Source organism: Brassica napus, chromosome C8 (assembly GCF_020379485.1).
Source record: "Brassica napus cultivar Da-Ae chromosome C8, Da-Ae, whole genome shotgun sequence".
NCBI classification, from domain to species: domain Eukaryota; kingdom Viridiplantae; phylum Streptophyta; class Magnoliopsida; order Brassicales; family Brassicaceae; genus Brassica; species Brassica napus.
In genome coordinates, this window is record NC_063451.1 from 22839817 (window position 1) to 22910344 (window position 70528).

Here is a 70528-nt window from a genome sequence, read left to right on the forward strand (position 1 = left end):
ACTACTTTGTGGTGATTAGAGAAGAAGGAGGAGAAAATGCCCTGAATACTGCAAACTTTAACTGGAAAAAGAATGTCTGGGAGCTTGGATGTACCCCAAAGATAAGGACTTTTGCCTGGAAACTCTTGAAGGGAGCACTCCCCGTGGGAGAGAGACTTGCTGAACGTCATATCCCGATCGACCCAAGCTGCAAAAGATGTGGAGCCCCTGAATCTATTACTCATCTCTTCTTCCAATGTCGTTTCGCGAGACAGGTGTGGCGTCTGGCTCCATTTACAACTGAGGTGGAGACTAGCGGAATAATAGATTTAGCTGCGCAATGGCCCTCACTCTGCTCCACTCTATGTCTACCACCGGCAGGAATCACCTCCAAATCTCTGGCACCTTGGATTCTCTGGTGTTTATGGAAGTCACGTAACAAGTTTGTTTTTGAAGGCTCCTCAGGTTCCCCTGAGGACACTCTATCTATGGCTTTGAACCTTGCTAGAGAATGGGAATCAAAGCGAGAAGACGAGACCACCCGTAAACCACTAGCACCCCTGTCCGCCCCCCAGTTTCCATCAGGCACAGTGACAATCAGATCAGACGCAGCGTGGACCCCTGAAAGGACAACGGCGGGTTTGGGCTGGGTGATTTTCTCCCCTGAAGCACAACGACCTTTCTCCAAGCGGGTGAACTTTGTCTCCTCGGCCCTAGTCGCGGAAGGCCTGGCCCTCCTAGAGGCAGTTAGATCGGGAGTAAGCGAAGAACGGAGGATGGTGGCGTTCGAATCGGATTCGGCACAGCTTATTCGAGCTATAAATTCTGGCGAGGGAATCTCGGAGCTGTATGGAGTCATTGAAGACATTTTATCTTTTGCTTCTGTTTTCGAGTTTGTCTTCTTCTCTTGGATTTCTCGAGAGAAAAATGTGCAAGGCGATAGGCTAGCTAAACTAACTCTGAATGCTGTTGAAAATGTTGTTGAGAATTTGGTTGGAGTGGGTGATATAATTGCCCCCAACTAACTTTCGAGTTTTAATTTAAGTATTATGAGTTTCAAAAAAAAAGACACGTCTACAAATACAAAAAAAAAAAAATCAAAAGAGAGAGCGGATAAGAAGAGTACTGAACATTCCTATTGGAAGGAGAAAAAGGAGATGGTGAGACTGAGAGAAACAGAAGTGGTCCCGAGACTCTGTATCGTCTTTCTTCTTCTTCTCACTTCTGTTTTGATTGGTTTGGATTCCCAGACCAAAGAGATTGCTTATATGCACAAGAAAGTCACTTTCAGATATTTGTTTGCTCTGGAGTAAGTCCGTTTTCCTTTATATAATCGATTATAAAGATTTACATCGATATCACCACACAATATAATATAAGTTCAAAAATATATATAAAGAGATTACTCTTGAAAACCTGCAGACTTAAACCAGCACTAACATTCCATATATAGTATTTCATTATTTTTTATTTTATAAATACTCGTTTTTCCGTTACAGTTTTGTTCAGTTTTTTAGTAGCAATTCCTGTTTTGGTTAAATCTGCATGAAAATGTGTCTTTTTGTATATAACAAATATTTATATATAATACTTTATCCTCGCATAATAAACGAAGCCATATGTTCTCATTTCTAAAATATGTTTTTGTGTTATTTGTGATATTATGATTCAGGGTTGAGTTGTACATAGATGTTGTGGTTGCTGTATATAATATGGTTCAATTAGGGTTGGGTTGGTATGGTGTTGCACAAAAGACTTCCAATTCTAAATGGCTCTCTTACATCTTGGATCAGGTATACATTAACTCTCTTGATTTAGAGTATTTTTATTTATGTTACAGATATGTGCATGATATATAAATTTCGAAAATGAGTTAGACGGCGGTATACGTGGTGTTCTCGGGAGCATCTGCGGCGGCGCAACATTCATTGCTGGTGGTGACAGGTTCGAGGGAGCTTCAGTGGATGAAGTGGTGCTACAAGTTCACAAGATTCTGCTTCCAGATCGGAAGTGCCATCATCTTAAACTACATCGCGGTGGTGCTCATGGTCATCCTCTCCTTCCTTTCCGCTTTCAACCTCTTCCGCCTCTACTCCCCTAAACGTTATTTTCAGTTCAAGTCCTCCTAATTATATAATTACTCTTTAATCCTTTTCTTAATCTAGAATAATGTTGAGTAATGCAAAGAAAAGTGTGGTTAATTATTGATATGAATCTAAATTATATAATTTGTGTATCGTCAAGTGAATGCATATTTTTCTTATACAATAGATGAACAATAAATATCATGAGTCTATTGCTTGAGAATATAGGTGTGTACGTAGTACGTACTAAACAGAGTCTGTGACTTAACAATTGATTCATGATTTGTTAGTCTTGTACTCATTGATTGCTTGCTTTTTGCACAAAGTTTCATGATAGTATTATTAAAAATTTTAAGGGTACCGTTTGAAAGAGACTGAATCTGATGACTTAGCTAAATGATAGTTAAAGAGGACGTAAAGTTTGGTCTAATATATAATCCCTCACATGCGCGTATGAAACCGTCCAACATCAAAGTCACTAACGTGTGCTTCGTATCAAAGTTAACATAGATAATAGATGGAAAAAAATGTACCAAGTACAGCACTGGAGCAATCTACAGTTACATTCAAGGTCCGAAACCTTCGGTCCTCTGGTCGGCAGTTGTCTGGTGCCCTATGGGAATTCCCCGACACAGCTTCCTTATGTGGCTTGTGGTTCTTGATTGTTGTCCTACTAAAGACAGGTTACTTCGTTGGGGTCTTCCTGGAGTAAACCCTATCTGTCTCCTTTGTAACTCTCAACCAGAAAGTCGTGACCATCTCTTCTTCCAGTGCTGCTATAGTGAAACTGTGTGGAGGACGATCACTCTTCGCTGTCAATTCCAATCACCTGCGGGATGGGAACAAAACTTGAATCATATGATTCAGCTAAGGGGAAACAAAGATTTGCGTCGACTTACTCTAATGGCAATCCAAGCAACCGTATATTGGCTTTGGAATGAGCGTAATAAGAGGCACCATCAACACATCTTCAGAACAACGGACTCCTTGATCGAAGTTATTGACAAACAAATCAGGAACCGGATTCAGAGCTTTAGGTCTTTAAATCCGCGTGCATGTTCGGCGATGATGCAATTGTGGTTCGTAAACTCTTGATTTTCAACATCAACCAGTTCAATTGCATCGATGAAGACGATGATGATCCCAAACACATCTACCAGGCCTGGGCCACTTTCATTAATTGGGCCTCCTCTCAACTCCTATACTCTCATCAACTACAAGCACCGCAACCCAGAACCGACGGCTCGATAACCAAGAAACAACTTTTGGAATATTTTATTATTTTTTCTTTTTTTTCGTCCGAAAAAAAAAATGACCAATCGCGGGCCGCCACGCGTAGTGGAACCCGCGAACAGTAACGAACTTATGCATGAATCAGTCCTTATGCAAGAGGTTTATGGAGCACAGAAACCTAAAAAACGAATATTATAATATTTGTTCTCTTAAAAAACATTGCTAAGGACTCCTACCAACCTAGCGTTGCGGATGCTCTAAGCTATGTGTTTCTCTTAAAAACACTGGGTCGAGCCCAATTCAAACCTTAGTCTCTTTAGACTTGTAATATTTTTACATTTCCTTTTGTTTTAAATTTGAAAGCCAAGTTACAAAAAAAAAAGTTAACATAGATTTTGATAAGTTTTGTTTATTGATTACCTTCAAAGCTTTTATTTATTTATTTATTTATTTACATTTTTTTAACGCCGGATATATTATGCTATTATTTAAGAGCCGGTTCTTAGTTTTTTTAGTTAAAAGTTAAGAGACGGGTTCTTATATTCCGATAAGAACCTCACCTTAAGAACCTCCCAATAATCATGCTCTTATACTATTAAAAAAATTAGAAGTACATTACATTATATTAAAAAATAATGAGCTTATGTTTTCAATATATATAAGAAAAATACAATACAAAACCCAATGTCAAACAGCAACTTAAATTATGGTTTTTATATTTCACATTGAAATATAAAATAGATATATATATAATTATTTATAGAGCAATTCTCCTAAATAGACCATTTTCAAGTTTTGGTCACAAAAATAGAGCACAAGGAGGAAAATGACAAAAATGTTTCATTTAATAGGTAAAAGGACTCTAATACCCTAGATATATAAAATAAAAATAAAAAAATAAAATAAAAAATTTATAGTTTTAGATTATATGTTTTCAAATTCGAACTTTTTTATAAATTTGTTTTTTTGATTTTTTTTGATTTTTTTATTTTTCAAATTTTATTTTTGTAATTAAAAAATACTTTTTGAAACTATTTTTAAAATTTTTATTTTCAAATTTTTAATATTTATTTTTTATTTTATAAAATTTTAAACATCAATCCCAAATCCCCACCCCTTAACTCTAAACCCTAGGGGTATAAATGATTTACCTCTTTAATGAAACATTTTGGTCATTTTGATCCTTAGAGTCTATATTTGTGACAAAAACTTTTTTATTGCTATCTTAGGATATTTCTCTTATTTATATGATTGTACGTATACAATATTATTAATTATAAGATTACTTATTTGATGGTACGTATAAAATACGATTAATTATATGATAACACATATTTTTGTAACCTATGATGACACATATAGGATATATATATATATATATATATATATATATATATATATATATATATATATTTTTGATGAAATGTTAAATTTATTGATCATCATAGGGCAAATTATAGTTATTTATAATGAGAGCCTAAGAATTGTTTATCGTATGAAACCTATCTTTATCCAATATGGACCAAAAACCACCTCTGCATCAAACCCTCCAGTCCTTTCTTCTCATAGTATCTAGTAGATAGTAACCTCTGCCTGATTGTCTTCTCAATGATTTTCGCAAGTTGAGTCGCCGGTCTACTTCGCTGTGAGTGTCGCCTTTCATTTCTCTTTCGCCATACGTAATAAATTGTAACTTGCAGAGCTAATCGCAGTAGGATAGATACATGTCTGTCGTGTGCTACACTCAGTATTCGAGCCAGAATCTTCTGCCCAGTCCAGTGAAGGAGCAGGACGTAGCAAAGAACCAATGACCTGCAGCCAGATTCCATATGTATAAGGACAAGCAAAGAACAAGTGATCGCGTGACTCCTCTGGCTCGCCACAAAGAAACCAGCCTTGCACAATCCCCCAATCTCTCATTCTAGTCCCTGTAGAGAGCCTATCTTTGATAGCCAACCATGTGATAAAAGCATATCGAGACACACCTTGCTTAAACCAGATTAGCTTAGACCACGACACTATGTCGTATCGCGCACGGATCATGTTCCAAGTGTTGAAAGCAGAGAAAGACTTCTTGAACTCCTCTTCGCCGCTTTTCCATGTCACTATATCATCGACAGTTTGCACTAGAGTCACTGGGAACTCCTTCACACGAGTAAGGACTTGTTCAATGCTTCTATCTCTTGTCTGCCGAAACCTCCATTGTTGGTCTACTAGTACCTCAACAATCTTCGTATTCCTTACAATTCCCAGTTTATGGGTTCCTCTCTCGCCAATGACCTCAATCAAGCGACCCATAGGATGCCAAAGATCAGTCCAAAGCCCCACTGCGTTACCACTGTGAACTTCAAAGCGAAGAAATTGTTTAGCTAAAGGTCTCAGCTGTAACAGCTTCTTCTAGAGCCATGAACCCACTCCTCCCGCTTTAGCGTCCCAAAAAGACTCACCTCTCAGTATGATTTGCTTTACCCACTTTACCCAAAGCGAGTCTGAGCTAGTGAACAACCGCCAAACAAGTTTCAAATCAAAAACCACCGAGACATCATGTATTCTCCGAACTCCTAGACCTCCCTCTGCTTTAGGCTTGCAAACCTCACTCCAAGCCACTTTAGCTTTTGAAGTTATATTTGGAAACCCACTCCAAGGAAAAACAGAATACATACTCTCAATTTCATCAATGCAACCTTGAGGAAGACTAAAAGCCAAAACACCAAAAATTCGTCATGCTCGCGATAACTGAATTGATCAACTGTAACCTTCCAGCAAAAGCTAGAGCTTTACTTTTCCAGCTGAGGAATCTGGCACGAATCTTTGCCAGCAATGGCTCATAATCACCTCGAGACATTGTTTTTGTTGTGAGAGGCAATCCAAGATACTTAATGGGTAGTGCTGAGACAGGAAGACTCCTGGTTGCTGCCGCAGCTTCTAGTGCCTGCTTTCCCCTCCCCGCTGCAAAAACAGTTGATTTAGCCACATTGATACGAATCCCCGACATCTGAGCAAAGTGGCAAAATAGATCAAGTGTTCCTGTAAGTGAACTCGAGGAACCATCTGTGAAAACTACAATGTCGTCCGCGAAACTTAGATGCGAGAGGCTAACACCACGACACATGGGATGGTACCCTATAGCTCCATCTGCAACCGCTTTTTTGGAGAGGACGTTGCTAACGATGACATACAGATACGGCGACAAGGAGCATCCTTGACGAATACCTCTAGAGCTGGAGAAGAAGCCCTCTAATTCACCATTAATAGATACCGAAAAAGCCACAGTGCTTATGCATTTCATGATCCAAGTAACGAACAGATCAGGGATGGACATAGCACGCAGAAAAACTTTGGAGATGTCCAACTTGATGGCTGAGCAAGAAGTGACCTGAGGCTTGTGATAGTCTTTGACCAGTTCTGTTGCCAAGAGAACATTTTCGAGGAGCAACCGTCCTTTCACAGAAGCACACTGGTTCTCTTCGATTGCTTTAGGGAGGATGGCCTTGAGACGATGAGCCATAATTTTAGAGATGATCTTATAAACCACGTTACAGCATGCTATTGGCCTGAACTCACTCATTCTCTCAGCACTAGTAGTTTTTGGCATTAGAGAGAGGAGCGTAGCATTAGTGCTACGAGGCATGACTCCAAACAAGAGAAAAGACTGAACCACTACGACGAGATCCTTCCCCACAACTGGCCAAGCCGCTTTATAGAACTCTATCGGGTACCCATCAGGCCCTGGAGCCTTGTTTGCAGGCATAGAAAATAAAGCCTCACGTACTTCCTCAGCATGAACCGGTCGAACAAGAGTAGCTGCATCATTGCCATTACAGCGATAATCAAGCAGTTCCCGCAATGTCTCCTCCGAGACCACCTCCTCCTCCGTGCGTCCTTGGCCCTGGAGAAACCCTTCATAGTATGCAACCGCTTCCACTTTGATGTCTGTCAACTCAGTGAGAACTCTTCCATCTGAAGCGACCAACCTTCGAATGGTGTTTCTAGAGTTTCGAGTTTGGCAAGTCTTCATGTAAAAATTTATGTTCCTGTCTCCAAGACCCAACCATTTCACTCTTGACTTTTGGTAGAAGAGTTGTTCTTCAATGCCAGATAAATGATGCCAGTTTTCCCAAGCATCTGAAGCCTCCTCGAAGTTCGATGTAAGAGGATTTTGCAAAGCGTTATTTTGCTTCTCACATAGCTCCTCATAGGCTGCTTTAGCCTCTTTAACTTTTCCTGCAACTTTATCATCTGAGCATTGACCATGACTGGCACAATCTCAACATCATCAGACCAACAAACCCAAATCCTACCTAGCCTGTGATGGCTATAGTTGTGTAAATAATGCCATCCCGGAAAAGTATCCGAGAAGACCTGCTGAAAACTCTCTTCTTGAACGCTTGTTTCCACCAAACATCCTAATCGTAACTTTGCTTCCTTCACCCAAAATCGGACAGCATTTTGTTTGCGCGGTTGATTGAACCCACGCATGTTCCAAGCAAAGATTGACGTCATTTGTTCCTACGAGAGGAAACCTTCTTACTTTGGCTATTAACCACTGCATTAACCAAACCTCGTGAATTCGCAAACAATGCACGCCATCTCCCTTTACCTCTTTGTCCTGCTCCCTGTCCCGTCTTCTGACGGCCCACTTTGTCATCTCCATTGGTACCCTCATCCAATACATCAACACCTTCTTCATTTTGTAGTTTTGGGGCTTCCTCTCCCAGCAGCTCTTCATCCTCATCAATTTCACCCTCCTCTCTGATATATTGTAATAACTCAAAGCTATTTGGTGAGGTAACCTCTACCGGCGCCTGCTTCTCTCTAGGTGGAGATGTTTGACGATGATCTTGGTCCCCCAAAGTAACCCATTTCTCTGATTCAGTACTCGAGCTGAGATTATTCAGAAACAGCCTCAGATCCTTCCATGTGTTACTCACATCACCATCCAAAGTAGCCTTTACTGATAAGTTCTCCAGCTCAGTGAGCAGCTCCGTAACAACTGCTCTACTCGAACCAGAGATAACCTCCTTTGCACCTTCCGTGACTGTGATATGTTGCTCCTCTGCCTGCGGCTTCTTAAGAATCACCACCTCACGTTCAACATGGCAATCCTTCTCGTTATGACCCCATTTAGAGCAGACTTTGCAACAAGGAGGGAGCCAAGGGAATTTAACACCAACAGTAACTTCATTCCCATCCTTCCCTTTAAAACAAATCTTCTGTGGCAAAGGCTTCCTTAAGTCAACTTCAACCAGAACTCGTGCTACATCTAATCTGACACAACGCTCTGTAGTCGGGTGCAGCTTCACAAACTTCCCTGCTGTGCGAGATAGGAAAGTCAGACCCTTCTTTGAGTAGAGATAACCGGGAACATTTTCCAGATCAACCCATTGAGGCATGGCTGATAGATCTGGTGGCGCTTTAGCTGACTCCGGCGTCCACTCATTTAACACTAGAGGAACTTCTGAGACATGCCAAAACTTCCTCTTTATAATACGGCTTCGCACCTGTGCATCCTCCACTCTAAACAAAACAGTTCTCTTTCCAATGAATTGGACATCAATTTTTGATCCCTTTCCCGGAGAGGCCCAAATCCTATTCACAGTAGAGTGAATAATGCCTATGTGAGGAGCATCATTCATGAAATAACCCACTACAAAGCACTTCCACAGAGGGTCGACATCCTCCATCAAATCCTCAGGAATAGAGACATCCGCAATCCCGTCTTTAACCACAAACACCGGCTTTACCGCTTCATCCAAATCATCACAGACAGCATTTGAGTATGAGATCTTCTTCGCAAAGCTCTCCTTTTCTGGTTCTGCAATCAACACTGTACATTCCGCCTGAGCCAAACAAACCCCAAGACCTACGCTGGAATCCACCTCATGAGAGACCAGATCGATCTCCTTCGAGACCCCTACACCGGACCCCTTCGAAAACCCTAACTCCTTTCCGTCAAACCCTCCGACAGCCCCCATACCAGCATCAATACTACCAATCGCCATCGCTTCTCCATCGCTTCCCCCTCCCGTATCCTTTCTCTTCTCACCCTCCGCCTGAGGTGGCGGCGGCCCCATCACAAGAGCAAATTTCTTCAGATCGCTTTTGTCGCCTTATGCTATAAATTATTGTACAATGGAAGAATCAAAAAACAGAGTATGATAGGATATATATATTAGTGATTAGGGGTGGGCGTTCGGGTTCGTTTTCGAGTCTGTTTGGGAATTCGTGTTCGCTTCAGTTTGGTTCGGATTTGGTTCGGATTTGGATAACCAATTTAAATTATTTTTAAAAAATTAAAATTTATTATATGCTTTAATTTTTAAAAAATCTATAAACAATAGAATATATTACATATAAATTTGTATACCATATGTCAGAGTACCTAACTTAACATATAAATTGGTTTGGTTTAAATATTTGGATAGAGAATTCATAATTATTTAAATATTTTTCGAGTTTTGAGTATATTTTAACTATTTTAAATATTTACGTTTGATTATTTGTATATATTTTCAAGTATTTAAACAAACTTAAAAGTATCATATATATTCTGGATGTTTTTATATATATTAAATCTAAAAATAATTAATATATATAAGTATATAAATCTATTTTGGATACCCAAAATACTTCGGTTCGGATCGGATTAGGTTTCAGTTCTTCAAATACCAAAATTTTGAATAATTCAGATATTTAATCAATTTCGGTTCGGATTTGGTACTACTTATTCAGATTGGGATCGGTTCGGTTCTTTGTATTCGAGTTTTTTGTCCAACCCTAAATAGTGACATAAAAAATAAATAGTATCATATTTTTTTAAAAATACACCCGCGCAGATGCACAGATCAAAATCTAGTATACCATTAAGAGTGCAACCAATAGTTGATTACAACCATTCTGATGATGTTTTTCAAACATCACAAGAAAATAAATATTCAATTCAAAGTAACATTTCAAGAAAAAATGAAGAAGAGGAGATTAAAGAAGTAGGATACATGAACCATGATGGTAAAGTATAATATTTGGTACTTTTACCGTCCAAAAGCAATCGAGTCATTGAAGTATTAAGCAATAGTATTTATTGTATATTACAATAAAGTCAAAAACCATCAGTTATATACTTGCAACATCCATTATCAATTCATATATAAAACACATAACATTACACATCAAATCATTCATAAAATTCTTACGTTCCATCTTCTCTTTTTCTTCAGACGAACACATCAAACTAAGAACCATATAAACTGAATCAAGAACATTATATAACTCACACATCCCATGTTGGATAAGATTCATTGCTTAGACAACAAGTTATCCTAAAGTAAGTTGGATAACAAATACTAATAGGTTTAGGATAAGTCTAAGATTTCCTAGATCATGTTGTAATAGGATAAAGCTAAGGTTTTCTATTACTTATATATAGAGATACAATGTAAGGATGATCTCTACAACATTAGAAAAGAAAGTTAAGAAAGATTAATAAAACAAAGCAAAAGGTTTTATTATACATTGTGTTCTTGGTGACTTTATTTGGTATCAGAGCCTCTAGGTTTCTTTTGTGTTATTGCAAGCTTAATACGAGGAAGCCATGGCAGATTCGAAAGCATTGATAGAGACGAAGGGAGTAGGTCGGAAAGAAGGAATTTCGAACACAACTGTCTGCCCAATGCTGAACTCAACTAACTACACGGTATGGGCAAAGAGAATGAAGGTGCTCTTGCGTGTTCATAAAGTTTGGGAATCTATCGATCCTGGAACCGAAGATGAACACTACAAGAAAACAGCGGTATTCTGACGGACATTCCGACGGAAAATGAAGTCCTCGGAATATCCCGAGGAATTTCCGAGGAAATTCCGAGGAAGCACAAAATTGGGTTTCCTCAGAATTTCCTCGGAATATACTGACGGAATTCCGAGGAAATATCTATCCGTCAGAATATTCCGAGGAAATTCCGAGGGAAAATGGGTTCCTCGGAAAAAACCGATGAATTCCGAGGAAATATTATAGCCGTTGGAGAGCCGTTAGGGGATTTTACAAAATTCCGAGGAAATTCCGACGAACTAGCCTTTTCCGTCGGAATTTCCTCGGTCTGTCGGCAGGATTTAAACTATAAATACAAGCACTCCTCTTCCTCTTCATTCACTCCATATCTTCATCCTCCCTCTTACTCTATTTACACACGAATTTGATTCATAAAAAATATGTCTTCTTCAAATTATTTTCGTTCTTGGATCGATCGACCTCATTTGGATCCGAACACGAGATTGCTTACGGAAGAATACCAACGAGGTATAACCGAATTCATGGGGTTAGTTCACCGACAACCGGAAGAAAAAACAGGTATGTTAAGATGTCCTTGCTCTAATTGTAAAAATAGAAAGGTTATTAAAGAGTGGGATGTTTGGACTCATCTATATTTGAGTGGGTTTACACGAAGTTACAAAATTTGGTATCATCATGGGGAAACTGATTATGAACATGGTAGTACTAGCGAACCTCAGCCAGCGGTTAGATTAGAAGAACCAATTAGAACGGATGTAGATTATGGTGTAGGTACTGAGCAGATGGTAAATGATCATTTTAGAGGGGAAGATTTACCCAATGCAGAAGCTAGGAGATTTTATGATATGTTGGATGCTGGAAAGCAACCATTGTACGAAGGTTGCAGAGATGGTCATTCAGCTTTATCATCTGCTACAAGATTGATGGGCATTAAAACAGATTATAATTTGGCTGAAGACTGTGTGGATGCGATTGCTGATTTTGTAAAAGGTATTCTACCCGAGGATAATGTAGCTCCTGGTTCATACTACGAGGTTCAGAAACTCGTAGCTGGTCTTGGTTTATCGTATCAGGTAATAGATGTATGCAGCGACAACTGCATGATTTATTGGAGGGCGGATGAACAGCGGGTTACATGCAAATTTTGTGGAAAGCCTCGTTATAAAGATACGAGTGGAAGAGTTCCAGTGCCATATAAAAGGATGTGGTATTTACCTTTGACGGAAAGGTTGCAGAGGTTGTATCTGTCTGAACGCACAGCGCAACCAATGAGATGGCATGCGGAGCACTCAACAGATGGTGAGATCAGACATCCTTCAGATGCAAAAGCGTGGAAGCATTTCCAATCAAAGTATCCCGACTTTGCGTATGAGAGAAGAAATGTCTACCTTGGATTATGTACTGATGGTTTCAGTCCGTTTGGCAAGAGTGGAAGACAGTATTCTCTATGGCCCGTCATTCTTACACCATACAACCTACCCCCAAACTTGTGCTTGCGACGAGAGTTTTTGTTTCTCTCGATTCTCGTTCCCGGACCAGAGCATCCTAAGAGATCACTTGATGTGTTTCTTCAGCCACTAATATATGAGTTGCAACAACTATGGGCTCAAGGTGCTGAAACATACGATGTTTCGTGTAAAGAAAACTTTCAAATGCGGGCAGTACTAATGTGGACAATAAGTGATTTTCCAGCATATGGTATGTTGTCTGGATGGACAACGCATGGAAGGCTATCATGTCCATATTGTCAAGATAACACTGATGCTTTCCAACTAAAACACGGAAGGAAAACGTGTTGGTTTGACTGTCACAGGAGATTCCTACCACCTGATCATCCATATCGTAGGAGTAGGAATTTGTTTACGAAGAACAAGAGGGTGTTTGACAGTCCACCTCCGGAAATTTGTGGGAAAGATTTGAAGATACAACTAAGAGATTTTGGTGCAGAAAGGACGCCAGACGTCGGTGGACATGAGCGTTTTCCGGTAGATGCTGTTGGAGAACTACATAACTGGCACAAAAAAAGTATTTTCTGGGATCTGCCATACTGGGAGGATCATCTGCTAAGGCATAATTTAGATGTCATGCATATTGAGAAGAACTTTTTTGACAATCTCATGAACACGATCCTTAATGTTCAAGGTAAAACAAAGGATAATTTGAAGTCAAGACTGGATTTAGTCGATATATGTGCTCGTTCAGAACTTCATGTTGATGAGAATGGTAGGGCTCCTTTTCCCATATACCGACTTGATGCAGAGGGAAAAGATGCGTTCTTTGATTGGATTTCAAACGATGTGGAATTTCCAGACGGTTACGCATCAAATTTGCGTAACTGTATCGACAGAAAGGAAGGAAAGTTTACTGGCTTGAAAAGCCACGATTGCCATGTAATGATGCAGCGCCTCCTTCCGTTCGCCTTCAAGGAACTATTACCACGAAATGTTCATGAAGCAATTGCAGGGATAAGTGGTTTCTTCCGCGATTTATGCACGAGATCAGTGACTCTTGAAGGTATTGAAAATTTGAAGACTAACATAGCCGTGATTCAGTGCAACCTTGAGAAGATATTTCCTCCCTCATTTTTTGATGTTATGGAGCATCTTGTTATTCACCTGGCAAGAGAATTGGAACTTGGTGGTCCTGTGCAGTATAGATGGATGTATCTGTATGAGCGGTATATGTTCCATTTGAAAAAGATGGTGAAAAATTTAAGTAGGGTGGAAGGTTCTATAGTCGCACAGATGATCAATGAAGAAACTTCAAACTTTGCCGAGTACTACTTTCCAGCAGAAGTTCAGACCAAAAACAGAAGACCTGCTCGGCATGATGATAGAGGCGAACGGGCAACATATCATGTTACGGTTCCAGACATTTTCACAGACGTTGGACGACTTAGCGGAAAACCAAAGGACCGTCGACTTACTGAGCAGGAGCGCAGTCATTTGCAAACATATTTGCTCACCAACTGCGAAGACGTTCTTCAATATGAGAGGTAAATAAATGAGCTTACAAATTTTTATTTTAACAAGTTGAAATTTAAATCTTAATTAATTACATTATTGTCATCATATACAGGATTTTCATGGCAGAAAAGCGGTTCGAGTATAGATACGCCACAGAGGACGAACTAGAAGAAATGAAGCAGAGAGAATTTACTGGATGGATGTTTACTTATGTGAGTGCTTTAAACAAATTAAAATATATTTTATCACATATTTATACTAATTCACATTTATTGATATAACATATATATATGTGCTATTAATAGGTGTCTGCTGGTTTGGCCAGAGGTGAAACATTTGACGATTGGATACGTGAGATGGTCGTTGGACCAAACTTTGTTGTGAAGTCATATCCGAGATTTTGTACTCGAGGATATGCATTCACAACTCAGAAGAGGAGACGTTCGAGTACGACTTATGATGCTGGCGTTTGTTCTGCATCAGGAGATGATGTATACTACGGACACATACATGAGATTTTGGAAATCAAGTATTTGGGCATGGTTGGATTGCGCTGTACTGTTTTCTATTGTGATTGGCACGACAACACTCCAGATCGAGGTGTGAGAACAGATGCATTTGGTGTTACATCAGTAAATTCGAGGCGAAAGCTGCAATATTATGATCCTTTCATTCTTGCTTCTCAGGCCGATCAGGTATTTAAATGTTAATTATTCAGAATGATTCATCATCATGTGTATTAATTTATAATTTTTTTAAATGTTACAGGTTTGTTATATCAAGTACCCCCGGGTAAGGAACAGAGATGATCCATGGGTTACTGTTACAAGACTCAACCCGAGAGGCCGAGTTCAGGGAAGTTCTGAGCTGGAAGACCCACTACAACCAAGCACATCCGGCAACTTAAGTGCAGCAGAAGATTTAGCTGGAGTTGGCCTTGTAGTCGATTTAACCGACTTTGGAGAGGAAGCCGTCGTTCACGTAGAGGATGAACCAGTGATTGGAGAGTTTCACCAAGATCCAAATTCAGATTCATCTGGTGATGATGACTCGGAAACAGACTACCATTGATTTTTTTTTTTTTTTTAAGAAATACCGAGGAAATTCTGAGGAACACTTGATATAACCTCTTTCCTCGGATATTAGTTATTTGGTTTATCTAGCAAGGCAAAGCTGAATACGAATTAAAAACTACTCAAAACACAACCAAATAAAACGAAGAAACCATGTAAAAGAAATACGAACTCATAATTAAGAAAAAAAAAACTAAGTTCAAAATTAACAGAAAATAAGACCATAAAACGTTAGAATAAAAAGAAAATAAAATAGCGCGGTCGGAAATCAAATGGCAATACTGGCCGGTGATAGCTCCTACTCCTCGTCTCCTGCTCCAGATGTTCCTGCATCGTTGGGTCTCTTGGACCTCTTTCTTACCCTGTGTGTACCACTCGAACCCGAACCAGAGCTGGATGGAGAGTTGTCCCGATGAACTACATCATCCTTTTGGCAACGACACGGCCTGATACGTGAAATGGCAGCCCAGATCTTGTGTAGCATGTCGTTGTTTGTCTTTATGCTCTGATCTCTCCAATGTTGTTGCTGGCGCGAAGTGGCGTTCGGTGGAAGCTCTTGCAGCTTGTACTGGCTGGAGTCTGATGGGAGTAGCTGATGGGGTTGTGAATCATCTGGAATGGCTTGTGCAGCCTCATCTTCTCCTTCTTCATCAACCACGGCCTTGCCTTTGGTCTGATATTTTGGCGTGAAGAAGGATGGCTTGTCTACTAGTGCGGTAGCAGGGGGTAGGAACTCAACTGCAGCCTCTGAAAGTAGAGCAGTCAGGCCGATCTGAGGCAGGTGGCAGTAGAGTGTTTTCTTCGCTCGGTCCTGGAATACGTAGACGTAAGGACCATCCCGATCGATCCTCGAGTGGGGACCAGCTATGAACTCCTTACTTACTAGAGAAATGACATCCAGGTAGTTCCAAGCAATGTTGTTCGATCTGTCCAGTGCTACCTGCTGGTTCTGGCAGTCTACACCCACATGTCTAAGGATCCGAGTAATCACTGCACCAAATCCACATGCATTGCTCTTGGATTTGGTTACTTTCCCCTTGTATCCTGCTAAGTTTGCGGCCAGCACCGCTCCCATGTTGAAGGCAGTAGCAGGTGGGAATGTAGAGTTTCCAAATGCCGGTAGCAAATGCCTCACACCTTGGTACAGGAGGCACAACTCCCATTGCGTGACTGATGCGGCTGTGGTTGTCCCGTATAGCAATGAGCCAATGAGGCGTGTCGCATATCTCAGTACTGGGCTCCGGATAAGTGACTCCTTTGCCTGAGAAGATCTATAAACCCCTGTGCCAATCGTTTCCCAGAAGTTCAACAGCTCTGAAGTCCAATAAAGACCAGATGTCCTCTCCCCCGCACTCAATCCAAATAGTCCGCAGAGGTCTGTGAAAGATACCTCATAGTATACTTTCTGCACTACGAATGCCAGAAAACCTTCCTGATGGCTATCATCGGGACGGCTGACGTATGCGGATGCTATGAACTGGCGTACCAACTCCGGATAAGTGGGTTCCTTGAGGTTGCATAGTTGGCCTAGACCCATGTTCTGGAATAGCCCTTCAATGTCTGCTTTGATTCCCAATATTGTCATCGTCTCAGGACATGCTAGTTGTGTAGCCGGAACGGCTACCTTCTTCATGTTGTTGTAGTGGGTGGTATCAGACTTATCCCACTTCTTTGGCCTTTGCGTCTCTCGCTGAGACGAACCCTCTTCTTGTGTGTTCTTCTTTGCTGATGTTTTCGTGCGCTTCATTCTCTACAAAATAGAATCATTGCTCTCAACATGGTTATAATCAATTAAGAACTCAAAGCAACATGAAAATGAAAGGCGAAATCGAGTTGTGATAAAAAAAACGAAATTGAAAAAAATTCTCAATCCCTAAATCATCTCAATTGTGTTCCAAACTCGTTGATCACAGACAATTGTGTTCTATTCCATGTTTAAACATCTGTTTCATGCATATTTGATCAAGGAATCAACAAGGAAATAAGAAATTCACAAAACCCAAATATTGCTCAAGAACACGATTTCAGAATGTGGAGATTCGCGGAGTATACCTGTCTTAGGGTGAAAACGAGTGTAGGAATCAGGTAGAGCTCGAAAAATCAAGGGGAATAGAGCCCAAAATTGTTCAAATCGGATGATTATAGAGAGAGAAAGGGGGGGGGGCGAATTATAGGGGAAATCGGAGGGGATGAGAGTTCTGAGGTTTAGATCCAAAAAAGGTCGGGTTTTGCCTTATAATTCTGTTTCCCGCACACGCATCGATCGATGCGTTTTTGAACAAATACGGATCGATCGATCACATTCTTACGCTTTGGTCCATCTTAGTGATCGATCGATCCGTTTTTGGACATATATCCATCGATCGATCCGTTTATAAAAAAACTTACAAGATTTTCCGAGGACATTCCGAGGAACATTTGAGATTCTCGATCGATCGATGGGATAATCTCATCGATCGATCACATTCTTACGGTCCGGTGCATCTTAGTGATCGATCGATGCGTTTTTGGACATATATCCATCGATCGATCCGTTTATAAAAAAACTTACAAGATTTTCCGAGGACATTCCGAGGAACACTTGAGATTCTCGATCGATCGATGGGATAATTCATCGATCGATCACATTCTTACGGTCCGGTGCATCTTAGTGATCGATCGATGCGTTTTTGGACATATATCCATCGATCGATCCGTTTATAAAAAAACTTACAAGATTTTCGAGGACATTCCGAGGAACACTTGAGATTCTCGATCGATCGATGGGATAATCTCATCGATCGATCACATTCTTACGGTCCGGTCCATCTTAGTGATCGATCGATGCGTTTTTGGATATATATACATCGATCGATCCGTTTATAAAAAAAATTGACGTATTGAAACCCCAAACACTAGTTCCTCGGAATTTCCTCGGAATATTCCGAGGAAATTCCGAGGAAGAAGAGGGTTTCCTCGGAGTTCCCTCGGAATAATCCGAGGAAATTCCGAGGAAATATGGTTTTTAAACCGAAAACAACGTTTTGCGGTTTGAATAACACCTATATAACCCTTATTAAGTGTCTTACGTTCATTATGAAGTCAAATATTTGTTCCTTACCGTATAATTAACACTTTTCCGATTGTATGAACGAAATCCCACAACATAAGAGAAACACTTATACCTTTTAATGAACGGTAAAGGGAATACTTTCAATTAGTTTTGAAATTTGTTATTTCATGGTTTATGCTCATCTATACAAAGAATCCTCAATGGTATGCATTACAATTGTATAAGAAATGAAATACGGCAAAAAAATTGATGTTTTGAAACCCCAAACACTAGTTCCTCGGTATTTCCTCGGAATATTCCGAGGAAATTCCGACGGATATTTTACTATCCGTCGGAATTTCCTCGGAATATTTTCATTTTACCAGGCAAATATTTCGCGAAAATTGAAATTAGAATTCCGACGGAATTCTGACGGATAATATCCGTCGGACCCTAGGTTTTATAACCACGAGCCGCTTCTTCTTCCCCATTTCTCTCTTCTTCCTCTGCGCGACTCCTCTCTCCTTTCCGGCGATTTCCCCCTGAAATCCGACGATATCTCCGGCGATCTCCCCCTTCTCTTACACAAATCATGTAAGGACCCTATCCCACTCTCTTAGGTTCTATTTGTTAGGTTTTTGTGTAGTTTTGATAGATTTTTGTTAGGGTGATTGGTTAGGATTGTGATTTGGTTGTATAATAGGTTTAGAATTATGATTTGGTTGAATAATTTGTTTTGTTGAATTGATGTAGAATTTTTTTATTATTTTTTTATTTTTTTGTATTTATAAAATCGATTTTTGTATATAAAATCGATTTTTGTATTTTACAAATCGATTTTTCTATATAAATTCGATTTTTTGGATTTTACAAAAAAAATTTGGTATACAAATTCGATTTTTTGGATTTTACAAAACATTTTAAATATCTATAAAACTTTTTTTGTGATTAAAAACTATTATTTGGGATTTAAAAATATTTTTAATATATATATATTATTAAAACTATTTTTTTTAATTATTAAACTATTTTTATTTATTAAAACTATTTTTTGTTTATTAGAACTATTTTTATATATTTATTAAATATTTTTAATATATATAAATCTTTTTTGTGACTATATTATTTGGGATTTTTTTTAAAACAAAATTAATTTATATATTTCTCTATTTATTAAATATATTTTTTTTAATTTACAGGTCTCATGATGATCAGACCCGGCCTCGACAGCGTCGTAGTCGTGGTGGTACGGGGAGCCAGTCTCGGGATTCCAGCCATTTTCAGGATTCCCCTTCGCCCCACAGCTCCAACCATACATCTCCCTCTGCTGCACCCGCTCCTGCTCCTCTCGCTCCCGCTGCTGCATCCGCTCCTGTTCCTCCGGGTCCTCCGGGAGTGATGCGTGTTGCGGAGTTGGTTCAACAGCCCGGTCGTGACCATCTTCCGTATCTCACTCCGTATCCACATGGACGGGGTCAAACATGGTAATTAAACATTTTTTTCTTTAAATTTGGATTCATTATTAACCGTTTATTCTTTTTATTAGGTTCAACCGATCCGGGAACGGGATCAGCGCATGGATCAACCGTATGATGTACTCGGCCCTCGACAGTGGACATCCGACTTTCACTCACTTCCCTACCGAGAAGCAGGTTCTGTGGTTTCGTCAGTTTGCGGTAAGTATTCTAATTTCTTACTTATATTTTTAATCTTTAATATAATTTTTCTACTAATTGTGTTTTTTTTTCAGCAAGAGTTCAACTGGAATTCCGATGAGACGCTCTTTATCTATCACCACTTCGTCCATAAAGTAATGGACAACTATGGGAAGCAGATCCACGAGTGGAAGAAGAAGTGGGAAATCAATAAGGTTCGATTTAATTTATTAAACAATTTTTTAATTTATTAAACTATTTTTTAATTTATTAAACTATTTTCTTTTTTTTTATTAAAAGGTCCCAAAGTCGATGAACGACACGGTCTGGAAGGAGTTGTGTGCGCATTGGGATAAAGAAGAGACGAAAGAAACTTCTTCCACCAACTCCACCAACCGCAGGAGCGACCGTAAAGGGAAGGGCATCTACAAGCATAACTTGGGTGCTCAATCTATTGCCACTCTGGGAGATCGCATGGTAAGTTCAACCGTTTTTTCTTCAATTATTTGAGTTTCAGAATTTTAATTTATTGTGCATTTCTTCTAATTTCTAATGTTTCTTTAATTTATGTTTTTTTTCAAGGCGGAAGAAAATGATGGCGAGCCGGTTGATGATCTCGCCCTAATGAGGAGGGCGTATACCAACAAGAAGACCGGCCAGATTGATGACGGTCTTGTGAGGGACGTGGTCGACCTGGTCCAAACTCAGGTGGTAGACATTGTCTCAGCTTCAAACCGAGGATGACGCTTCGACGGCTTCGACCAACTTGTCCCGGTTTCGAATCAACGAAATCGTTGAATCCGTAAGTTCTTTTTTTTTAAAAGTTCAATTCATTTATTTCTTGGTTTAAATTTGTAAATTTGGCTATTTTCTATTCAGTCGGTTCCAAAGAAGAAGGGACGTTTGGTCGGTTTGGGTCGTCGCACCCGGTCGGTTCCTCCTTCTTCTGCACCACCGCCCTTTGTTGATCCAGAAGTGCTTACGGCTCAGTTGAAGGACAAAGATGATCGTATATCTTTGTTGGAGACCCAGATGGCGGCTCAACAGGCGGGCTATGAGGCACAGAGGAGGCTAAACCAGCAAATGATGGAGATGATGCAGAGGATGTACCCGAACGAGGTCTTCCCGGACGTGCCAGACCCGTAGTTTTTTTTTTTTCCAAAAACTCGGAATGTTTTATTTTTATTTGTGAAACTTTGAATATTAATTAATATGATTTCAATTTTAATTTTAATTTCATATTTTCGAATTTAAATTTCAGAATTTTTTTTTTTTTTAAATTAATATTTTTTACATTCCGAGGAAATTAATTATATGTTTTACTCGATCGATCGATGCGTTTTTGGACATAAATCCATCGATCGATCTGTTTATAAAAAAACATTCGGAATATACCGAGGGAAACCTTTCCTCGGAATATACCGAGGGACACATTCCTCGGAATATTCAGAGGAATATGTCCCTCGGTATATTCCTATCGATCGATGTATATATGCCTAAAAACGCATCGATCGATGAACGTCCGAGGAAGTATCCCGACGAAGTTCTCCCTCGGTATATTCCGAGGACCTTTCCGACAAACTAGTGATCCTCGGAATTTCCTCGGAAGTTTATTTCCTCAGAATTCCGTCGGAAAATTCCGAGGAATTTCCGAGGAAAGAAGAAATTCCGAGGAATTATTTCCGACGACTTGTTTCGTCGGTATGTCGTCGGAATAACGATATTCCGACGATTTTTTCCCTCAGAATCCTTGCTGTTTTCTTGTAGTGGAAGAGAAGAAGGATGTCGCAATAGCTTTGTTATTTCAATCTCTACCTGAAAGTCTGGTCTTACAAACAGGAGAAGATGACTCACCAAAAGATATCTGGGAAGCTATTAAAACCAGAAATCTTGGAGCTGAACGTGTAAGAACAGCTCGTCTACAAACTCTGTTGAATGAATTTGATCGGCTTAGGATGAACGACTCGAATACTATTGATGCCTTCTCCACCAAGATAACTGAGCTTACTTCTAAAGCAGCTACCTTAGGACAAAGTATCGAGGAATCTAAAGTAGTAAAGAAGTTTCTTGATAGCTTACCATTGAAATATATTCACATAACAGCGTCGCTTGAGCAACTGCTAGATTTGAATACAGTTTCATACGAAGATGTCATTGGTAGACTCAAGGCTTTTGAGGAACGAGTAAAACTTAAAGAAGCTCAAGAATCTCAAGATCCTCAAGGGAATCTGTTGCTCTCAAGTTCTAATGATACGAGAGGACGAGGGAGAGGTCAGAATCAGAGTCGTGGTCGTGGAGGCAGAGGAAGGGGCCGTGGTAGAAACAACTCGCAGGAGAGAAACAAAGAAAAACGAGATTACTCTCAGATTGTTTGCTACAACTGCAAGAATAAAGGTCACTTTGCTTCTGTATGTCCTGAAAAGAAACAGGATGATCAAGAGTTGAATGTTGTAGAGACGGAGAAAGCTGATATCACGCTGCTTATGCATGAGATTGTCTTTCTCAATGAAGAGAAGATTACTTCTCGTGAAAGGCATGAAGAAGGTTTCTGGTACTTAGACAATGGTGCCAGTAATCATATGACCGGTGAAAGATCTTTTTTCTCTGAGCTCAACGAGAAGATAAAAGGAAAAGTTAGATTTGGAGATGGTTCCTACATCAACATTGAAGGCAAAGGTTCTATTATGTTCGAAGCAAAGACAGGGGAACAGAAACTTCTTCCAGATATCTACTATCTTCCTGAGCTTAAGAGTAACATAATAAGCTTAGGTCAAGCTACTGAGCAGGGCTGCGATATAAGACTGAGAGGTGATCATCTTACCATGAAAGATAACAGTGGAAGGTTACTTGCAAAAGTTCAGAGAGGTTCAAACCGATTGTATAAGATATCTCTTAAGATTGGTAAACCTACTTGTCTACACGCAAAGATTGAAGAAGTTCCATGGAGATGGCATGCGAGAGTTGGACACATCAGTTTCCAGACCATGAAAGCTATGTCTACGAAAGAGATGGTAGTTGGCTTACCAGAGATAAAAGGAGACAATCAGCTCTGCGATTCTTGTCTAGTTGGAAAACAAACTAGATTATCCTTCCCTCAAGCAACATCTTTTAGATCATCACAAGCACTTGGACTTCTTCACGCAGACTTATGTGGACCTATATCGCCAGCTACGCTCGCAAACAACAGGTTCATATTTGTGATTATAGACGACTGCACAAGGTATATGTGGTCCATATTCTTAAAAGATAAAGGAGAGGCTTATGAAAAGTTCAAATCATTCAAGATATTTGTCGAGAAAGAAGTCAACAAGAAGATTGGAACCCTGAGAACAGATAAGGGGGGTGAGTTCACTTCAGCAAGGTTTCAAGAGTTCTGTAGCAGCAATGGCATAAGGCGCCATCTCACAGCCCCTTACACACCGCAACAAAACGGCGTTGTCGAGAGAAGAAACCGCACCTTGATGGAGATGACGCGGAGTATGTTGAAAGCCAAAGGTGTACCCAATTATATGTGGGGCGAAGCCGTCAGACACGCAACGTACTTGATCAACAGAGTGCCTACACGAGCCTTAAAGGATCAAACTCCATACGAGAGCCTGAAAGGAAGAAAACCGAATGTTGGTCATATAAGGGTTTTTGGTTGCGTTGCACACGCAAAAGTTGACTCGGTCCACCTAAAGAAGCTTGATGATCGATCACAATCTCTTGTCCACCTCGGCATAGAACCTGGATCTAAAGCTTACCGGCTTTATAATCCAAGCTCAAGAAGGATAATTGTAAGCAGAGATGTGATTTTCAGCGAGAATGAGTGTTGGAATTGGAAGGGAGCGAAACAGGTTGAAGACAGAGGTTCTGGTATGTTTAATCTATCATGGGGACTTACTAATGATGAAGGCTACGGTCCGTTCACCATCAGTAATCAACAAGCTAGCAGTACTCAAACTGAAGCAACAACTGAACATGCCGAAGAACAAACAGAGCATGCCGAAACAGAACATGCCGAAGAGCATGACACTACACAAGGACCAAGACGATCAACCCGAGAAACTAGACAGCCCACTCACCTTAAAGACTACGTCATGATTGCAGATATGGAATGTGAGATGTTACTTCTCATTCTTAACGACGAACCGATCAACTACAAAGAAGCAAGTAAAGACAAGCGATGGAAAGATGCTTGTTCAGATGAGATCAATTCTATAAACAAAAACGAAACGTGGATACTGGTTGAAAAGCCACCAGGTGTGAAAGTCATTGGACTCAGGTGGGTGTTCAAGATAAAGAGAAACGCAGATGGTTCAATCAACAAGTTCAAATCTAGGCTTGTCGCAAAAGGTTATGTTCAAGAACTAGGTATTGACTTCGAAGAAGCATTCGCTCCAGTAGCACGGCTTGAGACTATCAGACTCTTAACCGCGTTAGCTGCTGCAAACCAATGGGAGATTCACCATATGGACGTCAAAACTGCGTTTCTACACGGAGAACTAAATGAAGATGTCTATGTATCTCAACCCAAAGGATTTGAAAAGAAGGGAGAAGAACATAAAGTTTTCAAATTATCAAAGGCTTTATACGGGTTAAGACAAGCTCCGAGATGTTGGAACACTAAGCTTGATCAGATTTTAAGAAGGTTGAAGTTCAACAAGTGCTCAAAGGAAAGTTCCGTTTATCGTAAGCAAGACGAAGAGTCACTTCTGATCGTAGCTATATATGTAGACGACCTTTTCATCACCGGCAACAAGCTCTCAGCGATCATGGAGTTCAAGGTATCAATGTCAAAGCAATTTGAGATGTCTGATCTTGGAAAGTTAAGTTACTATCTCGGCATTGAAGTAAGACAAGTGCCATCAGGAATTGAGATCAAACAGGAAGCGTATGCAAAGCGTATAGTGGAGGAAGCAGGCTTGAATACTTGCAACCCGACACTAATACCTATGGAGTTCGGTCTCAAGCTATCCAAATCAACAGAAGAACCAGAGATAGACGCAACTGTCTACAGATGAAGGATTGGCTGTCTTCGGTATCTCCTCCACACAAGACCTGACCTAGCCTCCTCGGTTGGTCTACTAAGCCGATATATGCACTCTCCGCGAGAGTCACACGGTAATGCCCTTAAACAAGTTTTGACATATTTACGAGGCACTCTTGGTTTCGGCTTGGTATATAAGAAAGGAGGAACTAAGAAACTTGTCGGCTATAGCGACAGTAGTCATAATACTGACATAGACGATGGTAAGAGTACCACTGGCCACTTATTTTGCTTTGGAGATACACCTATAACCGGGTGTTCACAAAAGCAAGAGATAGTTGCTCTCTCCTCTTGTGAATCAGAGTTTGTCGCCGCTACAGAAGCTGCTAAGCAAGCCATCTGGCTTCAAGAATTGTTGGTTGAGATCACAGGAAGAAAAGATGAGAAGACATTGATCAGAATCGACAATAAGTCAGCTATTGCACTAACTAGGAACCCAGTGTTTCATCGAAGAAGCAAGCACATCCACAAGAGATTTCATTTCATACGTGAATGCATTGAGAGTGATCAACTTGATGTAGAACACGTCCCTGGCAAGGAACAACTCGCGGACGTACTTACTAAAGCATTGGCGAAGACACTATTCAGAGAGATGAGAGAGAAGATCTGTGTACAAGATCTAGCTCAAAAGAACATGAAGCTTAAGGGGGTGAATGTTGGATAAGCTTCATTGCTTAGACAACAAGTTATCCTAAAGTAAGTTGGATAACAAATACTAATAGGTTTAGGATAAGTCTAAGATTTCCTAGATCATGTTGTAATAGGATAAAGCTAAGGTTTTCTATTACTTATATATAGAGATACAATGTAAGGATGATCTCTAAAACATTAGAAAAGAAAGTTAAGAAAGATTAATAAAACAAAGTAAAAGGTTTTATTATACATTGTGTTCTTGGTGACTTTATCCCAAGCATCATTGGTCCTAAATATGGAAAACGATACACGCAAGAGAGGATCATCGTCAATATCTAGAAACTTATCGATAGGATACTACTATCAGCGTAGGTCGTCGGAGGGTGTTCCGTTCAAGTGGGAGATGCAGCCAGGGACTCCCATTAATACTCAGCCCGGGGAGATCATTCCTCCGATCAGTCCTCCTCCTGCGATGCTCAGCCTCGGCTTCCCCAAGCCATCCATCTCCGTCCAAGAGCCAAAACACTCTGTGTTTCCAGCGAAGCTGAAGCTGCGGAGTTGGAAACATATTCGCTGCAAGAGATATTTGTCTAGATTAACTTACAAAATGGTTTTCTCTTCGGGATGTTTGTACCCTGAGAAATGCTAGCTAGATAGGCAGGAATGAATAGGCCGAGTTAAATAAATAACGTGTTGGCAGAAGAAAAAAAAGTAACAAGAACCCATATTAAGATTCCAAGGCTTATTGATAGACCCAGGGGAAAATCGCAAAATTTAACTTTTTAAACCAAAAATTATTTCTCTAGTTGCGTGTAACCGGCTCTCAGAGCATCATTAACCCTACAAACTCATTTGGGGCTCTTAATGAGTTTTTTAGTAATATTTGGTAGTTAAGAACTTTAGTTAAGAGACCCTTAAATTTTGTGCTCCAATGGGAGTTTTTTAATTAAGAGTTCTTAAAAAAATATTATGAAACATTTTGATGAGAAGATAAACATTGTGATGAGAAGATAAACTTAAGCTATCTTAAAAAAACAAAATTATGAAACATTGTGATGAGAAGATAAACACTGGACTCAACAAGTCAACTAACCAAACCATCAACCTACTGATTTTCCCGTTCTTTAAGCTATCCTAGACACTGCTTTACACAACTAGCAACTGAACAATCACACACATGTCTCATTATTTACATCAAAGAGAACAAAAGAGATGAGACTGACCGTGCTTCAATAGTTTGGAACTGCCGCACATCAGCGACCATCTCTATGGATTGGATCATCTGCAAAGTACAAGCTCCATCCCTTATAATGATCAAATGCTCTCGTCTTTACATGCATCAGTACTTCAACATCCTGCAAAGATAAACAAAGCTTCACATCACCATTTTATTTTCTTGCAGAAACAGAGCAAAATAGAACTAAAACTGAGATCATAAAAGAACAAAACCTTGCAAAAGACTCTGGTTGTTTCGAAATCAAAGGGTTTCATCAAGTGTAGTGGCCGCTTTTGACAGCAACATGCTCATTAGCTAGAACACTCTCTAAATGCTCCAACATTTCCTTTGCTTACAAAGAACCAAAACCAGAATCTGCATCCCTATATTGCCCTGAAACATTGATGAAAACAGCACAAGAGCCAAAACTGATGAGTCCATGTTCATTCCCTTCTCACTCACTCTATTTAAAAGCCAAACACAGCAACACAAATTACAAGTTTATACAATCTACAACTCTCATAGTATTACCAATAAACAAAACATTCATGATCTAATACTCGTTTGACAAGTGATAGTTCAGCAACTAACCACATCATCCAACAACGAAACAAACAAAAGCTTAATCCTTTAGTATCACACAATACTTTAGCTACGTTTTAACCACACCGTCTAACTACTACTAAACAAACAAAAGTTTGATGCTTTGATATCATACACACACATGAAAAAACATGGAACAATGAATAAAGTGTTGACCTTTATCTCTCTAATGGCTTCCATGAGATCGAAAATTGAACAAAATTGAACGATGAACAAAAGTTTGATGCTTTGATATCTCTCTGATGGCTTCCATACATAGAAAATTGAAGATTTCTTCAGAAATTATATGATCTAGAGAAAATGATTCACAAATGAAACATAAGAGAACACGAACATGCATCATCGTGGAGCTCGCCGTCAATGGCGAAGAGAGAAAATGAGTTTACCAGAAGAAGAAAAACAATCAAAGCGGTTGGAGAAGATCGAGAGACGATAGCAACTCTCAACAAGAGTTCTCTGGTTTTGACTTGGAACAGAGATCCAAACGGAGGTCCGATCAGAGAGACAGAGACGAAGCGATAGAGAGGAAGAGATAGAGACGAACGAGCGGAAGAGAGGAAGAGGGGAAGAATCGAAAGACTTTGTTTTTTTTTTTAACTACACGTGTACTCTAAGCGACGGCTCTTCCACCGCTTAATTAAGATACGTTTCTTGCCTTATTTACATTTTTTCTTTTTCTTTAAATCATAATTACCCTAAGAAACCTGTCCGAGAGACAGGGATAATTGTGCTCTCAGTTTCATCAAGAAACACAACTTACAAGACCAAGAATTATTTCATTTTCTTATAAATAGAAAATTTACAGTGTCTAAAAAATCAACATCTGGAACATAATTAGGTCAAAGACTTGCGGCTCAAGAATCCTATCTCAGACAACCGTGCTTGTGTAGTTTTGGAAGAGGTTGACCAATGTGTCGAGAGCATCAGGATGAAACTTCCTTGCAAACAGATAACAAGGCCGTGTAATCCCGTTCCATGTACAAGGCCAATGCAGCTCTCCATGCTTCAAAACCACGAGTAAAAGTATAAATAAAGAGAGAGAGACAGAGAGAAAGTCGCAAGAGCATACCTCTCCCAAACTTGTGACGTGCACACTCATTTCCTCGGACTGCACAAGCGAGAAACGACAAAAGTAGAATAAGATGCTACTACATGTGACCATTTTTCAAGAGACTCTGCGTTATCAAAACATACCGAGACACTATTCATAAACTCTAATGAAATCTCATGTGCTCTGTAAGTCTTTGGATGCCGCCTTCGTTTAGACCAATCAACATACGTCACTGACCAGTTCGAGATCCCCATGGGATCAATTTTCTGAAAAGAAGATCCACCAAATAAACAAGATCGTTTCCTCATCAAGAGGCTTGATATACTGCAGAAAATAGGGTGTAAGAAGCATATCCTCACACTAAAGAATGTTGCCAAGTAATGTTCATCTGCAGTACAGTTCTTGTTAGACTCTAGCCCCAGCTGAAATTAATTTATACAATGTCAGAATCAGAACAAAGAGAAGGGAGAACCTTTTCAGTTGCAAAACTTACACCACAATACTTGCTGAATTTTGAGTAGTATAGACTATCAGCCATCACTATAACCGCGTGTTCTCGCTTCATTGTGAACCACTGGCCACAAGAATGTACACAAAAGTTATACAACAGCAAGTAGCAATATACCAATCAAGACAAGCTCTCAGAGATTACCTGAGCACCCTTTCTAAAATTTTCCTTGGTAATTTCAGGTAGCATGTGTTCCATGTGTCTACCAGTCCCATGTGGACCAGGATCCACAAAACTTGAGAAACATATAGATAATTGAAGCATGTGTTGGTGAATATTAATGGAGAACTCAAACCTTTTTTTCTTTTAATTTACCTCTCGATGAAGCTGACGTTGGAGTATAGCAAATATCTATAAGTGTAGTCAAAAGTATGCAACGGTATACAACTGCACATGGAAAATACATTTGAGTTCTGGAGAAGACCTTAATACGGACACTTGATAAAGATTGAAATCAATACCTCTCTGAAAGAAGAACAAAGTGTTGGTTCTCAGGATCCTCGAGAGCATTAACCAGTAACCTCTTCTCAGCATCAACCATTGAAGTTCTTCCCCAAGTGACCTCATCACTATGGATTTCTCGATCATAAAAATGAGGGCTGATGTGAATTGGACGTTCCTTGAACGTGTGGATGTAAATGGAGAACTTCCCTTCATGACCCTTCACAACCCCAGCAAAAATGAACGTAACTGAAGTTAACAACAAGCACCAGTGATCTAGTTGTAGAACAGTATCCTGCCACGGTACAGAACCAGGTTCCATTCCCGGCTGGTGCACGAGTGGTATTTAAGCAAAAAAAAAAAGAGTAACTAAAGTTGGACTTTGTCTAGGTATTTGTTACCTTAAAGAACTCATCCCAGAGCTCCTCAAATGGCAAAGTACCGTGAGTCAAGAACAAGAAAGCGATTTTGGAGTTTTGGGTGACCAGAGAAGGGGTTCTAAGTATGTCTCTGACCACTGCTCGAGCTGCTATCTCCTTAATAGTGAGTTTCCTGATATGAGCAGGTAGCAACGCTGAGAGAGCATTCTCGCATTCTCTAGAACTAGAGAGATGATATCTTGCATATTTCCATTATCTTATCCATTCGTCAATGTGCATTTTGATCATATAGACTACGATTTAGCCATGTTTAGGTTACATTTTGCATACATGAGTCTTTATCAGGTGTTGGAGTGCCACATGGAGTTCTTGGGGACATTTGGATGCATTTGGAGCTCAAATGAGGTGAAATAGGTGATCATTGGACGAGCAGAGGATGGGAGAGAGGTTCCGCAGCGACGTCATGAGGTCGCTCCAAAGCATCTCTCAGAGCGACCTAGCTGGAGCGACCCCGTGAAGTCGCTCGCAATATTCATCCCGTTGGAAGCCCAGAGCGACTTGCCCAGAGCGATGCACCGAGGTCGCTCGCATCTCACACCCCTCTCGGAGCGACCTCCCAAAGCGTCACCCCGAGGTCGCTCGCGTCTCTATGGCGAGACGACACGAAGCGAAGCCCGGAGCGACCTCTCAGAGCGACCCACTGAGGTCGCTCCCGAAGGCCGGAGCGACTTGTCGGAGCGACATGCCGAGGTCGCTCCGCGTCTATTGTTGGGTCGATTCCTATTTTACTTAAGGCCCTTTTGGTCATTTCATTATGCACGTTTTACATTTCTAAAACCTATGTTTTAAACATCTTTGGTAGCCAGGAGGAGATGATCTTTTGATCTATTGAGAAATACACAAAAAACTCTCTTGAGAAGTTCATCTCTTGGATTTTGATTGTTATGTTCTTGTGTTATTGTTGATTTCTTATCTATTTCTCTACATGATTAATCTGAAATCCAATATGGGTTTAAGAGGAATCATGGAGATTAGTGAGTAATCACCTTTTGAATTCATGGGTTAGGGAGATTAAGGGTGATTAGGTTAGTTCTAGGATGTTTTAGTGTAGATCATTCTTGTTCCTTGCTAGTAGAGTATTCCTAATGCATCTTCTGAGTTGGCCACTCAAAAGTTGATCAATAGACATTGTCCCACCCAAAAGGTGTTTGATGAAATGCCTGAGACAACTCTCCTAGGCTTTTAGTATACTTTGCCAAAGACATTTGTTGTTAAAGGTGCTAAAATAGCTAATAGACTTGTTAGTAATATTGCTTTCATATTATTCAACCAAAGACATTTGATGTTTGAGATATGTTAGCAAATGAGCATTCATCTAGACATAGAGCTTGCTTAGAATTGTGTCTAGGCTTAAGGTCGATAGTTTGATTGATCATTTGTCATCCTTAGTTCGAAACTTGATCACCCAAGGTCTAATCCCTATGCCCATGAGTTCTCTTTTCCCTTAGTCAAGAAAGTATCATTCTGTTATTGCTTTTTAGTTTTAGTCATAGCTTAAAACTCATCTAAATCATTGGTTGCACTTAGATTAAGTGAGTACTTGCATTCTCATTGCTTTGATATCCCTCAGAACTGGTTCGACAATCACTATACTACAACATTTGTCTTAGGAGCCTTGAAAACTCCTAACATCAAATTGGCGCCGTTGCCAAATTCTGAGTAGATTTAAACATTGAGATTTAGTCACTTGCTTGAGACTAAGTCATTTTAATTTTGTTTTGTTACTGATTCTTCTTCTTCACCTACCTTTCACTTTCAAGTGTATGAACTTGAGGAGCAGAGGTCCATCAAACCTAGTTCCAATAGTAGCAGACATCAGAGCTTTCGAGAGGGAGTGTGCTAGAGCTAGAAGAGAAGAAGAACAACAAGCCCACTTGCAGAGATTGGATATTGATATGGCAGATACACCGTAAGGGGCAGAACACCAACCGCGGGCAGCTCGACCCATTGGTACTTATGATCGGCCCAACATTCATGGTCATAGACTAGGAATCCGAGCACCGTCTGTGGCAGCCAACAGCTTTGAGGTCAAGTCAGGACTCCTCAACGTGATCGAGAACAACAAGTATCATGGCTTAGCTCTAGAGGACCCATTTGATCACTTGGACAAGTTCGACAGCTACTGTGGGTTGTCAAAAACCAATGGTGTGTCCGAAGATGCCTTAAAGCTCAAGCTATTCCCTTTCTCTTTGGGGGATAAGGCACGTCAGTGGGAGAAGTCTCTACCCAGCGACTCTATCACCACTTGGGATGATTGCAAGAGAGCATTCTTGGAGAAGTTCTTCTCTACTTCAAGAACTGCTAAGCTGAGAAATGAGATTTCCAGCTTTCAACAGAAGAACTTGGAAGGCTTCAGCGAAGCGTGGGAGAGATTCAAGGGCTACCAAGCTCAATGCCCACACCATGGTTTCTCTAAGGAGAGCTTGCTGAGCACATTCTACCGTGGTGCTCTTCCTAAGTACAGGGCCAGACTGGATACAGCTAGCAATGGGTTCTTCTTGGGGAGAACTGAGGAAGATGCAGAGGAGCTGGTTGACAACATGGTAAAGAGTGATGCAATCTACAGTGGAGACCACGACAGAGGCAGTCGAACAGATGATAAGCAGACGAGGAAAGAGTTGAAAGCTCTACAGGATAAGATAGACATCCTCCTTGCTGATAAAGCCACACAAGAGCAGCTGCACTTTGTTGGTAACCCAAGCCAAGAGACACCACCTGTTGTCCATGAGGTTGAGGGTTTGAAGGTCAGGAAGAGCTGTGTTTCATCAACAACAATGGTAGCTGGTACAAAAAAGAGCCCAACTTTCAGTACAACAACTACCAACAGAAATCCTATCCCAACAACCAACAGAGTGGTTATCCGCCTCGAAACAACCAGCAAGGCAGCTATCAACCTCAGCAAAACCCCTCATCTGGTTCCTCTGCTCCTCAAGAGAGCAGCACTGACACCCTGCTGAAACAAATCTTGGAGTCTCAGACTAGAAGTGAGAAGCATGTTGGTTATGAGTTGAAGAACCTTCATTCCAAGATTGATGGGAGCTACAATGAGCTCAACAACAAGTTCTCACATCTTGCTTCTACAGTCAAGAATTTAGAGAATCAGTTTGCTTCCATGAACACTCACCAGACTCGCCAGCAAGGATCTCTACCTGGAAAATCTGACCAAAACCCCAAGGAGGCCAAAGCTATCACCCTTAGGAGTGGTAAGCAGTTACCTCCTACAACCCTCACCAGGGATGCTGAAAAACTAGGTGAAGAGGTGGCCATCAACTTAGATGATGAAGTGGTGATTGTTGATGAGAAAATCAATGATGAAATCTTGGAGAAGATTGTGGAAGCCAAGGGTAAAGGAAAGGTTGGGGAAGCGAAGAAAACAGTGAAAGATGGTGAAGTTCTTGCTCCAGCAAGTGAGAATTCTTTTGTTCCTCCTCCCTATGAACCCAAACTACCATTCCCTGGTAGATTCAAGAGGCAGCTGCTAGAGAAGTACAAGGCTTTGTTTGAGAAGCAAATGAGTGAAGCTCAGGTTGCAATGCCCATCATCGATGCTTTCATGTTGATTCCTCAATACAACAAGTTCCTGAAAGATGTTGTAGCTGCAAAGAAGAAGGAAATGGAAAGCATGATGATTCTTACCCATGAGTGCAGTGCCATCATCCAAAGGCTTGATGTTCCAGAGAAGTTAGAGGATCCAGGATGCTTTACACTACCTTGTGCTCTTGGACCTATGGTATTTGAGAAATGTCTCTGCGATTTGGGAGCTAGTGTCAGCGTGATGCCTTTGTCTGTTGCAAAGAAGCTTGGATTCACTCAGTACAAGAAGTGTAAACTCTCTCTGGTGTTAGCTGATCGTTCAGTGAAGTACCCTGTGGGCATCTTAGATGACCTACCTGTGAAGATTGGAAGGTATGAGATACCTACAGATTTTGTGGTGCTTGAGATGGGTGAGGAGGCTCAGGACCCATTGATTCTTGGAAGGTCATTCTTAGCTACAGCAGGAGCAATTGTTAAGGTGAAAGAGGGCACGATTGATCTCCATTTGGGTAAAGGGCATCAAGGAGAAAATGAAGAAACCAACTGTGTTCGGGCAAGCCTTCTACATTGAAGAGATGGGCACTCTTACTGATGAGCACCTTGAAGAGTTACCACCTGAGGACGACGAGGAGGGAGCATCTCCCTCTACTCATTCTCCATAGAAGGTAACCCACTACTTTCCCTTGTATATACCATTTCGTTTTTGCATATTAGTTTTCTCTTTTTGGGCATCTCTCTCTCCTTGACAACACAGAGACTGTGTCATTTAAGTTTGGGGGAGGTACCAAGTATTTGATCACGTTTGCTTTGATGATTTTGAGTCTCATGCATTGCATTATACATATATATTTGCATAAAAAAAATTCATTTAGTTTGCATCATTGGCATTTCTAGGAGAGTCTAGAGCATATAGGTTGCATTTACTTGCATTGGGAGCAATGATTTGAAATGCCTTGTAAAGAACATTACTTTGCACCTGAATAGCTTATGCACCTCTCAAAAACACTTGTATGCTTCGAGCCTTGAAGACTCTTCCTGAAACTTGTTGATTGCTGAAACTCAGTCTTTGAAGCCAACTACAACCTTATTTGAACTGAACGAACTTAATGCTTCTTGCTCATGGTCCCTTGTGTACTGAGTCATGGCTATACACACTTGAGTTGTCACATCCTTTATGCCAATCTTATTTTGACAAACTCTAGTGGTAGACCACTCCCAAAACCTTTCCCTTCTTTTAAGCTTTCATTGTTTGATGAGTGATGCCTTCTTCGGAAAGTCTTACATGTGCATAATGTTGAGAGTATCGGGAACGACAATGCTTGATCTTCATTCTTGCTAGATTGGGCACTCTATTGTCTAGCTATAGGTGGGGGGGGGGTGAGAGTTGTGATTATGATTTGGGAGCAATGAAAAAGGAAAAGAAATGACTCTTTATGTTTAAGTGAATTGTCTTATTGGGATAAGTAGAAAAACCTCTAGCTCAAGTTATGAAAAGTCTTGGCCCCCATCTAAAAAAAAAAAAAAAAAAAGAAATAAAATATAAAAAGAAAAGAAAAAGGGGGCTAGCAAAGTTGTTAGGAGCTAAGTAATGTTTTGAGATTGTGGAAAATCCCTTGTAGATTTCAAAGAGAAGGAGTTAAAGTTCTTAAGATCTTTTGGTGAGAGATGTGAGTTGAGTTTGACATTTGGGAATGATTGTGTAATTGTATGTTTGGGAAAAGGGTAGAACAATGGAGATTGAGCATTGTATGCATGAGTTGATCCATTTCTTAGATATATTATGTGCAATGTCAAGGCTACTTGTTTTGAGAGTAAACCACTTTAAAAGATCATGGATTTTGAACCTCTTGACCCACTTGAATAAAAGCTTTCCCTTACTCAACCAAATGATTTGGACCAATTGACCATTTGCAAGAATTCACTTGATGCTATGCTTAATGAACTTGAGAGTTGGATGATTTGCATGTGTGAATGCATGATGATGAGTGTAGGGATGAAAATAGTTGAATAGGCCTAGAGAAGCTAGAGTATAATAAGAGAGGGTGTACTAATGCTGAATTTAGATGTTGATTTGAGTGCTTTGTGTGTTTCTTTTGGCTATGAGCTCTCACCTTCAAACCTCTCTCCCTATGAGTTCTAGAAAGTTCACTTGTGGACAAGTAAAAGAACAAGTTTGGGGGAGTTGATATCTTGCATATTTCCATTATCTTATCTATTCGTCCATGTGCATTTTGATCATATAGACTAGGATTTAGCCATGTTTAGGTTACATTTTGCATACATGAGTCTTTATCAGGTGTTGGAGTGCCACATGGAGTTCTTGGGGACATTTGGATGCATTTGGAGCTCAAAGGAGGTGAAATAGGTGATCATTGGACGAGCAGAGGATGGGAGCGAGGTTCCGCAGCGACGTCATGAGGTCGCTCCAAAGCACCTCTCAGAGCGACCTAGCTGGAGCGACCCCGTGAAGTCGCTCGCCATATTCATCCCGTTGGAAGCCCAGAGCGACTTGCCCAGAGCGACGCACCGAGGTCGCTCGCATCTCACACCCCTCTCGGAGCGACCTCCCAAAGCGACACCCCGAGGTCGCTCGCGTCTCTATGGCGAGACGACACGAAGCGAAGCCCGAAGCGACCTCTCAGAGCGACCCACTGAGGTCGCTCCCGAAGGCCGGAGCGACTTGTCGGAGCGACATGCCGAGGTCGCTCCGCGTCTATTGTTGGGTCGATTCCTATTTTACTTAAGGCCCTTTTGGTCATTTCACTATGCACGTTTTACATTTCTAAAACCTATGTTTTAAACATCTTTGGTAGCCAGGAGGAGAGGATCTTTTGATCTATTGAGAAATACACAAAAAACTCTCTTGAGAAGTTCATCTCTTGGATTTTGATTGTTATGTTCTTGTGTTATTGTTGATTTCTTATCTATTTCTCTACATGATTAATCTGAAATCCAATATGGGTTTAAGAGGAATCATGGAGATTAGTGAGTAATCACCTTTTGAATTCATGGGTTAGGGAGATTAAGGGTGATTAGGTTAGTTCTAGGATGTTTTAGTGTAGATCATTCTTGTTCCTTGCTAGTAGAGTATTCCTAATGCATCTTCTGAGTTGGCCACTCAAAAGTTGATCAATAGACATTTTCCACCCAAAAGGTGTTTGATGAAATGCCTGAGACAACTCTCCTAGGCTTTTAGTATACTTTGCCAAAGACATTTGTTGTTAAAGGTGCTAAAATAGCTAATAGACTTGTTAGTAATGATTGCTTTCATATTATTTAACCAAAGACATTTGATGTTTGAGATATGTTAGCAAATGAGCATTCATCTAGACATAGAGCTTGCTTAGAATTGTGTCTAGGCTTAAGGTCGATAGTTTGATTGATCATTTGTCATCCTCAGTTCGAAACTTGATCACCCAAGGTCTAATCCCTATGCCCATGAGTTCTCTTTTCCCTTAGTCAAGAAAGTATCATTCTGTTATTGCTTTTTAGTTTTAGTCATAGCTTAAAACTCATCTAAATCATTAGTTGCACTTAGATTAAGTGAGTACTTGCATTCTCATTGCTTTGATATCCCTCAGAACTCGTTCGACAATCACTATACTACAATATTTGTCTTAAGAACCTTGAAAACTCCTAACATCAAGAGACCATGACAGGAAGCGCTCTTGCCATGTCGTGGGAACAGGTGAGTACATATCAGAAGTATGCTAATCACTGAAACTGTCAAAACGACACATAAGGGCTTCTTCAGAGATGTGTGGTGACGTGGCCTCTGCAAATACTTCTGCTCCTTATAACTCATTGAAACCAACCACGCTTAAACACCTCCCTTCTCTCTTTTAAATAGGCATTGCCTAATAAAGATTTGCAAATATTGGTTTTGTTTTAAGAAAAGCTACATACAAGTTGTTGTTAATGTCTCAAGAGGATTCAGAGGCGTTTCTGTTTCTTTTATACTTAATCTCACTCCCTTGTTTTATTAGTTTCTGTCTCTATAAATTGTTGGGTTTGAAGTAAAGAATTGAAGAGACTTTTTGGTGAAACCAACAAGTCTTCTTCTCCAGTGATCGAATCCAAAAAAAAAGAGAGGGAGAGAGAAGAACGTTACTAAAGAACGGTTTTCCATTTGAGAAAAAGACAAAAATAGCACTAAATCAAGTTTTTGTTCCCAAACTAGCACTCAAGGTCAAAAGTCACAAAAATAGCACTTAATGTTTTATCAAAAGTCACAAACTTAGGGTTTAGAGTTAAAGGGTGGGATTTAGGATTTAGGGTTTAGGGTTTAGGGTTTAGGGTTTAGGGTTTAGAGTTTAGGGTTTAGGGTTTAGGGTTTAGGGTTTAGAGTTGAGAAATGAGGTTTTGGGGATAAGATTTCAAATTTTGAAAAATAAAAAAATTAAAATTTTCAAATGATAAACTTAGAAATGTGCTATTTTGGTCATTTTAGTTTTGGAGTGCTATTTTGTGATATAAACTTAGAAATGTGCTATTTTGGAGATTTGCCCTTTCCATTTTCTCAAATAATTTCTCTAAGTCATGTTGTTATCAAGCAATGTCACAAAAGTTCCCTAAAAGATCAATATTTCCAGTTTGTGTTGGATTAGAGTTGGCTTCACGACTCTCGAACTGATTATCATGAGCCCTAAATGTACAAATGCGTCATAGATTCGACTACAAAGATGAGATGTAAAATAGTCATAAGACTCGTAACGTCATTAATATCTGCCTAATAAACCAAACAAACCCGACTCAGATGAACCCAAACCGATCCAAACCAAATCAAATTATATGTCTAACCCATTTGGTTCAAGATTTTATCAACCTAAATAGTTCGGTTTGGTTTTAAACCGAACCAAACCGAAAAACCGAAGTATTTTTTAATTAGATTAATTAAATATACTAATAATATTAAGATTTAAAATAGTTAACCATAATTTTATACATTTTACTTTTAAATGAATTGAATAAACACAGCTAAAAATAAAATAGAATAATATGAACTTCATACATTAACATCAAAAACGGACAAGTTATTTTATGATATTTATATTAGGTTTGAAGATAATAATATAAAATTATTGAATTACATTTTCTACATATTTATTGTGATGTTTGATTTTACGTTTTAAATATGAAATAAATAATGATATAGTATCAAATGGTGATTTATTTATGTTTTTATAAATCATATTTTTTTAATTGAACTAGAACAAAACTAAAAAAAATCAACTCGGTTGAAATGATAAATACAAATAAAACCAAATTAAACCCAACTAAAAACAAACCAAACCAAACTAAAACCGAACCGAACACAAACCAAACAGAAATTAAAACCTAACCAAACCGAACATAAACCAAACCATATTAATTTGGGTTGATTTTGGTTCAAGTTTTCTTAGACCCAAATAACCCAAATCGAACCTTTAGTTAAACCGAAATGCCCGCCCTTAATCTCAATATCACTTCAAAAAGGATGATCCAATTGAAAAACCATTGAAGTCGTAGCGAACAAACAAAAAAATGTTTGCAAAATAAAGTATATTTTGAACTAAAAAACACTATATATTCCGCGCGTATCGCGGCCCGGCCCTAGTTTCATATGTATTCGAGCATACTCTGATAGAACCCGAAGCAGCAATTTACGTTAAGTCCCTGGGACTCTTCATATTTCTACTCGCAAGAATATCATGCGAAATATATTTGTGAGTGAAAGCTCAAGAAACACCGGCATTCTTTGAAGGTAATGTCTGTCAATTACTGAAAATTATTACAATATCATCACTTGAAATTTGAATCTTTGTAATTTATTTTTATATTGATGAGTGTTAAAATGGAGTTAATAACATATTTAAGATTCGGTGACATATTTTGTCTTCGTTTCTTCGAGGTGTACACATGTACAATATGACTTTTCATGTAGACATGTACATCGTATCAAGTGGACATGTTTTGCAGAAACTTACAAATTACGGTTTTCTAAATTTATATAGCATTCAGATGAACATTTTCATTGCAAAGCACAAAAGCCTATCTTCTTCTTCGTCCATCATGGTCCATGTCATAATTGTTTCTCTAAATCACAAATCAAAAAGCTTTAATCAGATCCAAGAAACACCACAATAATACAATTCACACTAAAGATTGTAACTTTAGTTCCAAAACCAAATAGAATCATGTTTTAGACTTACTCGGTACTCTCTTCAATGTAAGGCTTGTGCTCGCCATCAACAAACATCATTTGTCCTTGCCTTTTAGCCATGGTGTGGCGGATGCGTATTCGGAAGCAAGAGAATCGCAATGACTGCGTACGGCGGCGCGTGAAACACACCCAGCCCATTGATTGTTCTTGATCAAGTCTGCAAATTTACGCTCTTTAAAGACACCATGATTTCATATTTTTGATCGACAACCAGTGCCAAGAAGGGATCCGAGTCTGGATTTTCAGGATCAGAGAGAGCTTCACCTTCTTTTTCATCTCGTCATAAACCATGCGATCTTCATCTTTCTCCACCGTTGAATCCGTGAGTTCATAGTTTCAATACAACTTGAAGTGGTAACCAGATTAAGACCAACAAAAAAGCATCAACGAGTGAGGCGGAGACGAAGTAGAAGAAAAATTTCCGACGAAAAAGATAAAATAGAAATAGATAAGGCAAATCTCAAGCAACATCGTCGATACGGAGAGAGAAGCCAACTTCGGTTACGTCGTTCTTTTAGCTCACACAAAAAGACAGGAAGAAATAATAGGAGAAAAAGACAAAAATAGCATTAAATCAAGATTTTGTTTCCAAACTAGCATTCAAGGTCAAAAAAATCACAAAAATACCACTTAATGTTTTATCAAAAGTCACAAACTTAGGGTTTAGAGTTAAAGGGTGGGGTTTAGGATTTAGGGTTTAAGGTTTAGAGTTTAGGGTTTAGGGTTTAGAGTTTAGGGTTTAGAGTTTAGGGTTTAGGGTTTAGAGTTTAAGGTTTAGGGTTTAGGGTTTAGGGTTTAGAGTTTAGAGTTTAGAGTTTAGAGTTGAGAAATGAGGTTTTGGAGATAAGATTTCAAATTTTGAAAAATAAAAAAATTAAAATTTTCAAAGGATAAACTTTGTTATTTTGGTCATTTTAGTTTTTGAGTGCTATTTTTGTGATATAAACTTAGAAATGTGCTATTTTGGAGATTTGCCCAAATAATAAGTCAAATCTCCAAAATAGCGCTTTTATAAATTTATGTCACAAAAATAGCCCTCAAAAATTAAAATGACCAAAATAGCATTTTATCTTTTAAAAAATTTAATTTTTTTCTTATTTTTTGAAATTTGAAATCTTATCCCAAAATCCAACTCCCCAACTCTAAACCCTAAAACCTAAATTCTAAACCCTAAACCCTAAATCCTAAACTCTAAATCCTAAACCCCACCCCTTAACTATAAACCCTAAACCCTAAACCCTAAACTCCACCCCTAAACTCTAAACCCTAAACCCTAAACACTAAATCCTAAACCCCACCTTTTAACTCTAAACTCTAAACCCCACCCCTTAACTATAAACCCTAAACCCTAAACCCTAAACTCCACCCCTAAACTCTAAACTCTAAACCCTAAACACTAAACACTAAATCCTAAACCCCACCTTTTAACTCTAAACCCTAATGTCTAAATTAATTTACAATTGGGGTATAAGTGTATATTTATTTCTTTTGATAAAACATTAAATGCTATTTTGGTTATTTTTATTTTTAAATGTTATATTTGAGACAAAAAAAATTTTAGTGATATCCTAGTTATTTTCTCAAATAATAAAGTTAAAAAGATATTTTATATTTATGTGGTTGAAATTGAAATATGAGTTAAAGTTTGACTTTTGAATTTTGAAATCTTCACCAAAAAGACACACGCGGCAATACGTGAAACTTCTGATCCAATTTGCTGTGTTTAATTAGTTGAGGGCTTGTTAGTCTTTTTATCACAAAGAACTACCTTAGTAGAAGAAAGTGATTGAGCGTCTAACACAAACACAAAATAAAAAATTCTTGTACATTTTCGGTTCAGGTATTGATGGGTTGGTTCCGGTTCGAATTTTCGGATCCAGATTAAAATGCACATGTCTCGTTTCCATGTCACAGAGCACAAACTAACCCTGAAAACAGAGGCGAATCTATAAAACTTTTTATACGGAGTCATAGCGTTGGTAAAATTTTGTCAAAATACAAAAATATTAAGAAAATGTGTCGTTAAATGGATTTGATCCCGGATTTGCGGGTTCAGAGACAAGCTTTCAAGCCAAAAGAACTAGTGTAATTTAACAATTACAGCCTCAAAAGTTCGATTTATAAGATTTTTGTGGTGTCGAATGACCCCATAGCTCTTAACAGGGTCTACCAGCGGCTGAAAATACACTATTTTCCATCTTAACTAAAGAGATCGAGTTATCTTTTTCCTTTTAATGGAAAATATATATTTTCAAAAGTTTAACAACAAATTATATTAACAAAGTTTACGGGACACCAGTGAATTTTTAAGGACTTCTAGTTATCTTCGCTCTTTGGTCAACGGAAAAAGGTCAAATGTTAACATACGTTATGTTACTTATGTACGTTTTTGTTTGGCCCTGTTCGTTTGCTCACCCAGATGATCTATCTGGGTGAAGATACAAATCGATATTCTTTTTATGCATTATAATGCTACATCCAGATAGATCACCCAGCTGAATTTTAAAAAATTCATCTCAAATTTTCACCTAAATGAAAGTGAGTTTTGATGGTGCATCTGGATGCAGATGCATCTAGTTCAATCCAAAATGATAAATGACAAAAATGACTTTTTAAAATCAAAATATTATTTTCAAACCCTAAATTCTATTTTTTGCATATACATTTTTCTGCTATAACCAAAAAATGTATTTTCTCGCAAAAACTGAAAAACACACTTTCCCGCCAAAACCGCAAGATGCGTTTTTCCACAAAAAAGTAAAACACACATATCCATACAAACACATTTTTCGGCCAAACCAGTAAAACAACACTTTTTGACCAAAACCGAAAAATCGCATTTTCCCGTCAAAACAAAAAAAACGCATTTTCCCGCCAAACTCCAAAAAGCATTTTCCGGCCAAAACCGGAAAAAATGCATTTTCTCACCAAAACCAGAAAACACAATTATCCTGCCAAAACCGGAAAATGGAATTTTTCCGCCAAAACCGGAAAACAGAATTTTTCCGCCAAAACCGGAAAAACGCATTTTCCCGCCAAAACTGGAAAACGCATTTTCCCGCCAAACTGGAAAACACATTTTCTCGCCAAAATCGGAAAAACGCATTTTTCCGCCAAAATCGGAAAAATGTATTTTTCCGCCCAAAACCGGAAAAATGTATTTTCTCGTCGAAACCGCAAAAACGCTTTTCCTGCCAAAATCACAAAAATGTTTTTCCCGCCAAAATCACGAAAAAACTTTTCCCGCCAAAATAATGAAAAAAAAACTTTTCCCGTCAAAAACACTTTTCCCGCCAAAACCGTAAAACACACTTTTCCCGTCCAAACCGCAAAACGTATTTTTCCGCCAAACCAATAAAAACGTATTTTTCCGCCAAAACAACAAAAATGCACTTTTTCGCCAAAAAAACATTTTTCCTCAAAAACCGCAAAAATATTTTCCGCCAAAACTGTAAAAATGCTATTTTCCGCCGAAACGTAAAAAATTATATTTTAATCATTTTATTAACAAGTCCACCTGGATGTAGATGGAAGTTAAAAAATGAAAAACAAACAAACATAGTTGCATTCAGATGATTTATCTGGATGCATGGACAACATGAAAAAACGAACAACACTCAGATGGAACATCTTGATGATAAGACATTCCAGATGTACAAACGAACAGGGTTTTTGCATGCGCACTCGCTGACTTTTCTTGTTCCTTCCCCTTGGTCTATTTATGGAAATAAAAAGAGAGAGAAGGTTTCAGCAAAAGTATCGTTCTCGTGACTCGTGAGTGAATAGTAAAAGAGATCAATGGTCTAGAAAAGATCATCATCCGCGATCGTCACGGCCAATCTTTCGAGGTACTCTCCTTATCTGATCATACAGAACAACCAGATCCGTGCGTGTTAGTGATTTAATGAGGCTTGTATAATGTCAGGTTTACTTGTATGGAGGTCAAGTGACTTCTTTTTTTGTAACAAAAGGTCAAGTGACTTTTTGGAAGAACGAGAAAGGAGAGGAGTTACTTTTCATGAGTAATATCTATATATAATATATGCTTGTATAATGTCAGATTAGCTTCTCTTTGTATAATCATTAGTGAGATTTGATATCATGTGTAATGTATTTGTGCAGGCTATATTCAAGCCTCCAAAAGCGATTCGTGGAGGCATTCCAGTATTGTTTCCACAAGTATGTGGGATTTCAATGTTCTTTTTTTACGTTGTTATTGAAAGATTTTTTAATTTGTTTTGTTAATATAAAGTTTTTTTTGTAAATGTAGTATAGTAACACTGGTCCGCTTTTCCCTCACATGGATTTGTTTTTTTTTGACAAAGTCGTCACATGGATTTGTTAGAAATAGGTTTTGGAAGATCGAGGCTCATCCTCTTCCTGTACCATCGTCACATCATTCTTCTAGTGCTCTCGTCGACCTCATCCGAAGATCATCTTCCCAAGATGATTTGAAGATCTGGCCTCATAAGTAAAATTCTCTCTCTCTCTCTCTCATCATTTTCGGCTAAGAACCGTTTCTTAGTTTTTAACTAAGAAAAGCTAAAAACCGTCTCTTAAATAAGAGATATAAGAGCCGTCTCTTAGCCGAAAAATGTAAAAAAAAAAGTGTCAAATCATGTGTTAAGAATCCTAAACTAAGAATCCGGATTAATTATGCTCTAAGTTCGGTCATCTCCAACGGGAAATGTTACCAAAGTTCCTAAACTATTTAAAAATAATAGAAAAGGAGAGAAAAGTGGAAGAAAGAGAAACCATAGTTTCTAAAAACACACTCTGGAAGGACCGTATGAGAACATGTCTGAACACTTGTCATTATATTTGTGATCTCTTTTTCTATAAAACACTAAAATTAAACTAATCACTTAATTAGATTAAAAGTATTATTTTACATTGTTGAGCATATTGTGTAAGGTTCTATACCGTTGGACATGCTCTTAGGATATTCCATACTGGATTTGAAAATGACAACACTATAAATGAGTTTGAATATGCTTCTTTATTGCCAATTAGTCTTGAGTTTGAATCAAATAATTCCCCACAACATATACATAGATGTGAAGCTTTTTAGTTTAATTCTCACAAAAAGTAATGTGAAGCTTTTTAGTTTAATTCTCACAAAAAGTAACCAAATATATTATCTATTTCAGGTTTATATATCGACTAAGAGTAGCATTGGGGCATAGAGGAGATTTGACGTTGACATCTCGTGTTAGGAACACTGATGTAAAACCGTTTAACTTCACATTTGCTCTTCATCCCTATTTCTCTGTTTCCGATATCAGGTAATCTCTTGGCAATTCTTGTTTTCAAGTCAACTCTTTGTGTTTGCTAGACTAGAGGGAGACAATCATAATTTATGTGTCACTGAGGCAAAATAACTCATCTATATATTGACTTTTCCTCGAAACATTTTTGATATCAATCTTTTTTTTTTTTTTGTCGGCTGCCCATGTAAACTATATCAAATGCTGGCAGACGAGCCGACTCTCCGAAGAGCATCTCCGTCTGTCCGGATCTGATCTATATGGGGAAAATATATCCTTTGCTCCTGGCTTCTTTTGCAAGCGTGTCCGCTCGACCATTCCTACTCCGAGGAATATGAGACAAACTCACATCCTCGAAGTCTTCATGTAGTCTCTGGAACACCTTAATCTCTGTCGCAAAAGTTGGCCAATCCATCGGGTTAGTATTCATGTCCACTAGATCCGAGCAGTCCGTCTCGAACCGTATCGAAGTTATCCTCCTGTCTCTCATACATGAGGTTGCCCAAAGTAAACCTTCCATCTCAGCGTGCAGAGCTGAGAAGCTCCTGTTGCATGCCCGTAATCCAAAATGTTCAGAACCCATATGATCCTTCAGACTCCACCCTAAGCCACTTACGCTACCATTATTGATCCATGACGCATCAATTTAACATGTAGGGATTCGGGGTATCCAAGGCCTTGCTTCCTCCTTTTCGTTAGCCTTCCTCCAAGATTCTGCCTCAAGAGACGCATGTTGGAGAGTATCAATCAAACATCCTATTTCAAATGTTTTAGTTCTTGTTTATTGTTCTATTGGTGTTAGTATACTATATAAAGTTATATATGAACTGTCTGTGTTAGTCAAATCCAGGTGGAAGGATTGCATGGTGTGAATTATCTTGACCAACAAAAGAACAGAACACGTTTCACTGATCATGACAAAGCTATAACTTTTAATGTTGATAAGCTTGGAGTAGCTTAAGGATCAAGCTACATGTTTTGGAAATAGGAAAGTCCTTTATAGTTAGGAGTATCTAACTATCCTATGTTAAGTGTGTTTAGGACTTTATGATTTATATATCAATGTCGATGAAAGACATTATGTGAGATGTGTGGGTGATTTGAGAGCTTAAGTTTTGTGAAGTTTCTTGAGCATTAATAAGAGAGTATTCTTATTTGAAGTTTGGTCTTTTGATTCTTGAAGTTGTGATTCTATATTTGGTGTCAGAGCTTAAAGAAAAAAAAATAAAAAAATCGATGGCGGAAGTGAAAGAAGAAATCGAATTGAATAAAAAAGATGGTGGTTCCACCACCATCAAGTTTCCGATGCTGAACTCTACAAATTATACAGTCTGGGCAATGAGAATGAAGATAGCGCTTAAAGTCAACAAAGTTTGGGAGGCAATCGACCCCGGGAGCAAGGCAGAAGACAAGAACAATATGGCTATTGCCCTCTTGTTCCAATCTATACCCGAGGCGTTAACTTTGCAAGTTGGAGACTTGGACACAGCAAAATCAGTTTGGGATGCCATACAGACACGTCATGTTGGAGCCGAGAGAGTGCGTGAGGCTAGACTACAAACCTTGATGGCGGAGTTCGACAGAATTAAGATGAAAGATGAAGATAGTATTGATGCGTTCGTCGGCAAACTATCCGAAATATCTTCAAAATCTGCTTCCTTGGGAGAGATAATTGAAGAACCAAAACTTGTCAAGAAGTTCTTGAAGAGCTTACCAAGAAAGAAGTATATTCACATAGTTGCTTCTCTTGAACAAGTTCTGGACCTCAACGTAACAAGTTTTGAGGATATCGTTGGACGACTTAAGGCGTATGAAGAAAGAATCACTGAAGAAGAAGATACACATGATGACTCTGGCAAATTGATGTATACTGACTCTTCGAACCAAGAAAACTATGGAAACAACTATAGTAATCGAGGTCGGGGACGTGGACGGCAAAACTGGAGAGGCAGAGGCCGCGGGTGCTACGGGTCTTTTCAGCAACAAAGAGATGCTTATAGGCAAGGAAGAGGGGGAGATGCTTCACACATAACATGCTTTAGGTGTGACAAGCTTGGACATTGCGTTCAAGACTGCCCAGACCTGAAACTAAAGTTTCAAGAGACTATTGAAAAAAGGATGAAGACACTCTAGAAGTAGATACATTAATGATGAACGAAGTAGTTTTTCTCAACGAAAGAAAAGTAAACCCTAGCACCTTTGAAACCGCAGGTGATACAAAGGATGTGTGGTATCTAGACAATGGCGCCAGCAACCACATGAGTGGTAACCGTCTCTTCTTCTATGAGCTTAATGAAACCATCACCGGGAAAGTGAGGTTTGGAGATGATTCACGAATGGACATAGTGGGAAAAGGCTCAGTTCGATTTGTGTTTAAAGGAGGAGACAAAAAGGTTCTCAACAACGTCTACTACATACCTGCATTGAAAAGCAATATCGTGAGCTTGGGACAAGCCACAGAAGTAGGGTGTGAAGTAAACATGAAAGGGAACACATTAACATTGCTAGATCGGACAGGGCAGCTGATGGTCAAGACAACAAGATCAAATAACCGATTATACAAGGTCTCTCTCAATGTCGAGACGGTGAAGTGCTTAAAACTAAAGGCCTCGATGAACTCTGCTATGTGGCACGCACGGTTGGGCCATATTAATAAAGATACGATAAGGCTGATGGTTAACAAGGACATTGTTGTCGGGGTTCCGGATATTGGTCACATCATTGAGACATGCGACTCATGCTTGCGAGGAAAACAGACCAGGAAGTCTTTTCCACAGGCGACGACGTACAGAGCATCTAAACCTCTCGAGCTTATTCATGCTGATCTCTGTGGTCCTATAACTCCAGCGACACCAGCACGCAAGAGATATGCATTTGTGCTTATCGATGATCACTCACGATATATGTGGACCATATTTTTGGAAACAAAAGTTGAAGCGTTTGAAAAATTCAAAAGGTTTAAGCAACGTGCCGAGCAAGAAACACAAGCCAAGATTGGAACACTTCGAACTGATAGAGGAGGTGAATTTGTTTCTCATGAATTCCAGACATACTGTAACATCAACGGCATCAATCGTCATCTTACCGCGCCGTACACGCCACAGCAGAACGGAGTGGTAGAAAGACGTAATCGGACGTTGCTAGAGATGACAAGAAGCATTTTAAAGCACATGAGTATGCCAAATCAACTTTGGCGTGAAGCAATAAGGCATGCAACCTATTTGATAAACAGAGTTGCGACAAGATCATTGGAGCTAAGCACACCGTATGAAGCACTAAGACAGAGAACCAAACCTTGCTCACCTGAAAGTATTCGGATGCGTTTGCTACGCTGCAACTAAAACCGTTGGAAGGAAGAAATTAGATGACAGATCACTTGCCCTGGTTCATCTTGGCGTGGAGCCAGGATCAAAGGCATATCGCCTTTATGATCCAAAGAGTAGAAAGATTGTGGTGAGCCGCGATGTTATATTTGACGAGGAGAAAAAATGGATATGGAACTCTGAAGAACGCGTGAAAGATAATGATCATGGAGAGCTTGAGATAAATACAAAGCGTTTAAGTGATTTAGAGGAAGAGACTCCAGACATAGAAGTTACTGAGGATGAGAATGTACATGAGGACGATGAGGAGCTTAGCGATGAAGTCGAGGGTGAAGAAGACAATACACAACCTAGAAGATCAACAAGGGCAAGAACTCAACCATCTTATCTCGATGATTATGTTCTTCTTACTGAAGTAGAAGGTGAGCGATTATTAATGACCATCAATGATGAACTTTGGGATTTTAATGAAGCTAAGGAGTTAGAGGTCTGGATAGAAGCTTGTAAGGATGAAATACTCTCGATAGAAAAGAACAACACATGGGATCTTGTGGAACTCCCTGCAGGCGTGAAACCTATAGGTGTAAAGTGGGTTTTCAGTCAAACGCAATGCTGATGGAACTATTAGTAAATATAAAGCGAGGTTGGTTGCAAAAGGGTACGTTCAGCGTCATGGAGTAGACTACGATGAAGTATTTGCTCCAGTGGCTCGTATAGAAACCATTTGATTAATCATTGCATTGGCAGGATCTCATGGCTGGGAGATACATCATCTCGACGTTAAAACCGCATTCCTTCATGGAGAACTAAAAGAAGAAGTGTTTGTCAAGCAACCAGAGGGGTTTATTGTTCCAGGAGAAGAACAAAAGGTGTATAAGCTTAAGAAGGCTCTTTATGGCTTGCGCCAAGCACCTAGAGCCTGGAATATAAAACTGAATCACATCTTGCGTGGACTAGGTTTTAACCGATGTTCTAAGGAGCCAAGCCTCTATCGCAAGGAAGCAAAACAGGATCTCCTCATTGTGGTAGTATACGTGGACGATCTACTTGTTACAGGATCATCTCTTGTCGCTATTTCTAAGTTTAAAGAAGAGATGGCCACAAAATTCGAGATGAGTGACCTTGGTAAGCTAACATACTACTTGGGAATAGAAGTTGTGCAGTTCAACGGCGGTATTATACTCAAGCAAGACAGATATGCTCGGAGAATCTTAGAAGAAGCTGGAATGGAGTCATGTAACTTGGTTCATGTGCCGATGGAGCTAAATGCTCAATTCTCAAAGAGTGAAGACGAAAGAAGTACTGATGAAACAGAGTACCGTCGACGTATTGGTTGTCTCCGATATTTACTCCACACTCATCCTGACTTATCCTTTAGCGTTGGAGTTCTCAGCAGATATATGCAGGCTCCTAAAGAGTCTCATAGTGCATCACTAAAGGCGATCCTTAGATACCTCCGAGGAACGAGCTCTCTTGGATTGTTCTACCCTCGGGGAAATAATATGAAGCTGATAGTATACAGTGATAGTTCTCACAATGTGGACTTAGATGATGGCAAAAGTACTTCGGGACATATATTCTATCTTGGTCAGGCGCCTATCACTTGGAGTTCAACAAAGCAAGAGATTGTCACATTATCATCCTGCGAAAATGAGTTTATGGCAGCTACCGAGGCAGCAAAGCATGCTATTTGGCTTCAAGAACTCTTAGGTGAAGCTATTGTAGAAGAGAGTAAATGTGTGACCATTAAAGTCGACAACAAATCTGCAATTGCGCTTTCAAGAAACCCTGTGTTTCATGGACGAAGTAAGCACATACATCGAAGATTTCACTTCATAAGAGAATGCGTAGAAAAGGAGCAAGTTGAAGTTATTCATGTTCCAGGTAATGAACATAAGGCGGACATTCTTACTAAATCACTTGGAAGGATCAAGTTCAAAGAGATGAGAGATCTTATTGGAGTTCGAAATGTGTGTGAAGATGAGATCAAGCTTAAGGGAGAGAATGTTGATAAGCTTGGAGTAGCTTAAGGATCAAGCTATGTTAATAGGAAAGTCCTTTATAGTTAGGAGTATCTAACTATCCTATGTTAAGTGTGTTTAGGACTTTATGATTTATATATCAATGTCGATGAAAGACATTATGTGAGATGTGTGGGTGATTTGAGAGCTTAAGTTTTGTGAAGTTTCTTGAGCATTAATAAGAGAGTATTCTTATTTGAAGTTTGGTCTTTTGATTCTTGAAGTTGTGATTCTATATTTAACTCCCAGGTAAACTTATCTTTCAACTCACTGATAATGTCAAAGCTATAATAACACTACTAACTTGTGGAATAGCTTGACAGGCTTTACCTAAACACTCCAAATAAAATCGTGGTACACAAGGAAGGACAAATTGATGCTGGTATAAACTTAGAATTTCATATACATAAACTTATGCAACATATAGACACATAAACATATTGTTTTAGTAATGATGGATGATAATGCAATATGCAGTGGTGTGGAATCCATGGGAAAAGAAAGTGTCCGACTTGGGAGTTGAAGATTACAGTCGTTTTGTTGCTGTGGAAAGCGCTGCTGTCCATAAACCTATCATACTGGAACCAGGAAAAGAGTGGAAAGGAATACTCCAAATGTCTGTGGTTCCTTCGAGCTGAAAGCTTGACATTTATGCGCCAGTTTTCTGCAAATAACGTAATTACTGTTTAACGATTTTTTCAAACATTGGTATTTTGTAACTGTAGTAACTTAATACAAGGACCTATGTTTGATTCATTATTTTCAAATTTTAGAATTAGTATATTTTTAACCCCTTTTAGTTAATTGAAAAAAAAAACTAAAAGAAAAACTAACAGAGACATATAGAAAGAACAAAACTTAGGGGTGAACCTAAGTTCTGTCCATATAGAAACCATTCCTTGAATGAATGCGAATTTATCATTTCATTCCTTAAATAACATATTCTCTAAATATTCATACTTGTTATCCAAGACATATATACTCTGTATATATTGTACTAGTGGTAACGAGAAGACGAACAGCACACAGTTAATTAGGGTATCAAAAATGTCTCATATTATTGTCAATCGATTATTCAAGCCCTCAGTCTCCAGAAAATTCCTCGAATAACATGTATATTATACACAGAAACGTTCGTCTGTTCACATCTGATCAACCCTACCCGTTTCTTTTGGTCGACCACATCCTTAAGAACCCAAAATCTCCGGACGGTGGCCTAGGAATAGAGTACTCAAGTTGCCGCCAGGAAAATAAAATCGTCATTACCGACAAGAAAGTCATGAAGAACGTATGTGATGCAATGACTGTCGGATTTTCACGTGATGGTTTGAAGTTAGCACTTACGCACAAGGGTCTAGCTATCCGTTACAAAAACGTCTCGGCTCATCTACCTCCTCTACCAGACGGTTCACAATTCAAAGCCTGGCCATGTCCTCTTTACCTACCCGAGAAAAAGATTGGGTAGTAGGTGTCAAGTCATCGGGATCTCGGTTGAGTCTATGTAGGCCTTTCGAGAGCTGTAAATGGATAGACATAAAAAACGCGCCTGGGTTTATCAAACCCTATGTCGAGCCTCATGTTCTCCAAAGAAGATAATCGTTTCTACATTCCTAGCCGAGGAGGCAATTACTTGTGCTATTTGGTAGAGAAGCAAGAAAAACTCGAGGTCATGGACTTGAAGTTTGACGAATTTCCAGCGTCGGTGTATGAGGAGGTTGCGAAGTTGAGTTCATTATCAAGAACAGACCACCTTGTGGAGTCACCGACCGGCCAACTTTTCCTTGTCAAGTGGTATATATAGTATATAAATATAAATAATTAACTAGATAGATTTTTAGTTCTATAACACATACAAAGTTCTTATTCAAAAATTCGTTGGTGGGTTGAATCATATATTTCTGTGTGAATGAGTTTAGTATTGACTATATCATGTCTTTGCAGGTATGGTGAGGACTCAGAGGTGTGGATGACTCAGACTCACCGACTCAGAGAAGGACGATGAAAACGAGGGGTCAACATTGATGCACGTGACGAAAAAAATCATGGTGTATAGGGCGGGGGTGCAATCGGGTTACTATGAAAAGACAATGATCTACACAGAAGACATTGGAGATCTTTGCATCTTTCTTGGACATAGCCAGGCTTTCTGCGTCCCGGTCAGCTCGTCTCCGGGACTCAAGCCTAACTGTATCTATTTTGTGGGTCGTAACTTTGGGGTTTATGATCTCACCACAAAAACATGCACTGCCTTCTCAACACAATATGATGGTCCAGTAAGGAGATCGGAGTTCCCTTACTGGCCTCTCTAGTAGCTCCTTGTTGGAAGATGGGCCGTCGGCCCATTCGCGAGTTGAGAGTCAAGAGAAAAGCCCAGCAAAAGCCCACGACAAAAAAAGGACATCCGCGGCGCACGCAAGGAACAGGAACCTAAGACGCGTAGCCTGCACCGACCGCCGATTATAGATAGAACGTCTACGCAAGCGATAGGGTGATGATGAGTGCCGAACCAACTACCTGATACATAACAACTACGAAGCGGAAGAGACGCATTCGAACGAGTATAAATAGAGGAGAGCATTGAATGAAGAAAAGGGGGCAAAAAAGAGAGAGAGACAGAAAAAGACTAGAAAGACAAAGTAGAGAAAACACCGAGTTCGTCTCTACGACTACGAGTTCTTCTTTTGTACTCTCCGCTTCGGCATTTTGTAAACACTTCATTAAACGAAACCTTTGGCCCCATTAATCATACTTTATTCTTGTTTAGTCTATAAATCCCCTGTTACCGGATTTAGGATTCAACAATTGACGCCCACCGTGGGGCTGAAAGGTTTCTAACGCACGAAGTCAGCAAAACGTACAAAGACCAAAATGTCCTCTACACCCGGGGGACCTACTCCAAAAGCCGGCGAACGACAACCCTCGAATGCAGCAACCGACGGCTCAGCTGAAATGGGAAAAAGTACTCAAATGAATCCAGGAGGCACTCGCCCTCCGACCAACGCAGCCATCGACGCCATGCTATCAACGGCAAAAAACGCCTCCTCAGCAACGCCCTGCACGGCACGCACAAACCACCCCGTCGAACCAATGACGAGTGAAGAATCTCTGGCTCAAACGACCGAGCATCCGAGAGAACCCTTGAACGCAAACAAAGGAAGTGCGCCAAACGCCGATCTAGCAATGATGTTACAATCCTTACTGGAGAAGGTAAACGACCTCACCCGCGCGAAGGCAAGAGCCGACAACCACGGTCCGGAATCCACCCGGGGTCAAGAGGAAGAAATAGCCAACTTACGAAACAGACGCATACCCGCGGAGCTAGCAGCACAAATCCAAAGAGACCTCTTCGGAGATTCAGAAACGCCGACGCAAAGGCAGGCAACACCCACCCCCGACCAAGGCCAAAACAACCCGGAGGATGCGGACCGAGACAAAGCGATAAAAGAACTACAAGCAACCTTGAAAGACATGAACTCCCGCGTGCATCAGACCACGAGTGCGGCACCAGAGATAGACCGTGTGTTAAAATCCAAAACTTCCCGTTCACCACCAGGATCTACAACAAACCAATACAGCATGTGGGAAAAATAAGGTTTCCAACCTACGACGGAAACTCAGACCCCCGTCAGTACATGATCGCATTTACCATAGCATTGGGACGAACCAACTTCACCCCAGACGAGAAATATGCCGGATATTGCCAACTCTTCATGGAAAATCTCAGCGGGCAGGTGCTCAGCTGGTTCTCAAGGCTCGAATCCGGTTCGATCGACAGCTACCAACAGTTATCGACGGCTTTCCTCAAACATTACTCGATATACATTGAAGACGGGGCGACATAAGCGGACCTCTATACTCTGTCCCAGGAGCGGACTGAATCCCTCAAGAGCTTCATAGGGAGATTCAAAAATATTGTATCCCGCGTCAAAGATAGCCACCACGACTCTAATCAACGCCCTATGGTACGAGTCGAGGCTGCGCGAGGACCTCAAGATTAACAAAACCCAAACGCTCGAAGACGCACTACACAGATCAAACCTGTTCATTCAGCTAGAAGAAGACAAAGAAGCCATGGCTAAGAAATACGCAGCGACGAGAGCGGCTGCAACAAAAGACAAATCAAAAGAAGAATCCCGTGAGTCGCGAAGCCGGTCAGAGGGCGAACGAAAGAAAGAAGAAGGAGACCGAAAGGGTCAAAACTTCCACGTCAGCGATATGCAGAGACCACCAAGACAAGCCTGGAACAAATGGTCCCAAGAAGATGATTAAACAAGGTACTACGAATTCCACAAGAGAAACGAACATTCTACAATGGAATGCCGGCACTTGAAAGAATAACTACTTGGAAAATACCAAAGGGGCGAAATCAAACCACCGTATAACGAGAGGGCCAGAACAGAAGCCGAAAACCGAAGGGATGATCACCGAAGAACGCCGCCAAGAAGAGAACCGGCTCGGGTAGAGCGTGAAATAAAAAGCGAAAGCCACACGGGAGTGAAATCTCCTAAAAGAGAACGCCCAGATGAACGACACGAAGATAACCTCCCACCCCCGCCACGAAGACGAATCAACATCATCATGAGAGGAGCCCCTCAAGCAGCAAGAATAGCCGTGACTACCGAAGGACCATGTATGCCCGAGGACGACGCCGTCGCCAACCAAATTAAGCATCTCCCGGTGACTTTCAACAACAAAGACAGCACAGGACTAGACTCCCCTCACAACGACCCCTTAGTCATCACACTAACCATTGCCGATTGTGAAGTATATCCCAAATTCTGATACATACCGGAAGTTCTGTCGACGTAATTTTCAAAGACGCGCTAAGAAAGATGGGCATAGACGAAAGCCGCATAAAACCCGAAAGGAGCCCCTTAGTCAGCTTCGCAGGAGATACCACCATATCAGAAGGAACGGTCAAACTCCCTGTGTATGTAGGAAACACCCGCCAAGCAGTGAGGTTCACGATAATCGACAAGCCAAACATCTACAACGCGATCTTCGGAACCCCCTGGATCAACTCGATGAAAGCAATGCCATCAACCTACCACCAATGCATCAAAATCCCGCTGCCGGATGGAGTATGCACGATCAAAGGAAGCCAAAACACATCTAGAGCATGTTTCGTGACAGAACGAAAGACCAGAGAGCAAAAAGGACGACCAGACGATCACGACAAGAAACTAAAAGGAAAACTCCGACGACGAAAGAAATCTTCCGGAAAAGACGCCAAAGTCAAGCATGTCATAATCAGAAAGGAAAGCATCGGCTCCCAAGACGAAAAGAAAACGCCACCACCAAACGAAAATGAAAACATTCCCCATGCGACTGGAACCGAAGAAACACCATCTTTGCCGGCCAAGCAAGGACAAACGCAGACAGCCGCCAACATCAACAACTGAAGCAACGCACGAACAAGCCCGATTCGAGCTCGCGGAATAAGCATCACCTATAGAACGCTTAGCCCCCGACCTCAAAAAAAAAAAATAATAATAAAATAAATAAAAATGGACGGAGTTCCATATGAACTACGTATGGCTTGATCCCGTCGGAGAACGTAGGTAGCCCACAGAAAAGGGTGCAGCCACAATACCAACTAAAGAAGAAACGCTCTCGGCGAAGGGCCTAAAAACCCCGACCCGACAGCGAAGCCGAGGCCAGACTCGCACAGGTCGGTGATCAGATAAGCCGTATCGAGCTTGCTCATGCACTTATCTTGGTCCTACCTTACAGGGGGTAAGCCGGGCCGAGTCCCGCCCTTCGCCTAAAGAAGAAACACTCTCGGCGAAGGGCCTAAAAACCCCGACCCGACGGCGAAACCGAGGCCAGACTCGCACAGGTCGGTGTTTGGATAAGCCGTATCGAGCTTGCTCATGCACTTATCTCGGTCCTACCTTACAGGGGGTAAGCCGGACCGAGTCCCGCCCTCCGCCTAAAGAAGAAACGCTCTCGGCGAAGGGCCTCAGAACCCCGACCCGACAGCGAAGCCGAGCCCAGACTGGCACAGGTCGATGATCGGATAAGCTGTATCGAGCTTGTTCATGCACTTATCTCGGTCCTACCTTACAGGGGGTAAGTCGGGCCGAGTCCTGCCCTCTGCCTAAAGAAGAAACGCTCTCGGCAAAGGGCCTGAAAACCCCGACCCGATCGCGAAGCCGAGATCGAACTCGCACGAAGACAAGACTCCCACGAATCACCGATAACAATCTCAAAACTTCGCCTACGGAATAGAGGCACAAAAGGTCACAACAAAGCAAGTATAGCAAGACCACAGGAACACACCTCCGAAGCAACAATCCAACAAGACTACGACTTTAAAGCAAAGATAAGAAACTCCTTCAATAATTTTTTTAAAAAAAATATCTTATACACAGATAAAAAGAGAGAAAGTAAGAACAACAGAAACGATCAATCGATCGTCAAACCATCATCTAAAGATAAATACGGAAGGTCGCTCAACTCCAAATCATCCACTTCCATCTTATCCAAGGTGGATGTCTGCACCGACAGGGCCCGTTCATTCTCGGCCAACTTCTCCGCAGGAATGGGAATCCCCTCGTCGATAAACAACTTGAGGAAACTAACGACCCCTGAAAGCTGAGACTCAATCAAAACCTGGGGACGAACTACATCCCGATCAGACAAGTACCTTCTCACTTTCTCCACAAACCCACCAAAACGAGCAGACATAGCGGACTCAAAGCGACGCCTCTCTGACTCCACCAGCTCTGCGCGAGACGCCTTCAGCTGCGCCACCTCCGCTTCCAAAACCGACTTCTGAGATAACAACTCCTTCAAACGGAAATCCTGCTCGGCGATATCCCCCTTTATACAGTCGACCTCAGTCCTCAGGCCCCGATTCTCGGCATCAAGCTTCGACGAACTTTCCTCCAAAGCCTTCAAAGACAAGAAAGCAGCAGATGACCTCTCCCTTTCCTCGGCGAAAAGACGCGTTCTTGCTCGAGACCGTCTGACAGACGCCTACATTTCCCTTCGAACAGCCCCACCAGGTGGTTTCCTTTTATCTTCGACTACGAAAAGACACACTGAGAAGGAAATAAGCCAAATGATGAACGAAGAGAAAAAAAGGAAGTAGGAGAAATACATGAGCCTCACATGAAGCTCACTCGACGTACTCCTGAACATAGATCCTCCACATCCGGCATAGAACTCGATGACAAACGAAAGCTATGAAAAAACTGGGCACAATCCTCAGGCGTAGGCGAAGAAGAATCATGATCATCGAAAACAAACGCCCTCGTCCTCTTCCTCTTCTTGGAACCATCAGCTGGAGGCCGCTCGGAAGCATCTACGATCCCAGGACCCCCAGTAGTCAAAGCACCAAGTGGAGAGGAAGTCGCCGGTGGAGAAACCATCGGAGCACCGAGGTCAGAAAGGCCAATCGTAGATACTTGATCACCGCCGTCCACCGTCTTGTCAGGAGAAGAACGAATGGCCGCAACAGAAGAGTCGACAGTGGGAGCAGCAGGAGGGGTAGTAACCGGGACCAAAGCCGAAGACGGACCGCTCCCCCCCAGACTCGCCGATGGAAGTGCAGAAGCCGTCCCGCTCATAACTTTGGTGTACACAGGAATGTCCCTCTTGACCTTCCCCATCTTTTTGCCAGCAGAAGCGTTCCCTCTTCTCTTAGAAGACTCGGCAATAAGTGAAGGTCCGGGAGTAACCACCCGAGAAACTAAAAATACAAAGGAGACCAAGATAAAAGACAAGCAAGAAAAGAAGAAGAGAAGAACTAATGCAACAATCACCGAACTTACCAGTAGTGATGCGAGGAATACTTCGACGAACACGCTCGACGGTGAGAACACCCCAAGAAAGTCTCCCAGAACCAAGAATTCGATTTAAGCGATCGCTCGTCCACGACGGAAGAGACCGGCATTTCCCATGAGTCACTAAAAAAAACAACGCGCAAAATCAAAAAACCAAGCAACAGAAACAGCGAGAAGTCAGAAGAAACAAATGAGCTACCAGGCTCGGGATTCCATTCGGTTCTAAAAACTGCAGAAGGATCAGCCACAGAAGCAGGATTAACGTGCACAAAGAAATACTTCTGCTGCCAACCATCAGCTTTAGACGGTCCCCGACCGTCCATAAGGCGACAGCGAGCCTTGATACTGACAGAGAACGTCTCACCCGTAATAAGATTCATTTGAGAAATCATCTCAAAGAACTCGGCGACAACATCAACTTCCGCCTCCGCAACAAGAACTAAAGAAATCACCATATTACGAATGGCAGCTGGAGACATCTGAGAGATAGCGACATCACGTTTTTAGCATAAGAAGTCAGCAACCGAGGAAGGGGAAACCACAACCGCGATTGAAGAAAATATTGACTATACAAACATATCCAGCCCGGCGGCGCCGACCACGGCCTTTCCTCCTTCAACGGAAGTCGCACTTCGATCTCCCGAGAAAAACCACACTTCTTCCGCATACGCTTCAAACTATCCTCCAAAAGGAGAGTAGATCCCGTGAACTCCTGATTACCTTCAACCGTCCCATCAGCAGCAGAATCTTCTCCACCAGAGTCGTTACCGGAATTATCACAAGGGGGAGAAGACGGAGGGTCAATTCCGGAACCAGTCCGATCGACAGAATCAGCAACAGAGGGAACCGCCGCTCGAGTAGCAGGAGACACCGTTTCAGCAACAGGAGAAACTGCCGTTTGAGAAACAGGAACCACCGTCTGAGAAGAAGAAACCTACTCCGGAAGAACAGAACCAGAAGCTGGTGAAGTACGAAGGAGATCCTTGACATCTGCCATTTCTGAGGTTTTGACTAATGATTCAAGATTTTCGTCCATCGCGAAAGACGAAACACCGACGATACAATTATAAAGAGAAACGTGCGAAAGGAAATAGAGACAAAACAAACAGAGAAGAGGCAACGAAACTAGGGAGCGAGAGAAAGAAGAATACCTTTTTAAAGCAAGCACAGCAGAATCGGAGTTAACAAAGTAATAAGTGAAGAACATGAAGCAATAGGGAGAGCAGGGCGGCAGAATTGCAGGCTTCGACGTCTATCGATGTGACTGAAAGACTCTCCAGTATTGAAAACCGGCGATTCACTATAGCGGACCCAATCTACGAAGAAGAGAGCCACTCAGGGTTTGACACGCGTCCAAAACAAGCACGCCTACCCAACTCGCTCAAAACCGCAATGATGACGCCTGACGCATACCCACGCGCCAGACTCGGGGGGGGGGGGGTATTGTTGGAGGATGGGCCGTTGGCCCATTCGCGAGTTGAGAGTCAAGAGAAAAGCCCAGCAAAAGTCCACGTCAAGAAAAGGACATCCGCGGCGCACGCAAAGAACATGAACCTAAGACGAGGCGTAGCCTGCACCGACCGCCGATTATAGATAGAACGTCTACGCAAGCGATAGGGTGATGATGAGTGCCGAACCAACTACCTGACACATAACAACTACGAAGCGGAAGAGACACATTTGAACGAGTATAAATAGAGGAGAGCATTGAATAAAGAAAAGGGGGCAAAAAAGAGAGAGAGAAAAAGACTAAAAAGATAAAGTAGAAAAAACACCGAGTTCGTCTCTACGACTACGAGTTCTTCTTTTGTACTCTCCGCTTCGGCATTTTGTAAACACTTCATTAAACGAAACGTTTGGCCCCATTAATCATACTTTATTCTTGTTTAGTCTATAAATCCCCTGTTACCGGATTTAGGATTCAACACTCCTAATTAATTGATATGGTTGTTGCTCGTGTTTTTGCTTCACTGGCTAATGTTATTGTTGCTTCGCTATCAAACCTTATGCTACTATTTAAATCCAATGTTCGCTATCAAACCTTATGCTACTATTTAAATCCAATGTTCAATCTCTATTTTCTCTAGTCTTATACACTCGCCTGTAAAAAGGCTGCCTCTCTTGTGGAAATCAATGAGCATAGGAGGGAAGGATTTTCAATCTTCTTCAGTCTTTTGGTTCTTGTAGATTTGAGAGTGTTAGATGTAAATGTAATCAAATCATTTTCAAAATTTTAATTCAAAATTTTTTTTTTTGTAATCAATTCAATGTAATAATGTAATAATTAGTTTCAAATTTTGGAACTAGAATATTATTTACCCATTTCTGTTAATCAAAACAATGAAAGAAAAATAACAGAGATACTTGTTATTCAAGAAACAATTTAATTGAATGGATTCGAATATATCATTTATTTCCATTTTTGTAAGTAATCATTTATTTCCTTAAATAACTTATTCTAAATATTTATAGTTTACGTGTACTTGTTGTCTAAGGCATACTTTGTATATATTAACTTACTGATGGTATTGAGAAGATGAGCATCACACAGTTTAGGGTTTCAAAAATGTCTCATATTATTGTCAATCGATTATTCAAGCCCTCAGTCTCCAGAAAATTCCTTGTAAGCTTACAATATTTACCTATGTAAATAATAATAACAATTCGTTTCTTCTTTCAACTTTTTGACATTTTTGTCTCTAACTACTTCAACATGTATATTATTGTAGAGACACACAAACGTTCGTCTGTTCACATCTGATCGTCCCTACCCGTTTCTGTTGGTCGACCACATCCTCAAGAACCCAAGCTCTACGGATGGTGGCCTAGAAAAAGAGTACTCAAATCGCCGCTGTTGGGTTCCTAGATGGAGGTAACCCATTGGGTTTGGTTTTGACAACCAAACTTGGTGTTGGGCAATGATATTAACACATGAGGTTAGTATTGGGCCTTGGGAGTTAATGACCCATAATGTAAGTCTCCTAACCTAATTTGGAGAGTGGTTGCAGACACAACACGAGCAGACAAGATCAGACTCACAATAATAGAGTTTGGAGAGAGAGAAAAGAGAGAAAAGAGAAAAAAGGAGAGAAGAAAACAGTTTTCGTCTCAGTTTGTCAAGACATATTTGAAGGGTCAAACGGAACTTGATCGGGCTGATATTTTGTGGGAAGCTTCTTCATTCAGTGGGTTAAAGGTTCACCGAAGGGATTTGGATTTAAACGGTTGGATCTTCTGTTGTCTGGGTTTTAGTGAAGCTGGTCGTCACAGCTCTTCAGCAAGGCTGTCTTGGGTGTTTGGTAAATCCAACGGTAAAATCTTCTCTGATTGAGCTGAAATTTGGCAGAGGTGTTGTTGACTTGTTTATCTTGGATTTGTATGGTGCGATTAGTCTCTGGTTTCCGGAATCCTTGTGATCTGAGGTCGTTTGGTTGCTGCCGGTTTTGAAGCTTTGTGTTGCTCTCTTGTTGTTGTTGTTTGTGTTGGAGATAGCTCTTTGAAGCTAGTGTCTCTGTTCTATTCTGGTTGTTGAACAGGGAGGACGTGGTTGTACTCACAAACATTTATATAGTGGATTGTTGAGTGGACTACGGTCCCGTGGTTTTTCCTTCTCACATCGAGGAGGTTTTCCGGGTAAAAAGTGATTGTCTCATTTACGTTTCTGCTTATACTATATTCTGCCATCGTCGAAGTATTTTCTTCACAGGTTCACACAAGGTCAGGGGAACACGACCTTTAGTATTTCCGCTGCGCCGTGTGACTTTCCCCAACAGAGTGGTATCAGAGCTTCTGGTTTTAGAGCTTTGGTTTTGATAACTTTGGGTTATTATTTGCTTGTGTGAAAGATGGAAAATATGAGCAGGATGATAAGCTTGAATGGTGCTAACTATCATCTATGGAAGGGTAAGATGGAGGATTTGCTCTTTGTTAAAGAATTCCATGTTCCAGTCTTCGAGGAGCAGAAACCCGAGAAGAAGACGGATGAAGAGTGGAAACTGCAGCATCGCCAAGTGTGTGGGTTGATAAGGCAGTGGGTAGATGATAATGTGTTGCATCATATTGAGACTGAGACGGATGCTCGTTCTTTGTGGAAGAAGCTGGAGCAGTTATATGCTAGGAAGACCGGAAACAACAAGATGTACATGATCAAGAAGTTGATTGAGCTGAGGTATCAGGAGGGGACTCCGATGACGGATCACTTGAATGCATTTCAGGGATTGCTCAACAAGTTATCTGATATGGGCATCAAGTTTGATGATGAGATTCACGATCTGTGGCTTCTCGGTACTTTACCGGACTCTTGGGAGGTTTTCAGGATGTCTCTTTGTAACTCCGCGTCGGAAGGTGTTATTTCGATGGATTCAGTGAAGAACAATGTTCTTAATGAGGAAGCAAGAAGGCAGTCGAATGCTAGCAGTTCGCGTTCAGATGTCTTTGTTACTGAGTCAAGGGGGAGAAGTACAAGTAGAGATCCCAAGAGAGACAAGAACAAGAGCAGGAGCAAGTCTAATAGATTTGCAAATATGGAGTGCTATTTCTGTCATAAGAAAGGGCACATGAAGAAGGATTGCCGGAAGTTGAAAAACAAGCAGCAAGGAAATCAAGAAGAAAAGGTGGATCGGGTGACTCTCACCGAAGATCAGTTTATGATTCTTCTTGAGGGTGATGCCATTAATGTCGCATGCCAGGACACCAGTTGGGTGATTGACAGTGGAGCTACTACTCATGCTACATCACAGCGGGATTTGTTTTCTACCTATACTACGGGTAATTATGGTTCTGTGAAGATGGGGAATGATGCGATGGCTCAGGTTGCTGGCATTGGTGATGTTTGCTTGGAGACTAGTCTTGGTACTAGGCTGGTGCTTAAGGATGTTAAGCATGTTCCTGATATTAGGATGAATCTGATATCGATGGGAAAACTTGATGATGAGGGTTATTTCAGTTTGCACGGTGGTGGTAAATGGAAGCTCTCTCGCCGTTCTTTGATTGTGGCTCGAGGTGAGAAGTCTTCATCTTTCTATTGGATGCAGGCTAAGGTCTCCAAAGATGTTGTTAATGCGGTGGAGAATGATAATGCCATGGAGTTATGGCATAAGAGACTCGGTCACATGAGTGAGAAGGGAATGGCTGTGTTGTCTAAGAATGAAGTGATTCCAGGAATCTCTGGTTTGCACCTACAGAAGTGTTCGCATTGCTTTGCGAGAAAACAACACAGGGTATCTTTCAAGTCTTCCGCACCTTCTAGGAAACCCGAGGTACTGGATTTGGTACACTCAGATGTGTGTGGTCCAATGAAGACAAGATCTCTTGGCGGCGCATCATATTTTGTGACTTTTATTGATGATCATTCAAGGAAGTCGTGAGTATTTCCTATGAGGACGAAGGATCGGGTGCTGGGATATTTCAAGCATTTTGTGGCATTGGTAGAGAGACAAACGGGGAAGAAGCTGAAGTGTATCCGCAGTGATAATGGTGGAGAGTATCTTGGACCATTTGATGCTTATTGCAAAGAGCATGGAATAAGGCATCAGTTCACGCCACCTTATACTCCACAATTGAATGGGTTGGCTGAAAGGATGAATCGGACGATTGTCGAGAGGATGAGATGTTTGATCTCACAGTCAGGCTTATCGATGACTTTCTGGGCAGAAGCTTTGAACACGGTGGTTCATGTGCTGAATTTGTCACCAAGTGCTCCATTGGATGGTGATGTTCCAGAGAGGGTTTAGACTGGTAAGGATGTTTCTTACAGTCACTTGAGGGTATTTGGGTGTAAGGCATTTGTTCATATTCCCAAGGTTGATAGATCGAAGCTTGAGATGAAGTCGCGGCAGTGTGTGTTCATTGGTTATGGTCAGGATGAGTTTGGGTACAGATTTTATGATCCCATTGAGAGGAAGCTCGTAAGGAGCAGAGATGTTGTGTTTATGGAAGATCAAACGATTAAAGACATTGACAAGTCCAAAAAGCCAACTCAGATTTTTGAGGGTTTGATCGATACAGAGGCTACTTCTTCTACATCGGTTCACGGTGAGGTTGAGGTTGAGGTTCAGGATAACACACCTAGTGCAGATGCTCCCGTACATGAAGGAGGTAGTGGTGATCATGGTGACGATCATGGTGAGACACCAGCTGCTGAGAACCAACCTACTACTGTTAGAAGATCCGAGAGAGGTCTTAAACCGTCGACAAGGTATGATCCTAGTGAGTATGTATTACTTAGTGATGGGGGAGAGCCAGAAAGCTATGAAGAAGCTTTGGAGGATGAACACAAGGATAAGTGGTTTGGAGCTATGGATGAGGAGATGGATTCTTTTGAGGAGAACCATACTTTTGAGTTGGTGGAATTGCCTAAGAGCAAGAAGGCTCTGCTTAATAAGTGGATGTACATAATTAAGCATGAGGATGACAATTTGCCACCTCGACACAAGGCTAGATTGGTTGTGAAAGGCTACAGCCAAAAGAAGGGAATTGATTATGATGAAATCTTTTCTCCTGTTGTGAAGATGTCATCCATTCGGGTTGTACTTGGATTGGCAGCGAGCCTTGATCTAGAAGTTGAGCAAATGGACGTGAAGACTGCTTTCCTTCATGGTGATTTGGAGGAAGAGATCTACATGGAACAACCGGAAGGCTATGTGAAAAAGGGCAAAGAAAATTTGGTTTGTCGCTTGAAGAAAAGCCTTTATGGATTGAAGCAAGCACCAAGGCAGTGGTACATGAAATTCAAGTCTGTTATGGGGGAGCATGGTTATGCAGAGACTGATTCAGACCATTGTGTATTTGTGAAGGTGTTCGGCGAGGATGATTTTATCATCTTGTTGCTGTATGTCGATGATATGTTGATTGTGGGCAGGAACATGGACAGAATTAAGGAGCTGAAAGAGCAGCTAAGCATGTCATTTGCCATGAAAGATATGGGTCCAGCGAAACAGATTCTCGGTATGAGAATTATTCGAGATAGAGGTGAGAAGCTGATTCACTTATCTCAGGAGAAGTACATTGAAAAAGTACTTAAGTGGTTTCACATGGACAAGTCTAAAGTGTTGAGTACTCCTCTTGCTCCACACTTAAGACTGAGCAGTCAACAAAGTTCGAAGACATATGCGGAGAAGGAAGATATGGCGAAGGTTCCATATGCTTCTGCAGTGGGTAGTTTGATGTATGCCCTGGTCTGTACAAGACCGGATTTAGCCTACGCCGTTGGAGTTGTCAGCAGGTTTCTCTCCAATCCGGGAAGAGAACATTGGAATGATGTGAAGTGGATTTTGAGATATCTCAGAGGGACTTCTGATTTGAAGATTACATTTGGAGGTAAGAAATCATTGCTTGTCAGTTACACTGATTCTGACATGTCGGGAGATGCTGATTCTAGCAAATCTACTTCGGGTAACTTGGTAACATTTGCGGGTGGAGCTGTGGCATGGCAGTCAAGGTTGCAAAAGTGTGTTGCACTATCTACCACTGAGGCAGAGTTCATTGCTGCAGTTGAATCTTGTAAAGAGCTGTTGTAGATGAAGAACTTCTGTGAAGAGATCGGTTTCAAGCAAGAAAAATATGTGTTGCTTTGTGATAGTCAAAGCGCTATTTGTCTCGGGAAAAATTCTACATTTCATTCGAAGTTAAAACACATTCAGAGGAGGTATCATTGGATACATGATGTGGTTGCTTCTAAGGAAGTGGAACTTGAGAAAGTTCATACGGATGACAATGGAGCTGATATGATGACGAAGTCATTACCGAGGGGGAAGCTTGAAGTATGCCGAGGGATAGCCGGAATGGCTGTTTCCTCCACCTATTCGGAGGGGGAGTTTGTTGGGTTCCTCCTAGATGGAGGTAACCCATTGGGTTTGGTTTTGACAACCAAACTTGGTGTTAGGCAATGGTATTAGCACATGAGGTTAGTATTGGGCCTTGGGAGTTAATGACCCATAATGTAAGTCTCCTAACCTAATTTGGAGAGTGGTTGCAGACACAACACGAGCAGACAAGATCAGACTCACAATAATAGAGTTTAAAGAGAGAGAAAGAGAAGAGAGAAAAGAGAGAAAAGGAGAGAAGAAAACAGTTTTCGTCTCAGTTTGTCAAGACATATTTGGAGGGTCAAACGGAACTTGATCGGGCTGATATTTTGTGGGAAGCTTCTTCAGTCAGTGGGTTTAAGGTTCACCGAAGGGATTTGGATTTCAACGGTTGGAGCTTCTGTTGTCTGGGTTTTAGTGAAGCTGGTCGTCACAGCTCTTCAGCAACGCTGTCTTGTGTGTTTGGTAAATCCAACGGTAAAATCATCTCTGATTGAGCTGAAATTTTGCAGAGGTGTTGTTGACTTGTTTATCTTGGATTTGTACTGTGCGATTAGTCTCTGGTTTCCGGAATCCTTGTGATCTGAGGTCGTTTGGTTGCTGCCGGTTTTGAAGCTTTGTGTTGCTCTCTTGTTGTTGTTGTTTGTGTTGGAGATAGCTCTTTGAAGCTAGTGTCTCTGTTCTGTTCTGGTTGTTGAACAGGGAGGAGGTGGTTGTACTCACAAACATTTATATAGTGGATTGTTGAGTGGACTACGGTCCCGTGGTTTTTCCTTCTCACATCGAGGAGGTTTTCCACGTAAAAAGTGATTGTCTCATTTACGTTTCTGCTTATACTATATTCTGCCATCGTCGAAGTATTTTCTTCACAGGTTCACACAAGGTCAGGGGAACACGACCTTTAGTATTTCCGCTGCGCCGTGTGACTTTCCCCAACAGCCGCAAGGGAAATAAAATCTTCATTACCGACAAGAAGGTCATGAGGAACGTCTGTGATGCAATGACTGTCGGGTTTTTGTAGGAGATGGATTACATCCCTCCACAAGGCCCATCGAATAACAGGCCCTAATCCATCAATTTGGTCGGCTCGGTGGCTAAACCTATCGGCTTGACCTTAGAGTACTTTTAGCCGGTCGAGTAAGTCGGCTAAAAGTGCTCGGCTTGGAGGGAGCCTTGTTCAGGCCCGTATACTCGGCCTCTCGCATCAAGGCCCAAAGGGGCACGAAATTAGGGCATCAGGGGCAGGAGGGGAAAAGGAAGCAACAAGAATGTAACTTTTGGGACCATTTAACAGACTGAGCGGCTAGATCTAGGGTTTTAGGCTATCTCTTTGATCTTGTTACTCTTCGATCTTGTTGCTCTTGAATCTTCTTGTCACTCGTGTAACCCTTCAAACCAAATCTAAATAAAACGTCTTTAGCCATCTTATTTCTGACTTCTTCCATCTTAGTCGACTGAATCCCGTTAAAACAGTTTTCACGTGATGGATTGAAATTCAACCTTACGGACAAGGGTCCAGCTATCCATTACAAAGGCGTGTCGGCTTATCTACCTCCTCTACCCACCGGTTCACAAGTCCAAAGCCTGGCCATGTCCTCTTTACCCACCCGAGAGAAAGATTGGGTAGTGGGTGTCAAGCTATCAGGGTCTCGGTTGAGTGTATGTAGGCCTTTTGGAAGATCAAAATGGATCGACATCAAAAACGCTCCTGGGTGTATCAACCCTTCCTCGAGCCTCATGTTCTCCAAAGATGATAAAAGGTTCTACATTCCAAGTCCCGGATGCAACTACTTGTGCTATTTGGAAGAAGAGCATGACAAACTCGAGTTCATGGGCTTGAAGTTTGACGACATTCCAGCCTCGGTGTCTAATGAGGTTTCGGAGTTGAGTTCATGTTCAAGGACAGACCACCTTGTGGAGTCACCCACCGGCAACCTTTTCCTAGTCAAGTGGTATAGTATGTAATTAGCTATACATAGAATATAAAGTTCTTATTTAGAAACTAAGTAGTTGGTGGGTTTTTTTTTTTTGAATGACTAGCATTTTTTGAATTCGTAAATTCACTCTTTTTGGGGATGATGTTAAGAGTTTTCAAGGCTCCGAAGACAAATGTTGTAGTATAGTGATTTTCGAACCAGTTCTGAGGGATATCAAAGCACCGAGAATGCAAGTACTCACTTAATCTAAGTGCAACCAATGATTTAGATGGGTTTTAAATTACTACTAATACTAGAAAGCAATTACAGAATGATACTTTCTTGACTAAGGGAAAAGAGAACTCATGGGCATAGGGATTAGACCTTGGGTGATCAAGTTTCGAACTAAGGATGGCAAATGATCAATCAAACTATCAACCTTAAGCCTAGACACAATTCTAAACAAGCTCTATGTCTAGATGAATGCTCATTTGCTAACATATCTCAAACATCAAATGTCTTTGGTTGAATAATGTGAAAGCAATCATTACTAACAAGTCTATTAGCTATCTTAGCATCTTTAACAACAAATGTCTTTGGCAAAGTATACTAAAAGTCTAGGAGAGTTGTCTCAGGCATTTCATCGAACAACTTTCGGGTGGGAAATGCCTATTAATCAACTTTTTGAGTGGCCAACTCAGAAGATGCATTATGAATACTCTACTAGCAAGGAACAAGAATGATCTACACTAAAACATCCTAGAACTAACCTAATCACCCTTGATCTCCCTAACCCATGAATTCAAAAGGTGATTACTCACTAATCTCCATGATTCCTCTTAAACCCATGGTGTATTTCAGATTAATCATGTAGAGAATAGATAAGAAATCAACAAGAACACAAGACGAGAGCAATCAAATCTGAATCAAAAGAGGTTTTTTACTAATTGTTCTTCCGAAAAAGAGATTGTTTTCTGGTGGCTTACAAATGTACTTAAAACATAGGTTTTTGAAAAGTAAAAACGTGCATAATGAAATGACCGAAAGGCCCTTGAGAAATCATGAATTCGCCAAACAAATAGACGCGGAGCGACCTCGGCACGTCGCTGCGAGAGGTCGCTCCCGGGTCGTTTCTTCGCGAGCGACCTGGCTGTGTCGCTCCGAAGACGTCGCTCAGAAGACGTCGCTCCTGGGTCATCTCCTCGCGAGCCACCTTAGGGTTTCACTCCGGCCAAGTCGCTCTGGGCTTCGGGAGCGACCTGGAGTGGTCGCTCTGATAGGTCGCTCCGGGTCAGTTTTCGGCTTCCACCGGGATGAAATGGCGAGCGACTTCTCCGCATCGCTCTGGTAAGGTCGCTCTGATAAGGCAGGTCAAAGCGACTTGACGGTGTCGCTCCGGGAAGTCGCTCCCAACTCTCTGCTCGTCCAATGATCATCTTTACACCTCTTTTGAGCTCCAAATGTCTCCAGGAACTCCATGTGGTACTCCAATATCTAATAGAGACATATGTATGCAAAATGCAACCTAGACATGGCTAAATCCTAATCTATATGATGAAAATGCACACGATTAAATTGATAAAACAATGTAAATATGCAAGATATCAACTCCCCCAAACTTATTCTTTTACTTGTCCTCAAGTGAACTTTCTAAAACTCATAGGGAGAGAGGTTTGAAGGTGGGAGCTCATAGCCAAAAGAAACACACAAAGCACTCAAATCAACATCTAAATTCAGCATTAGTACACCCTCTGTTATTATACTCTAGCTTCTCTAGGCATATCTCAACTCTTTTCATCCCTACACTCATCATCATGCATTCACACATGCAAATCAGCCAACTCTCAAGTTCATTAAGCATAACATCAAGTGAATTCTTGCAAATGGTCAATTGGTCCAAATTATTTGGTTGAGTAAGGGAAGGCTTTTATTCAAGTGGGTCAAGAGGTTCAAAATCTATGATCTTTTAAAGTGGTTTACTCTCAAAACAAGTAGTCTTGACATTGCACATAATATATCTAAGAAAGGGACCAACTCATGCATACAATGCCCAATCTCCATTGTTCTACCCTTTTCCCAAACATACAGGTTACACAATCACTTCCCAATGTCAAACCCACCTCTCACCAAAAGATCCCAAGAATACTTTGCACATAAAACTCTTTTTCTTTGAAATCTATAAAGGATTTTCTCAACTTCTAAACAAATCTTAGCTCTAAACAACTTTGCTAGCCCCTTTTTTTTTTTTTTTTATATATGTATTTTTTTTCGGGGGCCAAGACTTTTCATAAACTCGAGTTAGACGTTTATCTATTAATTCCAATAAGATTATCCATTTAAACACAAAGAGTCTATTCTTTTCCTTTGAAATTTTCATGCTTCCAAACCATAGTCACCACACTCACCCCCACCTATAGCTAGACAATAGAGTGCCTAATCTAGCAAGAATGAAGACCAAGCATTGTCGTTCCCGATACTCTCAACATTATGCACATGTAAGGCTTTCCGAAAAAGGCCTCACTCATCAAATAATGAAAGCTTAAAAGGAGGAAGGGATTTTGGGAATGGTGTACCACTAGAGTTTGTCAAAAAAGATTGGCATAAAGGATGTGACAACTCAAGTGTGTATATCCATGATTCAGTACACAAGGGACCATGAGCAAGATGCATTAAGTTCGTTCAGTTCAAATAAGGTTGTAGTTGGCTTCAAAGACTGAGTTTCAGCAATCAACAAGTTTCAGGAAGAGTTTTCAAGGCTCGAATCATACAAGTCTTTTTGAGAGGTGCATAAGCTACTCAGGTGCAAAGTAATGTTATTTACAAGGCATTTCAAATCATTGCTCCCAATGCAAGTAAATGCAACCTATATGCTCTAGACTCTCATAGAAATGCAAATGATGCAAACTAAATGATTTTTTTTAATGCAAATATATATGTATAAT

At 40.7% G+C, this 70528-nt stretch overlaps 7 protein-coding genes, 1 long non-coding RNA gene and 1 other non-coding gene across 13 annotated transcripts in view; 4 read left to right on the top strand and 5 right to left on the bottom strand.

Annotated features, from left to right (window-relative positions):
- The first annotated feature begins 1026 nt into the window (after positions 1-1026).
- On the top strand, positions 1027-2247 carry LOC106402607 (CASP-like protein 2C1). Its single transcript, XM_013843381.3, has 3 exons — positions 1027-1288; positions 1652-1772; positions 1857-2247. The coding sequence occupies exons 1-3, from the start codon at positions 1029-1031 to the stop codon at positions 2106-2108; spliced, it is 633 nt and encodes a 210-aa protein (XP_013698835.2). The 5' UTR covers positions 1027-1028; the 3' UTR covers positions 2109-2247.
- A 195-nt stretch (positions 2248-2442) lies between these two features.
- LOC111213043 lies at positions 2443-28620 on the bottom strand. 5 transcript variants are annotated; one of them, XR_007327318.1, is made up of 7 exons: positions 28483-28618; positions 28358-28396; positions 27675-28291; positions 26919-27078; positions 26693-26824; positions 2963-3277; positions 2443-2892 (listed from the first exon to the last, which is right to left on the bottom strand). XR_007327318.1 is itself a non-coding variant. In XM_048765482.1 (7 exons), exon 7 carries the CDS (start codon positions 16866-16868, stop codon positions 15420-15422), a length of 1449 nt encoding a protein of 482 aa, XP_048621439.1. In that variant the 5' UTR covers positions 16869-16871; positions 26693-26824; positions 26919-27078; positions 27445-27579; positions 27675-28291; positions 28358-28396; positions 28483-28620; the 3' UTR covers positions 15211-15419. The 5 variants fall into 5 exon arrangements, 2 of the variants coding, with proteins under 2 accessions (XP_048621439.1, XP_048621438.1); XM_048765482.1 differs by lacking the exons at positions 2443-2892; positions 2963-3277 and adding exons at positions 15211-16871; positions 27445-27579 and having other exon boundaries at positions 28483-28620; XR_007327319.1 differs by lacking the exons at positions 2443-2892; positions 2963-3277 and adding an exon at positions 10509-10527 and having other exon boundaries at positions 28483-28617.
- On the top strand, positions 25453-26300 carry LOC106429461. The gene has a single exon (XM_013870206.3). The coding sequence runs from the start codon at positions 25765-25767 to the stop codon at positions 26116-26118; it is 354 nt and encodes a 117-aa protein (XP_013725660.1). The 5' UTR covers positions 25453-25764; the 3' UTR covers positions 26119-26300.
- Positions 28621-28772: 152 nt separating the features above from the next.
- Positions 28773-29610, bottom strand: LOC106429491 (glycosyltransferase BC10-like). Its single transcript, XM_013870237.3, has 4 exons — positions 29309-29610; positions 29163-29234; positions 28992-29082; positions 28773-28913 (listed from the first exon to the last, which is right to left on the bottom strand). The coding sequence occupies exons 1-4, from the start codon at positions 29608-29610 to the stop codon at positions 28773-28775; spliced, it is 606 nt and encodes a 201-aa protein (XP_013725691.2).
- Positions 29611-32031: 2421 nt separating this feature from the next.
- On the bottom strand, positions 32032-32138 carry LOC125592065. The gene has a single exon (XR_007327915.1). It is a non-coding gene; the product is annotated as a small nucleolar RNA R71 (small nucleolar RNA).
- Positions 32139-39057: 6919 nt separating this feature from the next.
- LOC125591755 lies at positions 39058-40133 on the bottom strand. Its single transcript, XR_007327868.1, has 2 exons — positions 39454-40133; positions 39058-39337 (listed from the first exon to the last, which is right to left on the bottom strand). It is a non-coding gene; the product is annotated as an uncharacterized LOC125591755 (long non-coding RNA).
- Positions 40134-42960: 2827 nt separating this feature from the next.
- LOC106429490 lies at positions 42961-52395 on the top strand. Its single transcript, XM_048765756.1, is given in 11 exon segments — positions 42961-43312; positions 43390-43486; positions 43587-43643; positions 43810-43935; positions 44615-50457; positions 50553-51182; positions 51184-51487; positions 51490-51632; positions 51634-51866; positions 52017-52035; positions 52070-52395. Coding segments are annotated over 6 exon segments (1218 nt in total). The 5' UTR covers positions 42961-43312; positions 43390-43486; positions 43587-43643; positions 43810-43935; positions 44615-50457; positions 50553-50978; the 3' UTR covers positions 52385-52395.
- Positions 52396-56483: 4088 nt separating this feature from the next.
- On the bottom strand, positions 56484-58901 carry LOC106429488. The gene is made up of 6 exons (XM_013870235.2): positions 58838-58901; positions 58497-58756; positions 58065-58344; positions 57854-57988; positions 57203-57771; positions 56484-57056 (listed from the first exon to the last, which is right to left on the bottom strand). Exons 1-6 carry the CDS (start codon positions 58899-58901, stop codon positions 56484-56486), a joined length of 1881 nt encoding a protein of 626 aa, XP_013725689.2.
- An 8359-nt stretch (positions 58902-67260) lies between these two features.
- The window catches only part of LOC106429487, a 7998-nt gene continuing 4730 nt past the window's right edge, over positions 67261-70528 (top strand). Inside the window, exon 1 of the mRNA XM_013870234.1 lies at positions 67261-67622. Coding sequence (XP_013725688.1) covers positions 67261-67622 — 362 coding nt within the window. The remainder of the gene's footprint in view (positions 67623-70528) is intronic.

What these genes read in the sequence shown, in the direction of transcription:
- LOC106429488 (XM_013870235.2), bottom strand. Translation starts at nt 58,901, where the DNA reads ATGGACGAAAATCTTGAATCATTAGTCAAAACCTCAGAAATGGCAGAT. An exon ending in TATTCCTCGCATCACTACTG is followed by an intron (nt 57,772 to 57,853) that starts GTAAGTTCGGTG and finishes TTGTATTTTTAG; the next exon opens with TTTCTCGGGTGGTTACTCCC. An exon ending in TATGTTCAGGAGTACGTCGA is followed by an intron (nt 57,057 to 57,202) that starts GTGAGCTTCATG and finishes AGGGAAATGTAG; the next exon opens with GCGTCTGTCAGACGGTCTCG.
- LOC111213043 (XM_048765482.1), bottom strand. Translation starts at nt 16,868, where the DNA reads ATGAAGCGCACGAAAACATCAGCAAAGAAGAACACACAAGAAGAGGGT.
- LOC106402607 (XM_013843381.3), top strand. Translation starts at nt 1,029, where the DNA reads ATGAGTTTCAAAAAAAAAGACACGTCTACAAATACAAAAAAAAAAAAA. An exon ending in AGATATTTGTTTGCTCTGGA is followed by an intron (nt 1,289 to 1,651) that starts GTAAGTCCGTTT and finishes ATTATGATTCAG; the next exon opens with GGTTGAGTTGTACATAGATG. An exon ending in TCTCTTACATCTTGGATCAG is followed by an intron (nt 1,773 to 1,856) that starts GTATACATTAAC and finishes AAAATGAGTTAG; the next exon opens with ACGGCGGTATACGTGGTGTT.
- LOC106429461 (XM_013870206.3), top strand. Translation starts at nt 25,765, where the DNA reads ATGGAAAACGATACACGCAAGAGAGGATCATCGTCAATATCTAGAAAC.
- LOC106429491 (XM_013870237.3), bottom strand. Translation starts at nt 29,610, where the DNA reads ATGGAACCTGGTTCTGTACCGTGGCAGGATACTGTTCTACAACTAGAT. An exon ending in TTTGTTCTTCTTTCAGAGAG is followed by an intron (nt 29,235 to 29,308) that starts GTATTGATTTCA and finishes TTCCATGTGCAG; the next exon opens with TTGTATACCGTTGCATACTT. An exon ending in ATTTTAGAAAGGGTGCTCAG is followed by an intron (nt 28,914 to 28,991) that starts GTAATCTCTGAG and finishes TCTTGTGGCCAG; the next exon opens with TGGTTCACAATGAAGCGAGA.